The sequence below is a fragment of the Diplodia corticola genome, assembly GCF_001883845.1.
Source record: "Diplodia corticola strain CBS 112549 chromosome Unknown scaffold82, whole genome shotgun sequence".
Lineage (NCBI taxonomy): Eukaryota > Fungi > Ascomycota > Dothideomycetes > Botryosphaeriales > Botryosphaeriaceae > Diplodia > Diplodia corticola.
The window spans coordinates 67,029-128,292 of NW_017971561.1; the positions used below are offsets into that span (position 1 = coordinate 67,029).

Here is a 61,264-nt window from a genome sequence, read left to right on the forward strand (position 1 = left end):
TATAAGAAAAGCTCGCCTAACTTAAATAACTACGATAGCTACCGTACTCTCTTCTATAGACCGGAAATCTAGATTAAAGATAGGGTTTGCATCGAGGCTAGAGTAATTATCTATACCGGGGTGCGAATCGGTCGGGGCTTAACTATTATTACTAGCTCTATTATTATAAAGGTAGGTAACTTTCTAAGATTAGCTTTAAAGTATAGGGGCTAATATAATATAGTTAGTACGTAAAAGGTTACTTATTAGCGGCAATCTAGCTATAGTTTTTTAGTATATTTAAGCAGGGCTTAAAGAAGACGAGGGTATAATAGAATATATATATAGTAAAGCTACGGAGAGGCGTTTAGTTAAATACGTACTAGTAAATAACTAAGAATGTAAATCTGTCTTATATTATAATAGTTCTATTAAATATCCTATATTTTTAAAGCTAGAATAACCTAGATAGCTCCCTAATATACTTAATACTCGTATTAATATCGTCGACGTTAAACTAGTATTAGTATATATCTCCCCTCCTATCGGTTACATTTATAAGTACGTAAGATAAAGTCGCTACCCCTATATACTCCCTAGTAGCTTTCTTAGTTTTTATTATCTATATATAGATTATATATTATACTATTAAATTATAATAATGCTATTTAGGATACTCTCCGGTAGATTAATTCTAACTAACTAACTCCCGGCGCAGTCCCTAGGCGTTATAAGTACGGAAAAGGGTAGAAAGCTACTATTTTAGAAACTAATAGTTGCCTCGTAGCTAACGTTCCGATCGTTTAATAGTCTAAGATATATTAGTAAAAGTAATACTTAATAGTGTTAGGTATACTTACTAAAACGTTAGGTTTACTCTAGCCTTAACCCTCGGTACTAGTAATATTATATATAGTAGTAGTCTATCGAAAGGGATTATCTAAGTAGCCGTAAGATCGGTAGTAAGTATAATAAGAATACTAAAGAGCATTTTTAATTACTTTTAGTAACTAGTCTAGGGATTTAATACGTTAAGGATTAGATAGGCCTAATTTATATATCTAAATTTGCGTATTATACCGCTTATTAGCGATCTACTTCCCGCCTACCGCTAAAAGTTTACCGATGCCTATTATCGGCCGCCTAGAACGTAACGGGCTAGATATAAATAAACGGCCCGTGTAGAAAAGCCTTAGTATATATATATTTATATAGACGCGGTCCCATAGGCTGCGAATAATAAAGATAAGAATAATATTTCCCTATATTATTAAATTAAGGAAGCGAGATGCTCTAGTATTTACGATCCCATCTTAAAGTATTACGGCTAAAATTAAGGACGATACTAAATTCTCTACTAGTTTCCGGATTTAAGCTACCGCGTATACGCTTAAAAAAACGCTCCGAAGGCTCGACGACCTCCTAAAAAACTACTTTACTAAAATAACACTAGTTCCGGAAAATAATAAGCGACTAGTTTACTTATTCTATATATTGCCACCGAAGCTATAATCGGTTTCCTCGCTTTCTAATACGGTTATATATACTATTACTTCTCTATCGGCACGAAAAATTAATCGACTATATAAAACTAATCTTACTATAATACTAGAGAAGTAGGAGTATAATAAAGCATATTACGATATAAGTTATTATTAGAGTAGTACTATAGAGGATAAAGTATACTAAATTCTTTACCGTAGAGAAATGCTACGCTAAGATTTATATATAACGATTAATAGACTATATAGCCTTAAGAAACCAGTCCGGAATAGCTAGACTAGCTAATATAAGAGTTATTAGAGATTTAATATAAATATATATAAGCCTAGCTTAATATCTATCTATATAATACCGATTCCGTTTTGTTAAGCGCTATTCTAGATTATAAATACTATTACCTATATATAAGCCCGTTGGCCGGAAATATTAAGACATCCGCGAAAAGAATTAGTTTCTATATTCTATTTACTTTATTACCGTTTATCTTAAAGCCAGTCTATTCTAAGAGATAGTATAAAACTATACTTATAGAAACGCGTAGTTCTAAAAGCCCGATAACGTCGCTAAAGAATAGTAGAGGTAGCTAGCCGTCCGTGCTATAGTCCGCTAGGAACCGTTTAATACCCTCGTATATACTATCTATAACCCGACGAAATAGAACGTATCGTTCTTAGCTTCGCTACGATTATAAATTAGAATATCTAGATAGTCTAGGGTATATATTTCTATAAGCGACCTTAGCCTTTCTCGTTATCGTTGCTTATAGTATTGTAAAAGCCTCTAAACCGTCGTATCTATAGTATATAATAGCTTATACGTATTAAGTAACCTACACGCCGGCTATATACCCTATTATATATAACCGGAGACTCCGGCTGCTATACTTAAGGCTAGCCTATTACGGCTGCTTCGCTTATAAATAAGCGCCTTTACCGCGGAAGACCGGGGAATCCTTCCGCTAACTAGGGTTACTTAGTATAGGGCTAAAAAGTATAATATCTACGCCGTATAAGTAGGTCGCGCTATTACCTAAAAGATTTAGCTGCTAGTGCACGGTTGGCAATCTTTATTAATAGCTTATCGATCTACGTAATATTCCTATTAAACTCTTACTAAAGGGTATAACCCCCGCTCGTCTAAAGGTATAACCTTATTCCGTCGCCTCGACTATATACCGACCGTATCCTCTATTCGTTATTAACTATACCGTATAACTATCCACCTTATTTCCTATAGTTTCCTCCCCTATAGTACTAGAGAGTCTAGCCTTATTCCTACGCCTTAGTTATCTCTCTACTAGCCCCTAATCTCTATCGGCTAAGTCGTAAGTGCGGTATCGGCCTCGTACTAGTAGATATATCTAGGCTATAAATAGGTAGGCCGAGGCGACTATTAGCCGACTCCTTAAAAGGCGAGTAGATTACTAGTAGCCTTATTCTACTTCGAGACCTCCTCGAGCTAATTCCTTATACTATCTATTTTCTAACGTAGAAGCCGTAGCTCTTCGGTTACCCTTATTAGCTCGCTATCCCCGGTTAGCTTAGTTTCTCGAGCGGCTTCGCATTAACTTACTTACCTTTTAACTTTATTTAGAGTACTATAATTATTAGCGGGCTCTTTATCCGAAAAGGGGATAGTACTTAGAGTCGGGCGTATCGAGCTATCCTCGCTCTAGCCCTCTAGCTTAGTCTCGGAGCAACCGGTATCTAAGAATAGTGCGTTATAGAACCTTAGGAACTCGTTAGGGGTAAAGAAAGTAGTAGTATTAAATTCCTATCTAAAGAACTTATTAGAGGGCGACTAGGGAATAAAGCTACTCGAGTCGGTATCTAAGAGTAGCTCTATATCTAGAGCACTAGTATAGGCTCTAGAATTTATACTAAATAAGTATAGTATTTAATCTAATAAGAGTAAGTAGAGGCTGTTAAGATTACCTATACCTTAATCCGTCGAGGAAATACTTATATACTTCTAGCTCCCGTTCGGCCTTTCGGGAAGGCCGACCCGAAGCCTTACGGTCGTAATACGGTAATTTAATAAATAGCGGGGCGTATACGGGTTTCCGAATTCTAGTTATATAGCCGCCTAGCCGCCGGAATCTAGCTTAGTGGCTTAAGCGCTAGTTACTTATATAGGCGCTAGATATGCGTTATAAAGTATAAGTGCTTTCGGGGACCTTTAGAGCCGAGCGGCTATAATACTATCTCTATTAGTAGACTAAATATACGTTTATTACGCCTTCTACGTCTATAATACGAAGGATTCTAGGGCGGCTAGCTCTAAAAACGGTAGGAGTAGCCTAGGCGGTATATCTCCCCGGATATAAGGATGCTTATATAATTTAATTAGCGCTAATATCGGTAGTAACTAAGGACGGGTCTATCGGTTTCTCTAATTTAGTATTAGCGCTCTTACTCTCGCTAAAGAGATTATCTAAAAAATCTATTAGCTATTTAGCTCCGCTCTAGAGTTTAGATTCTATTAAGCCGAAGATCTTATAGATCGACCTCTATTAGCGGACGTATCTAACGTTAGTATACCGCTACGCGTTTAGTAAATCTATATACTATAGAAGTAGAAGTCTAATTTATTCTAAGTCCGTATTTAGCGGTTTACTATAGAATACGCTCGCGGTATTAAAGTTAGCTACGATAGATTAGCTTCTCGTCGATTTTCCCTCTTTTTCTTTTTCTTAGAGCGAGGCCCGCATCTAGCTTAATAGTTATACTCCGTCTATAGACCCTCGCTAAGTGTAGATTAATATTTCCGTATACGAGTCGATATATACTAAGATAAGTAACCGTAGTAAAAAGCTAGTCGTATTAGTATTATATTAACCTCTAGGGATTTTTATACGGTACCGAGTATACGATAATACGTATTTATAGCTCTCTAAATTTAATATATACGTTTATAACCTCTTTAAGCGTAAAGCGGTAGTAATTAAGCTCGAGGTATACCTCTTAGTTATCTATAAAAACGTTAAGTAGCTCGATAATATTCGAGTACGAGAGTCTTTTAAGCGTGGCTACTTCTTTTAAGCTAGTAGACCTATTCGACCTTTTTACTATCGCTATCTTTTAAGGCTTATCCTCGTCGACGTAGATAGTTATTTTAGAAGCCTCTTATACTAAAGTACCTAGCGGCCTTAACCGATGCTAGGGCGAGCCATCCTAAGTATAAATATATATATTATAAGGCTTAAGCATATTACTATAGCTAGAGGATAAAGCTATAGTTATATAGGATACTCTATCTAGTAATAACCTTTAAACGACGGCCTTGCTGGTCTCTAGATACGCCGGGGGTAGAGCTAAAGGCCTAGGAAGCGGTATAGACTTATCGAAAGTATTAGAGAATTTAGAGGAGCCTATAGGTAAAGGGCTTAGAAGAGGCCTCTTCTTACTTAGCCTTATATGCGCTTATAGTAGAGCTAGAGGTAGATTAACTAACGAGGACTTTCTTATAAGCTCGAAAGGCTTTAAGTAGACTTTCGAATACGGCTTCGTAATATACCTCTAGTCGGGATCGAGTTCTGCTGCGGTATTAATACTAGGTAGTACGCGGATAGCGCCGTCTCTACTTACTAAGCTTACGTCGGTCTAAGATTTCCGTAGTATAAGCGCACCGTATATTAGAACGAATAGCGCTTATAGCCTTAGGTGCCTATTAAATGCCTCCTCGAGGAGCATCTTTCGTTAATATTAGTTTAATAATTTTTCTCTCGGATTATTTAGTTTTTAGACTATATATTGGTAAGAACGGAGGATATAGTCCGTAAGTTATAAAGATAGTAGTCCGTAAGTTATAAAGATAGGAGGCGGATTTTTAGTCCCTACTTAGCGCGCGCGTCGAAGACCTAATAGTCTAACCCCCCGGTAAGGGCCTATAATAAGAAAGTATAATAAGTTACGGTAGATTCCTAGATTTATAATTACTCCTATCGCTCGCGCCCTTAAGTCACGCGTCTTATTTTTAGCTCGAAGGGTGTATAAAGGTAAGTATCCTTCGAGCTAAGAAAGGCGTCCGCACTACTCTAGAATTATATTTAAAAATAGCTTCCTACTAGAATACTATAGTTATTTCTACGCACCTATATCTCCTAGACCTGCCCCGGAACGGTTCGGTATATAATTAGTCTTCTTTATCGTCTACGACCGAGGCTAGCCTAATACCCTTACTTAGCTCTACTATAACCGCGGCTAGTATCTATAGAGCGGTAGTAGCGAACTTTACTTTATCGCCCGATTATCGTATTAGTAGTACTAATACTAGAGATCTCGATAGTTTAACTTAGCTATTTTACTTCGAAAGATAAAACCTCTAGCTAATAATAGAGGCCCTCGAGGAGCGAGATTATCGATTAATTACCCTAGAGAAAGAGCTTTAGCGGTAGATTACCGTCTCTAATAGATAGGCTTAGAGCTACTCGTAATACTCTAGTCTTCTTTAGCGGAAAGATTTTAAGATTAGTTATTGGAAGAATAAAGTCTAAACACTTAAAAATAAGATAAGAAGATTAGTTATAGGCTTCTAAAAGACTTTTTTCTAACTCTAGTATAGAAGCATTTCCGGTTAGACTATAGTATACCTAAGAATTATTAGATAAAGGTGCTTAGAAGGAAAGTTATACGCCTAAGTAGAAGCCTCTTAGCCTCTTTAAGTCCCTCTAGTGGAGAGGAATTCGGTATATATTATAAGAAGCGGGCTCGGAGAAGTAACCTAGGTACTATAGAGCTAGGCTCTCTAATATAAATCTTATAGATTACGGTGCTATAGACTAAGCGGCTTATTAATTTCCTTAGTAGTTATAATTCGGTTTCTTTTTTTTTTCCTAACCCGACATGCGGTAAAAGGGCTAGGGCGAGATCCTAAGAAGTAAAACGGGTAATATATTAAGCTACCCGAGAGAAAGTACTAAATATCCCCCTTAGTTATCGCGCCTTTTAATAGTAGTAGTAGAATAGACGGAATAAATTAACTACATTCTTATTACTATAAATAAAATAGAGATCTAATTACGGGTTAGCGGAGGACAGCTATAAGTAATATAAATTAAAAGTATAGATAAGCGCGGTATCGATATTTCTCTTTAAGATCTAGCTATTATGCTCCGCACTATACCTATCCCACTTAACTAAGTAACTAACTACCTTTCTCTTTCCCCCGTAATGCCGACGGGCCCGCCGTTAGAGTAAAGTTTTAACCGCGTAGCGGCCGTTACCTCTATCTATAGGTAGTAATAATAAGTTCTAAGCGGTAGTACCTATATAGAATAAACTACTCTCTTTAACTAGTAGCATTATACTCTCCGTTTTAAACGCTAGATATACGGGAGGTGCCGATATTTCTAATAAGCTCTTTTCTTCCTTTACTAGGGGTAACGGCGGTAGCGCCTCTACTAGAAATACGCTTATATTATAAGCACTCTCCTAGCTAGATAGGCGCGGTAAGCCCGACGTAGCTCCGCTAAAAGTACCCTTCTTATTACCACTATTATCGCTGCTAGATAAGATAAACGACTATCTATAGTAATATCGAGGTCCGCGTACGGTCTTTTATTTCGAATAGCCTATGCGCTAGCGCCGGCTTCGGGGACTTAAGTTAGGATAGAAGAATCGTGCGGATCTTTTCATCGTACTTTTAATAGAAGGTATAGATATAGGACTCCGTTATTCTACCGCTTAGCCGGCGTGTTGGGACGGGTCTACCGCCGCCGGTCCGGCACTTATACTCGTATCTACTAGATATAGTTAGTGATTAGTAGCTTACGATAAGTAAGTAATTATACCTCGGCTACCGTGCAGGACCTAATATATAATATTATCTAAGGTAGCTAAGCCGGTATTAGGGAGGGGCTCGTAATCTTTTAGCGTAGGGGGTAAGTCTACTACGTATTAGCCGAAGCGAGGCCTTTACTTTTTAGGTAATACTTACCTCTAAAAAGCCTTCTTTAGGGACAATTAACGCTTTAAGAAGCTTAAGAAATACTCTTCTCGACGAAGTATAATATAGTGTCTATCGTCGCGTAAGCTATATAAAGATTCTATCTACGACGCTTTCTACGGGATAGAATATCTTCTAGAGAAGAAAGGGAGCTACTCTCCACGCTATCGTTCTAAGGGTCGATAGTAGTAGAGCTAAGAATGCGTTGGGGAGAAAGGGTTATCTAGGGACGATAGGAGGCTATAATATACTAAGATCGTAGGAAGCTGGGTTAATAAGATAAGAGGGACGAGGACGGTTATCGAGTAGTAGATACGATAGACGGCGCTCTTATATATTAGTAGAGGAATATACGTTACGTATAGAGTTATACGCCTCGCGTACTAGCTTCCTAATACGTTACTCGGACTAGATCTATACTTTTTTTAGCCGGTACGCCCCGCGAGGGACGAGTCGATCGGGTAAATAGAGCTATTATCTAGAGTAAAGAACTAGTTTTATTAAAAACTATTAGATTAGATAAATTCGACGGTGGTCGTTACGCAAAGAGTAGGGGGAAACTATATTATAACGAGTATAAAGCCTAAAGAGTATAGTATTTTAAGCGACCGAATATAATATAAGTAAGGTTAAACTTAAAGCGGGAGCTATTAGTATAAAGGCTAATAATTACTCTTATCCGTAAAAGCGACGTTCTACGGAAAAGGTAGTTACGAAACCCCTTATTCGGATAGTAGACGTGCGCGTTCTTAATATAGAGATCTAAAGTTAATATAGAATATAGAAAATACGGCTATTATAAGATAAAAATGCTGGTATAATTCGGAGTAAACACCGAATTTTATTTTTATTTTAATTTTCCTATTCTACCTCGGAACTAACTATCTATAGCAACGTTAACGTGTTAAAGAGAATTCCCTAATACTTACCTACTCTTTTACTTTCTATCGACTTTATAAACGCTTCTATCTTATATAGCATATCTTATATATTCGCTAGTTGTTTCTTAATATCTCTATCCCGCCCTATAAAGGCCCGTTTTTAGGGAATTAGTGCTTTACGTAATCTAACCTTACTAGCCTCGGAATTAATTAACTTCGTTACTCGGCCTCCTTTAGATAGTCGCTCTTCTAAGAAGAGTAGACTAAAGCTATTTTTAAGTAGCCACGGTATGTCCTCCTTAGTAAAATCTATAAGAGGCGTATTAGTATCCGGATATACGCCTCTAGATCTTAACTACTCTAGGAGGGTCTAGCGTTTAGCCCGCTTTCGAAGACGTAGCGTTATTACTATTTTAGTAGTCTTCTTTCTATAGCGTGTTATAGCTTCCGACTTAGTCTAAATAGCTAGCTTATTATCTTCTAAACCGTAGAAATACGCTAGGAGCGCTCGGTTCGTAGTTAACTAGGGGCTAGGCTCTAACTAAATAATATCTAAAGCTTTAAAAGTCTCGGGTCTCTAGTTCTTAGGGTAAATACTCTTAGACTTATATTCCTCGAACTACTCTTCTACACAGCCCCGGGGAAAATCGGATCCGTTCCTTATAATAAAATAAGGCGTCCTTTCTATCCCTATATTAAGGAATACGCGATAGGATCCACGGCCAGCGAACCTAATAAATTAGACTTTTCCGTAAGGGGTAATTCCGGACTTTTAGCCGGGGTATATTATTTTTATACCGTATAGAATCTCTTAAAGCCTCTCGATCTCTTCTTCGGCTTTATCGGTAGATTTTTCGTCTAAATCGCTATCGTCGTCCGTCTTATTTCTAGTCTTAAGGCTTTCGCGTATATAATCGAGATTTTTATATTCTTCCTAAAGTTCCTCGAACTAGCGAATAGGAAATAACTAGGTGTTAGAACCTGGCTTACTAGTTTTATTTAGATAATTAAGCTTGCGGGCCTGTTTTTTAATCTCTTTAAGGAATTAGGAAACTTCGGAATATTTTCCATCCTTAATTATAACGAAAAAGGACTCTATAGAAGGCCTTATATCCCGCAAGACGTCCCGGTGAGGCGGAGGAAGACTAATAAATAGGCTTTTTATATCGTCTCCTTATTTTAAGCTGGTCTTGTATACTTTCCTAGCTTTATTAAGTACTTCCTAGAGTAGAGGAGTTAAAGTCTTCCGTAAGTCGATACCGTCCCGTCGGAGTTAGTTAGAAGATAAAGCGTACTAGTCTAGGAGGTTTTTTAATTTTACCTCTCTTTCTTACTCTAGTAAGCCCTAGATTTCTTCTAGTAACTTAATACTCCGTTCGATACTCGACACGATTATACTCTAGGGGAACTTATAGAGATTTTACCGGCGTCTTTCCTTCTAATTAGAGTCTTTAATAGCTTTATTAATCTTTTCGAACGCCCGTTTATCCTTATTCTTACGTTTACGTTTCTAAAGTTCTTAAACGATTCTATACGCCAGTTCCTAAAGGGTGATAATATCTAGAGGAATTACGGCTATCGTAGTCTAATCTTCTATAAAACCCGTAATATCGCCTCGGAATGCTAAAAGTTTGCGTTAAAATATATTAGCCTTCTCGTTCTCTTCCTCGTTACCGCTATTATCTATATCGTCCTCTTCCTCGCCACTACTATTATCACTAGTATTATTATTATCCTTTTTATAGTACTCGGCCTCGCCGCTATTATAGTCTTTTCTAGTAGGTTTAAAATATATCGGCTTAGTATCTTCTATATCGACATCCTAGTTTACCTTTATAATTTCGTTCTTAGGTCTACTAGTGCCGGATCCAGCCGCTTTATCTATAATCTATACTTAATTAGTTTTAGAAGACATAATTAGAGGAAGTTAAGTAAGAATAAAAGTTTTAACTAGGCTTTAGTCCCTAATTAGAGTTAATTAGAGTTGCTAGTACTATTTCTACGAGCCGGAGTAAGCGACTCCCGTTTTAATATATATTCTATTGGCTTTAGAAGGCTAGAAGCCGGGATTCTACCCGCGGCCGGCTAGATTTCGGCTTAATACTTACCGCGGGCCGGCTAGTATAAAGCTATCCCCCTAATCTTAGCCGCTTATACTAGCTATCGCACTACTAAGATATAACTAGGGTTCCGGCTTTACTACGAATTAATATAATTTTAACCTATTATATTACTACCGTATAGCTAGTATATCCCAGCTTATAGAGTAGTTTTTACGCTAGCGGTCGGCTATAAGTGCGTACTATACGTACGTTATAGTATAGATGGCCCCTATACGGGCGCGTAGATTAATAGGCCGGATTTCGGTTATCGCTTACTTTACTACTAGGCGGCAGCAAGCCGGTAGGCGGAAAACCGGTATTAGAACTTTTAGCCGCCCGTAACGCCGTATAAAAACCGGGCTACCGTCTCTCTAAATCTATAGTACTTTATAATACTTATCGCTATTCTAGCCATCTTTACTCTAGCTGTACCAGGCGAGTGCCTTATAAAAATTAATTAAATATATAGATGGAATAGTACGTCGCCTAAGCTATTTCTTAATATATCGAATACCCTCCTCTACTTTACGCCGCTTATATATATACCGAATACTCTACCTTACTTTACGCCAGCTATACATCCGATAAGCTATACTATCTTAAGTACGGAAAACGGTTTCTACTAGGCCTAGAGCGCAGAATTATAGGCTACCTTAATAAGCCCTACTACGCCTTCCTACCTCCGTACGCTAAAGCTAGCGAGTGAAGTAACCGCCTCTTCGAGTACTACCCCTATCTAAAATATACCGAGTATATCTCCTTCTATCGTGCTAGCTATACTAATCCTCTTAAACGAGGCTAACGCCTCGTAATCGATTACCCGTAATATTATACTCCTCTAGGCGTTAGTGCTTATCTTACACCTTCTTTTTCGGTAAACGGTTAGTAGAAATATACTAGAAAGGGGTTAATAGAGCTTATACGTAGCTTAGATAGTAGATAGTATTAAATAAAGATTACATAACCTTTTTAATATAGTAAATAAAAGATATCTTACTTTTAATACTTAATGTCCTTCGTAGTATCTTAGATATATACTCTTTATATAGTTAATAGATGTTTTATATAAGTAGTATTAATATATCTAGTAGTCTATATACGGTAAGTACTATTAAACCCCGGCTATATACTCCCGTTAGCCCTACGTCCGGACGAGAACCCGGCGAGTGGTTAGTATACGATAGAGTTACGCACCTAGCCCTATTAGGAAAGACACTTATAGCGCTAGGCTAAACCCTCCGGAGATAGAAGGTTACTATTAGCTTAAAAGCTATCTAATTATAGTAGTCTTCTCGATAGAACTCGGTGCGGCCTACGAAGCGTCTTCTATAGAATATTAAGTAGAATCTAGATCGTAAGATAAATATAGAGCTACCGATGTAATATAGTCCGTTTATAGATGCTATTAAAGATCTAGAATTACCACCACGCCGTAGACTGGATTAGTAAGATAAGCACTTCTAGTAGGCTTTAATCGGCCTAATTCTAATAAGATAAAGTATACCCCTTCTTCGAAATACTACTATAAACTATATAGGCTTAGGACTATTATAGATAGGATTATATACGTGGACTAAGCCAACTATAATCCTAGTTATCTTACGGCGCCTATACCGCTATATAACGCGGCGAGTATCTTAGAGCTAATAGCGTATAGCGTATTAACGCGTTCTAAAAGAGATACTAAACGTTATTAACGTAGTATAGGAGTACTTAGCCCCGTAATCGGCCTCGTAATTAAGGGTATAAGAAAAGTATAAGAGGGAAGACTTAACTAGCTCTTTCTCTTATAACGCTTCTCCTATATTCTTAATATACCGTCGTCTATTGCCAGCCTAAGCTCTTCTTTAATTATAGCCGTCTTTATTAACGGTATCTTTTTAGCCCGCGACCTACTATTTACTCCTAAGATTACTTCGCTTATATAGAGTGGCGCACTTACCTTAGCTCTCGAGGTAGAAGTATAATAGTATAGCCCGTCGGGTCCTAACGCGCTCGATACCTAATACCCTTTAGATAGCGGAAGTATCTTACGGGACGATATTTAGCATTCCCTTAATACTATATACGCTATTCTCGGGATATCTATAGTCGAGACACTTAGAGACGCAGCGCGGGAGGTTAATACCAATCTTTATCTATCTAAACCTTCCTATAGTGTCGAAGAACTAGGAAAGGAGGTAAGATAGTCTATATAGATAATATACCTCGAGCGGGTAGAGTATAATAACACTTAGTCCCTTCTAGAGACAACTTCGGGCTATTCTAAAGCCGATCTTACCTCTATAGCCGCAGACACGATAGATACTAAGAAAGCCTTACTTAAGTGCCTTACCGGAAGCGCTAGTGAGTTAAGTATAGAACCGTTTAAGATAGACAACCTATTCGACTTCTCCGAGTTCTAGGAGGTTTCTACCCTCGAGCCATCTACTCCGAATAGACCGTCCGCCCTCGAGTCACCCATCCTAAACGGAACGCCCGCCCTCGAGCCACCCACCCTAAATAGAGCGTCTACCCTCGAGTCACCCACCCCGAACGGAGCACCCGCCCTCGAGCTATACACCCCGAATAGAGCGTCTACCCCCGAGTTACCCACCCTAAACGGAGCACCTACCCCCGAGTCGCCTATCCCGAACGAAGCACCCGCCCTCGAGCTATATACCCCGAACGGACCGCCTAACCCCGAGTTATCTATCCCGAATAGAGCGTTTACCCCCGAGTTACCCACCCCCGAGTCGCCTACCCCGAACGGAGTACCTGCCCTCGAGCTATATACCCCGAATAGAGCGTCCGCTCTCGAGTTACCTACCCCGAACGGAGCGCCCGCTCTCGAGTCGCCACTCTTAGCTAAGTCTATTATAGACCTAGATAGTAGACCGACTATTTAAATAGCGGTACTAAGTCGTTATACGCCTATAACTAAGGCTAATATAGGCGAAGAGTATACTAAGCGAGGTAAGTAGCCCTTTTCCTATATAATACTAGCGAATAATTTAACTAATAAGTTAGTAACTATAGAGACTAAGAAAGATATTATTATTACTAACGCTCGGCTAGCTCCGTAGAGCGCCATTCTCGCTAAAATCGATTAAGATATTATAATAACTAATAGTATTAGCTTTCCTTAATAGGAGAGGCATATAAGAAGAGCTAAGAGAAGATAGCGTACGAACTCTATAAGAGTAGAATCGTATAATCGCTTCGCCTCTAGTGCTTCTAGGCCTTCGAGGAAGTAACGAAGAGACGCAAAAGTCTTTTTCGCTACTTAGTCCGAAGCGAGAAGGCTATTTAAATCAAACCTAGAATTAGTAAATAGTAATAAGAAAGGTTCTAGATAAATACTAGAAAAAATAAATAATATTCTATCGGAAAGGGACTTTTTTTTTCTTAATAAATGCCTATAAACTTAGCCTATATAACGATATAAACCGCTTACTAGTATATCTATAACCTAAAATATGCCTTTAAGTAATATAGTAGCTAGTCTACTACCCTATCTCGATAAAGTTTCTTTTAAGGCTAAAACCAGGCTTAACTATTAGTTTACTTCTAATACTAAGAATTATAGTCTTAATAAACTTAGAGTATCGGGAGCACCTTTTAAATTGCTTAGTATTAATAGAGATAGGAGGTACGCGAGGATCTAATTTATAAATAAGCGGGCACTTACTTACCTAATAAAGAAAACCGAGAGCATATAGAGTAAAGACCTAATATACTTATTTTAGCGCCGTATAGGAATAACTCGCCCGTAGGGAATCTAGTAGCATTGCTAAGCTCGTGCGCCTTTAGTCGGCTGCGGGATAAAGTCCCGTAGGGGAGTATAGCCCCTACTATTTATAAATTACGCTAATAACTCGACTATAGGGGAGTTCTATCCGTGCGGTAGCTAAGCCCGCATAGGACTTTATCCCGTAGAAGCGGTAGATTCCCGGATTTTCGAGCGGCTACGGGTTAAAGTCCCGTGCTCCTATTAATCCCGTAGGGGCGTTATATCCTTACGCGCTAATCTAGGCTAGCCACTATCGTTCCGTAGGGGCGTTATACCCTTAAGCGCCGATCTTAGTACTAGTTACTATTATCCCGTAGGGGCGTTGTGCCCTTAAACGCCGATCTTAGTACTAGTTACTATCGTCCCGTAGGGGGGTTATACCCTTAAGCGCCTATCTTAGTACTAGCTAATATTACTTACGGCCCGAGCGGCACTTAAGCCCTTATCGATAGCCCGTAGACTATAATAATCCGCTAGTTAGGTCCGGTCGCGCTTATAGTATTCCGTAAGAGCTCCTTCGAGCCTCTAAAGCCGTTTTCTATATAGTTATTAAGTAGCTGTTTATACGAGCAGCATCGTTTCGATATTAATATAAAAATTAGGTACTAGTACGAACTACTAGCTAATATCTTCTATCGCGGCGCTGCCGGTTAAGGACTTACTAGACCGTAAGAAATAACTCTTATAAGTAAGCTAACTAATTACTAGCCTCTATTCTAAGCCGCTATAGCTCCTCGCCCTCCGTTCTAGCTTCTTAAAATAGTTCTTTCGTTTTACGTATTCGCGCTTTATGCTCCTCGACTAGCTTAGAAATACGCTTATTAAGCTCTATTATTTTCCTCGTAATATAGTTATCTATCTCGGAAAGACCCGCCTACTTTACTATTATACGTACCCTAACGTACTCGAAAAAGATTAATTAAGTTTTATTTTACCTAATTATATCCTCGCGAAGCTATAGTAGCTCTTAATACTCTCTTCTTATAGTCGAAGATAGCCTTACTAACTTCGCTTTCTATTCGCGTATTTTTTCCTCTCGCTCTCTAATTAGCTTAGAATAAGTAATAGAATACGGATAGTCTCTAGGTTTAATTTCCTCCGGGGAGATACTAATCCTTTAATTATAAAGCTAATAAATATTATCGCGATCTATTAAATACTAATAACTAGGCTCTTCGGCTTTCTAGATATTAGACGCAAATTCTAGCGGATTAGAGAGAATCGACGACGGTACGGCGATAGATAGCGGGCTTTAAGGACCCTAAGAGGACCGTAAGATCTAAGAACGAGTTGTCTAGAAGTATTAGTACTTTTTACGAGTCGTTTTACAGGCATCGGTCTTACTACTATAATATAGTATATAATAAGATGCTACGACTATATAATTTATAAAGTAAGAGGCCTCGATCGTAAAGTTAGTATACCGTATTACCGGGTATATATATATTTATATCTAAGCTAAACTTCTTTCGCTATTCCGTTATCGTAGCGAGCCTAGCCCTAGAAATCCTAGCGGTAAATAAGCGCTCGGAAATTAGCCCGACTTCCGCGTTACCGGCCTACCCGTGTACTATCTAACACCTATAAGGGTTCCGGGTTACTATAATCTAGAATTCGGTTTTTAGAGGAAACCCCGGTTTCCGAAATCCTGCTTTCGGCGCGTAAAGGCTCTTACCTATACTCTATTATTAATATACCGCCACGACTACCCGTTTGCCCCGCCATCCGGACTTCTATCGTAATAAAGATAACTTCGAAAAAACGTATTCGTTCTCCTTACGAGAGCGGTTAATCCTTAAGTACGTCGTCTCTTATATAACTACTAAGTATATATACTAATCTTACTAGAGGATACGCTATCCCTTATTAACGAGCTCTAGGTAATCGAAAAAGAGCGCTATAAAGCTTTCCTCGCTCGACTAACGTTACTAAAAGAACTCGCTCTAGAAGGTTAGCTACTACTTAAGAAACCGCGGCTCGATGCTAGAGAGGAAAGTCTTATCCTATAATTTAGAGAGTATGCTCCGATCCTAGATTAACTTATAGATAAAATTAGAATAAGCTAGGGGCTTTCTTATATTAAGGCGATAGCTAGTCGCCTTGCCTTTCGGCTCCTTACGCGTGTTATTAATAATATAAAAGATAGAGGGTAAGGTACTAGACTTATATACTCCTTTAAATTAGTTACTAACGGTATAGATTATAGCGGATAGTAAAGGTATATAGTAATAAGAATCGGACTTAATCGCATTATTATAACCTAGTCTATCTATAGGAGATCGAGATATAGAGGGAATAGTAGTTAATTACTCTATCTCTTCTAGTTAATTCGTAATTCTAAAAAACGACTAAACTCTCTCCGTTTTATATAAACTCGTATGCTATTACTTATACGCTTAAATAACTACTCATCCTAGTTTATTAGGTGTGGGTATAATATTATATACTCGTTTAGCACTAATTAGGGGTAGTAATACGCTATATCGTTAAGTTCGGCCTTAATAAGGAGCTAGAAGTGAAGAATAGTTTTTAGAAAGCGGGGGTAAGGGGCTCCGACGGGTATAGGATAAATTAAAGAGATTAGTAGCTTTAACGATTAGACGTAGAGATAAAAATTAGGATACTTTTAAGTTTCTATTCTTCGTAGGTGGAGAGCTATATAGTTACTACGCGGGAAATGCTAGACTTAAATAGTTAGCCGTAGGTAAAAAGCGTATTACTATATAGTAGCTTCTAGGACGCCGGTATACCACTTAGCGGCTATATCTAGTACTAAGGTTAGAGGAACCTAAAAGCCTCTTTATAGTAGCGTATTCGGCGGATTGCAAGAATGCTTTAGTAAAGTAGAAGTGAGATTAATTAAGTCGTACCTTTTATATTATATTATAGCTGGTTCTAAGATTTTACCCTATGCTAAGATAGTACGGCTAACGTCGTGCTATTTAGACCGTTAGGCTCTTAAAGGGCTATATAGCTAAGAATAAGTATATTTTAGATAATAAATAGGAATCTACGAACCTTTTCTAAAGTGTCTAGGCTAATAGATATTAAAGGCGCCGTGTACGTACACTGTCTTAAAACCATAACTATAGTATTAGTAGGTAAAAATACTATCTTCTTTTTTAAACTACGGCACCGCCCTTAAATAGAATACGTCTTAGCTTTTAGGATGCGCGATAAAAGGCGTAATAGCTTAAAAATGCGAGCGCTAATAGGCCTTAAAGTTTCCTATATACTTATATATTAGGCGATAGTTCGGGAATAAGTAGATAACGCGCGTTCTATCTATACGAAATCGCGGGTCATTCGTCTTAAGATAATAGTAGTTATTTAAGAGGCTATTCGCTGCTCCGAAACTTATATTATAAGCTCCTTTAGGATTAATAGTAGACTCCTATAAATCTTATAGTTTCTAGTACTTACCGCTAGTCGGGATACTATATATTAGTTCGAAGGCTCTATCGAAGGCTCTATAGCGATTCGTTTCGAGTTCCTATAAGCTCTATAAGTGCTTCGGTAGTTATATACTTAAAGTATTTAGATATTTATCGTTGCCTAGAATAACGTTAGCTGTATTATAGTACTAAAGCGTAAATTATAATCTATACCGAGCTCCTATAAAGATAGAAACTAATCCGGCGAGTAAGAGCCTAAGACATTCGGATAGTTTCCGTAACCTAGGGTAGGAGGTAGCTTAAAAGGTAGCGCTCTTTAGCCGGCCTCCTCGTATTCTTATTTCGGCCAATATAATTGTGCGATAGAAATACGCTCTTTAGAACTAGGGGTCTAATATATAGTCTTCGTCTCTCTTAGAGGGTAGTCGGTCGAGGAGTCGGGGGCTTAATTACGCTAGAGACGTTTTAGTATAGTACTATATATCCCCTTTCTACCTCTTAAGTAATCGCACTTGCGCCGGTGCTTACCGACTATAAATAGGCTATAGCTGCATAGCCGCCGGACGGGAAGTAATCCTTAGAGATATTAGTGCGTAAAGGAGGAAAAGGCGCCTCTACTTACCCTCTTTAGAAAAGATATTACCGAGTGACCACCTCGCGGGAACCCCTTATTAGAGAGCAAGTTCTAGATAGAGGGTACGGTAGAAGCTATATTCGGGATTTAACTTAGGTATAGTAAAACTTAATATTAGAGTAGATATGCCGTATAGCTCTATAACTAGAAGGAGAGGGAAAGAGCGCTTAATAGCTTATTAATATCGTAGCTCTCTTAATCTTATATTTAGGATGCCTACCTATTAGCTATTATACCGCTGAAACGTCACTCTAGAGATAGTAATATTAATAAGGTATACTATCTACCGCTTATCTCGGCGTTTCCTAGGCTAATAATCTACTATTACGGACCGCTAACTACGAAGGGTGACTATAGATAGCTTAGCTCTTAACTCGGACGATATAAATACTTCTATACCTAGAACCTATACCGTAGTAAAGATCGTTAAGGAGCTCCGTATATAATTAACGAATACGGAGCGTCCGAGATTCTACCGCGGCGGGCTTCTCTACTAGATTATATATAAGTACGAGCTAAGACTGCTCGCTAGCGAAGAATATCTTTTAGTAACGTAGTCTTTATATAATACACCGTGCTAGACGTCCTATTATTATATTCTAGATAAATAATACCTCGTAGAATAAAGCTATTAATAGAGGTAAAGATAGCTCGTTTCCCGTCTAGTTTATACTAAGCTAACTACTCTTAAGACCGCCGATTAGCCTTAGAATTCTTCGTATAGCCCCGACGTGTGGTCCCTAGAAGGGTATTATCTAGTCACCTACTATATAATAGCGATAGCGCTTACTAATGCGTAGATAATAACGTACGGAAAAGATCTCTAGTAGCCCCCGCTACTAGAGATAGGTAAAGTCCCGCCGGGTAGTAACCCGTCCCTACTCTTATAGAAATAGGGGTAGAGACCTACTAGGCGGTAGCCCGTCTAGCTACGCTTTCTAGCCCCCGATTCTTATAATACTACTACCTAGTTACGGATACTGCCAGCGAAAACTCCGGGGCCGCCTAGTACGACCTATACTAATTAAAATTCGCACCCTCTACGTTTTTGCTTGTATATCGAGAGAGGCATAAAACTAAATTAGAGGGACCGCTTTTTCGGCTCGCTTTCCGTAATATACTTTTCTACGTCCGCGTTTTTTCTCTTCCCCTGTCTTTAACTAAGAATAGAAACTAATAATAATACCGACTTTTATTACCGTATTATACAGCCACCGCGCTATATCTAAAACGAACGACTTATAAGGGTAGACTACCGTGTAGCGTAATAATAGAAACGTAGTTCCGCTCGTGCGAGATAGCGGAGCGCTCTAACGGGTTAGAGTAATTATTATTATCCTACTCTTCTCTACTTCCTCGCCTCGAAATATGCCGATATAGCTTTATCGATAGATAGATTCTTATTCACCCCGGAGACGTAGTAGCATAGAAAGATACGTTACTTATTTTTCTTTACCGGAAGCCTTTCCTTTTATAGCGTTATCTCGCCCGGCGCGGTAGATAAAAGCGAGGCTATTAACCTATAGAGCCACGGGGGCCACTCTCTCGTAAGATTTAACTATATTAGGCGCCGGATAGCCCCGTTTTATTAGCACCGGCGCCTAGCGTTACTCCGTATAGGGCGATATACGTAATTTAGTTATATACTCGACTTAGTAAGAGCCCTTATCGGCTTTTAGTGCTAAGGAGAATATAGTAGAGATCCGGCTATATAGCTATCTAACTAGAGGTCTTTCCGGTGCGTTATTATCTACGTATTAGTAAGTACTATCGCCGTTATATAGCGGGTAACTAGGTAATACTTACCGGCGCCTAGCGTTACTCCGTATAGGGCGATATACGCGATTTAGTTATACGCTCGACTTAGTAGGGGCCCTTATCGGCTTTTAGTACTAAGGAGGATATAATAGAGGTTCGGCTATATAGCCATCTACTAGCTAGCTCCGGTTAATAAGCTTTCTAGTCTTAGTAGGCGCGTACCTCTTAGCCGGACGTTTAGAAGAAGAGAAGGTGCGACTATTACGGTTATAGCTAATTTAGTTATAATTTTTCTAGGAGTAAATAATACTTTACTTACCTTAATCGTATCGTAGTTCTTTATAAGTATGCTAAATCTTATTCGGCCTTATATTATATACGATACTAATACTTAACCTAGCTATGCTTACGCGGTCTTAAACGAGGTTTTCTACTATATAATAAGCTACTAATAGTAAGAATCGTTATAAAAAGATACCCCGCCCTATTATCTAGTAGCCCGATATTATAAGGGATATTCTTTTAAGCGGCGTAACTTCGTTTTATTTATAGTACTAGCAACCCCCGGGAGAACTAATAGAGCTATAGGCTTATTTTTCTCTTAAGTTATCTATCTACTTAGTATAAGAGGAGTCTATAGCTTATATCTAGTCTATTATACGTCGTGTGCTTATTACTACCGCGTAAGCTTATTATTCGCCCTCTAATCCCACCCCTTAGAACGAACAACTTACTAAGATATAGACGATAACGATTATTTCTAGAAGTCCTTATAAGAGGATATCCGATATTTTCTCGACTTTAACCCTCTAGTAGCTTTATCGATTATAAGGGGTATACTCTAGGCCTTAACGACGGCTAGCCCGATAACCCGATTAGAGGGAGATAAGCTATCCGGTAAGTCGCCTATTATAGTAACATTACGCCGTTTTTTTTAACTATATTCCGGCTATAGATGCATCTTTAGATGGTACTAAGGGTCCTCTAGTTTACTATATAGAGGAAGAAAAGGTGGAGATTAATTACGAAACTCTACGTAAGTACTTTACACGAAAATTAAGTTTCCTTCTATAACTAACTATTTTCGTAGTCTCCCTAAGTATGGAGCCACTAAGCCTAAAATCGGACTACTTTAATAGAGAAGATTGCCTTACTTTAATAAGGGTAGAACGTAAGATCTTCCCGCTATCTAGAAGAAACCTAAAATATAAGCACTCGGCGAGATTTCCCGGAGACGTCGTCTATAGATTAAAGCTTTAGATTATCGATGGCGTTATCTATTACTAGAAGAAACTTAAGTTTGCCACTATACTAATACCTTAGAAGTAGTAGGAAAGGGAGTACCGCCTTTATAGTAAAGGCTTTTAGGAATAACTACTCGCGGAGATAGACGTAAATAAATAGGACGCCTTTAGTTTTTAGATACCCCTAAGAAGTGCTAGATAGAACTCGGATAATTTAGACCTTCTCTAGTTCCTAGATTACCGTAACGCAGGCTTTCTATAGCGGATACTAATAGGTATAGAGCTAGCCCTAATAGAAGAGTAGTTTTTTCTTTACTTTTAGATAGAGTTCGACGATAAGATTTAAGGAAAGATAGAGAAGCGTAATCGATAGAATAACTTAGCTATAAAACGGGGCATCTTCGCTTTATAGAGTGTTAATCTTTTAATAATCGAATAAGTGTTAATTAATAGTATAAGGATTAGGAGGGTCTACCTCTCGGGGTAATCTTATATACCCTAAAAATAGTATTAGGCGTATAGGTAAAACGGTAGTAGGCGTAGTAGGTAGGTAAAAAAATAATAAGCGGTTTAGCTCTACCCCGAAAGGTAAGGCTCTAGCTAGATACTTCTTACCTAACTACCTACTAAAAGCACCTAACTAGGGTATTATAGACTATATATAGAATATACCGGATAACCCTCTTACCGCCGAAGCGGCCCCTTAATTTAATAACACCTTTACCGGAGTATAGAGGATAGTAAAGGGGCTAGCGGAATTATAATAGCTATAGAGCTTAAAAGAAGGAGCCGTATAACTATATAGTTTTATATAAGGCGATAGTATAAAGGCTTATACGCTTAGACGCTACTAGCGTCTAGCTCTTATACCGTATACCGGGATATACGGTAAGGGAGTTACTAGTTATACCTAGCCTCGGGATACGACGTAATAGAGTAGTAGTTTAGCCGGGAATCTACCGAATCGCGCCCTATCTTATACCTCCGCTAGCTCCCGCCCGCTATCTACGTCTATATATAACTCGTCCTTATTATCTCTCTATTAATATAGTCTACGCGAAAGTTACTAGCCGTTCTTTAGTATCTCTCGCTTATAGTACGTTTACGTAAGTTATCCTATACTCCTACTAATCTTCTTGCAGGAGGGCGACCTTAAGGAATTAGAAAAGAAGTAAGACCTCTTCGAAGAAGCGCACGTCTTTAGCAACGCCGCACCTTTTAGTAAGTTAACGAGTTACTTACTATATAAGATCGTAGTATCTTAAACGTTTAGATAAGTCCCTTCTCGTATTACTATATACTAAGCTTATAAGGTATAGCTTTAATCTCTTTTAATTACGCGGCCTATAAGTTAGAAGCGTAAACGTTCTCGCGAGATATATATATCGGACTAGCCTATATAGAAGCGGTAGCGATAGGCTTCGACTACGGCGAAGGAGGCACGCGCGGAATCGGCGAGCGATAGTTCCTACGACTCTATCGATTACTAGCGGAGATATATATAGTAGCCGTAGATATTCTTCGAGTTAGAAGGCGATATAGCCTACCTTCTTATAAAAAATATTAAGCTTATCGCACCGCTCCGTCGTAAGATATCGAGCTCGATAATTACCTCGAATAGCGCTACGCAGTCCGATTATAATTCGAGGAAAGGGGAAAGTGCTTTATATAAAGATAGGAGATACGAATCGATTCTTAAGGCAAATAACAGCTTCTTACGCGAAGACGATATCGGCGATAAGAAAGAAATACGAGTACTTTACGTAGATCTTATAGAGACCGAATAGAGTATATCTTAAGACTCTTTATTTAATAATAATATCTTTAGCGCGACCTGTCGGGCTATCCGCGGAACGAACGAAACTCGACTTATCCGAAATATTACGGTTTTAATCGTCCCTTCGGCGGAAGTTCTAGCGATCCGTAGCCTACTTCCCTCTAAGAATCTAGTAGAGGCTATTAATTAAGGCTAGAGTAATATAATATCTATTATATCTCCCCGTCCGCAGCCGGATTACTCCGTTAGATTTAAACGCGGAGCGTTTTAGGTAGATAAGCTCGAGCGGCTAGAGCCCTTTATCGGAAGCGTCTAGAACCGGTCGTACTTTAAGGGCACGTACTTTATATACTTCCCTTTTTTAATATGCGAGGTTAAGTACGGTGCCGAAGCCCTCGACGTTGCGGATCGTTAGAATACGTATAGTATAACTTTAGTAGTGCGGGCTATTATAGAGCTATTTAGGCTCGTTAAGCGGGAGAAGGAGATTAACTATAAAATTCTAGCCTTCTTAGTCTCGTATAATAATAGTAGTGTCCGTATTTACGGCCACTATCCTATTCTCTAGGGGAGTAAGATAAAATACTACCGTTATAAAGTCGATAGGTTCGACTTTACTAGCCGCGGTAGTAAGGAAAAATAGATAGCCTATAAGTTTACTAAGAATATCTACGAGAAATAGGTACTAGCTTACCTCGAGTATATTCGCTCTACTATTAAAGATATCCCGCTTTACTTTAACCCCTCTTTAAAATCCGGGTCGTAATCTTCTAACTAGATAACCCTCTCGTAGTCGGAACTTCCGGTTACTCGCTAAGATAGCGCCTTTAGCAACGCTTACGTTAGATATATAACCCCTAAGACGTCTATCTCGTCGAGTACTAGGAAGTAAAAGAGGTAGCGTCTTATTCTAACCCCGTCCGGTAGTAGGTGCCCGGAGCGGAATCGATACGGATCGGAGTTTGCGAAGCTCCGAGCGGATACGCCCTAGTAGATCGCGTATTAGGTTATACTAAGGCTTACTACGGTGTATAAAGAGATATATAGAGCGAGAAATAGTATATAAGTAGCGTGGCTATATAGTAGATAGAGCCCTCGTGGTTAATTTCGATTTCGTTTATTTGCCTACACCCCTAATTATTATTCGAGAATATTAGCCTAGTGCGTAATAGCTTCTCTTTAGGCCTATAGGGCGTGCGCTAGAAGACTATACGCTACCGCTAGTACTTAGCCCGCTATCCCGTTTAGGCGTTTGGCTCTACTACTCTAACGCTATACGCGGGGATGGCGTACCCGTTAGCCACGGCGCGTATAGCCTATAGACCGTATAGAAGTGTTATCGTAGCCTACCTAGTAAGAAGGAAGATAATAAGCGGTGCTTCTACCTAGCTTTTACCGAGTAAGCCTATACGGCTATCCGGACTTATAGTATAGCCAGCCCTACGGCTTACGCGGCACCTATATAATAACTATTACTAGGCGCCGGGGTGGACTTAGGCGCACCTATTATAGCGCGTATCTAAGCGGGCTATGCGCCGGCATCGGCGAGGGCTATAAAGGCGTTAAATACGGCTCCGCGGTCGACTACGAGGGGTACGGCTAGATTAGTATTAGTTATTAACCTTTTAATAACGTTTTCTACCTCCGCTATAGCGACTAGCGGCACGATAAGGAGCGGAGGCGTATACTATCTTATCTTACGTAGCCTTAAGCTCGAGTCTAGCACGACCCCGTAAACGTTAAAAACGTGTTACTTTCGTAGCTAATCTAAGCTATGCCCTAGAGCGTTAACTAGCTATCTAGTACTATTCGACGATATTCCTCTTATAATTTCTAATATATATCCTAAGGGATAGACTTAGCTCCTTTCTCTTATCTATTATTTAAAGAAGCCACCGTCTATGCAAGATTATAAATCGATTTAAACCTATAGTACTAGTATTACTTAATAATAGCGTCGTCTTTGCTTCCATCCTCGAGCTTTAGAAACTCTATCTTTTATAATATATCTATAACGGTGCGCCTATAGTGTTTTCCGAAACGCTCGTTATCGTAAGGCTCGTAACCCCGAATTAAGTAGTAGTAGACGGATCCGATTATAAACTACTCGGTGCGAGGTCTAAGGGTATCGAATATACTATAGTTAGTATCTACTTTTAGTCCTAGTATCCTCGCGTACGGCGCCGTGCTAACGTCGACTTCTTTACCTACTCGCGTAGTATTATTAAAATCGCTTAACTTTAGGTAGTCCTTAGAGTCGAGAAGTAGATTCGAGGGCCGTATATCTCCGTAGGCGAGTCTAAGGGACTTTAGCCATACTACGGCATCCGATAGCTTAGCTATCTACCTAATAATAAGATAGGGAGGTTCTTTAGCCGTAACGTTCGCGACTCGTTAGGTGTCCGGGTCTCGGACCTACTTTAACTACAGCCGTGCTTTAAGGGTGCCTCCCGGAAGAAGTTAAACGAAATTTAAATCTAGGAGCCGGAGAAAACTACGGACGATATTAGGGCACGGTAAGTACTACTTAAGTAGGTCGAAAACTAAGTACTCGTTTTTTATACCTGCGTCTTAAGCGGTAATAGAGCGCTTAAGAGTAATCGTATCGGTAACTTTATAGACGTAGCCTACCCCGCCCTAGCCGAGGAGTTAGCATCTAGGTAGTAGGGTTAATATTTTTATCGTAGGGTATCGTTTATTATTCGCTGTTAACTAGAGGACGCGGCGCGACGCGGTACGACGCGGTATAGCTTTACGACTAGGGGCGAGGCTAGGATAATATAATACGAGTTACGTAAAAATAATCGACTAATAATAGGCCGCGTAGCGCGATATAGACCTCTTATATATTATTAATCGACTACTACTTAGGCTGTCTTAACCTATTTACCGTTCTCGTCTTTAGCCTACGTACTTATAGCAATATAATCGTCGTATAGCTTCCTCTTAGTAGTAGTCCCTATATTCTACTTAGGCTCGAATTTTCCGTAGTTATCTTCGTATAGAATTTAAATGCCTCGCGATTCGACCTTATTACTATATCTTATCCTCGTCCTCGCCATTAGCTGCCGATATATATTAAGATATTATAATATAGTTTAGCGCGCGGGTATTATTCTTAGAAGGGGTCGTTATCCGCTTGCGTAACGCTTAAGTAATAAAGTACGCGTTCTAATAGAGAACGGTTAGCTGCGTTAAATAAAAGTCTAACGTAGTAATACTTACCTTTAAGAAAATACCTTATTAAGGCGACTAAGTCCTTTTAATATCTACTATACTAGTTTAGGGTCGACCTTTAGTAGAACGATAGTTTAGAGGAGTAGAAGAAGATAGCGGCTATAGTAATATATAGCTAATATACCTACTTCCTAAGCTAGGCCTTAGCTTAGTATCTCGAGCGGGGTAGTACTAGTATCGTTTATCTACTATATTAGCTATATATCGGTAGCGGTAGAGGTACGAATTAGGTAGACGGCTCTAATTACGCGTTTACTCTTACGGCTTTCTACGTCTCCCTTCGTTTTCTAGTAGTAGATATATAAGTATATTAGGTAGCACTACGATGCTCCGCTTATACTACTATAGTACGATAACGTACTCTATTAGGACTAGTAATATATTCTTCCTATATATATATACTCGGGTATACCTAATCGGTGACTCGCTTTTCTTATAGATTATAATATAGCTGCCCGTACCTTTAATAGTTACATCTTATATTAACGGAAGAGAAGTATCGACTCTATAACCTTTCCCTAATAAGGACGTATCTAAAATGCATAAGCTTCCTTTCTAGCGAAATTTTATAGATTGCTTACCGTATAATAGTATAGTGCGTTTCGTTTACGCGCTATATAATTACGTTATATCTTAACTAGCGTATTATCGTTAGTATCGTCGTTAGTGCTATAGTATAAGAAAGTATCTAAGTCTAGTTTAGAAACTAAAAGCTTTACGAGACGCCCATTATTTAATATATATAGGGGGGATTAGTTAGAGTGACTATAGTCGATTAGATAGTAGATTACCCGTATCTCGGGCGTATAGACGTAGCTAGCGTAAGGCGGGGGTTAACGTTTCTCTTACCGACGCTATCTAACTAATCGCTCTCGGTATTTCTAAAAGAACGACGGGCTGCGATATTAATACTATAGAATAGAGCCATCGGCGGGAGACTTATTAACGAAGATAAATAAGTATATAACTATAATATTTTATTAGTAGTAAGTACTTAAAAGCCTTTATTTATAGTATTATCTAGTCTTCCCCGAAGGTCTGCTATCCCGCCAGCGTAGTTTTATAGTTAAGGCAAGAGGCGGCTTCTAGCTATATAGTAACCTACCTCCTTTTAGAGATAGAAGGCGGATTTCTACCGGGCGGTAAGCCGCCTTTACCCGTATAAGTTAAGAGGCAGGTTCTTATATACTAGCGACCTATTAATGTACGCTACCTAGGCTCCCTCGCCTCCGTAGCGCCCCGCTAAGCTCCGGTTAGACACCCTCTCGCTAAAAGAAAGGTTGTAAAAAGCGGCGGGCGGTATACTATATTCCCGGTAGCCGGCCGGTCTATTAAGCACGGAAGCTAGTAGCTAGAAATAGTAATTCTAGCGATACGACTAGAGGCCGCGCACGCACTTCGTACTAGGTAGAGGACGGAATACTAGCTTCCAGCCTATTAACGAGGTAGTTGGCTAGGCCGAAAGCTGGCCTCTAGCGCTTCCGTATAACCCAACCTCCCTACCGATCTCGAAAATTAAAAGTAGGGTTAATAAAGTTCCGGATGCCTCTCTTCTACTCTTTAGCGATCTAGTGGCCGATCGGCTGTTTATATCGAAAAGATCGGCCACTTTTTACCTGCTCTATCTATCTCACAGCTATATACTCTTATAAAGCGGGCTCTATATTGACCTATAGCTATATAACGTATTATCTCTACTAACGTGTAATCGTACGATTCTACTTATCTTAGTAATTTCGCGAGGGGCCCTCTTCGGTAAATAACACGGCTACTAAAGAAAAGTAGGAAGCCTAGACGAATAGAATGGGCTCCCGTAGCGCTAATAACTCACCGCTACTCCTCTCGCTTCACCCCTACGCTATTAGCAGCGGGGGCCTCGACGCTACTACCTGGGCGCTAATATAGAGATAGAGCCCCCAACTATTAAAAACAGGAATACCGCCTTCCGTCCTAAGCGCTGCGTATAGGTGGCAGTGTCCTGGCATCCGCCCGGCAGGAAGCTGGCATTTGTCTGGCAGAAATCTGGAATTTGCCGCCTAAATGACTGGATCCGGATTTAGTGCATCCAGCCCCCTTAATTCACCTGATGCGTCCTTCTACCAGCCGGGATGCCGGTTAAAAGGTTAAGGCAAAAGTGTGGTGAACGATCGTGATAACCAACTACACCACCATCGCAATGCCAAGACTTGAGTATCTCATCTTTTGATGATAGATTAGTTGGGCTTTGTGTATATGTAGCTCTAAAAAGTTAGATTTATGAGCTGGGCTGCGCTTTTGCGATAAAAGTGATGGTAGTGGCGATGGTAGACGTCGGTTGGGTAGGAAGTATTGAGATTCAAACTCGTGGTTCTTTTCGCCGCCGTTTACGCTGTTACATAGTCAACATCCGCGGGAGGGCTAAGTGAAGCACCGCGGTTGGACTATCCGACTAGGTACTGCTGACAAAGGGAAGGACGTCGGGTAAACACCCAGGATGATCGGTCGAAGGAACCACACGTCGTGGCAGGCGAGACGAGAGACAAGAGACAGACAACAGGGAGGTCAAAGAGACGACGAAGGAAATTGATAGTTGGTTGTTGTCGTTGCTATGCCGCCTAAAGAAAACGCCTTTATATCATGCCTCGCTCAGACCGGTGGTTGGGGCCTCAGAACTCAGGCAGGACCACCATTTCCGCTTCCTGAGTGTAGGGACCTCACCATGCATGATATCACCCGATCCTCCACTACCACACTACGTGAGTGAGGACGAGTGTAGCCGAGGTTAAAGCGACGAAGGCGGAAGTGATACAGCGCAAGCTGGGGCGGCGAATGGGAACGGATGCGGCGGCCACGGAATTGCTGCGGCTATAACACGAGGAGTCGTTGTAGTCGGAAGTTAGCATGTAGTTGTGTTGACCACCAGTCCGCGCCATCGCGAGAACGCGAACCCACGTGATGCAAGACAGCCAATCATCCTTAGTTTGAAGACTACAGATGCTCAGGCCCCAGCACCGGTCTCGAAGATATGCAAGGTACGAGCTCAAGCTAGGATCAGGTGTCCATCCACACTGACCCCAGATTTGGAGAGAACTCATGTACTAGACTACTCCATCTCACGTCCGTCCTACTTACTGTACCCATGTGCGTATTGGACCCCCAGAATGTTCCAAATAACAGCGTTGCAGCAGAGAACACTGCCCGCGTCACTGGTACACGAAAGTTGAGACACTGAAACACATAATGAGAAACCAATCGTCATGGATCACATTCCTCCCTAAAGGAGGGCGCTATCATATACCAGCCACCCATTGCCGTTTTGCTCTTCTTCTCATCCCATCCTTCCCCTGCCATCTCGAAAAGAGAGAGACTGTCTCATACAATCCAAGACAGCGTTCTCATTGCCTTCGAATCCATACCTGAATGTTCCGTTTGAATTGTTGCAGCAGTAGCAGTAGCGGTAGCGGGAGCAGCATCAGCCGCACCCCTTACAACTCGCTCTTGCCCTCATCCTTCTTACCGAACAGCTTCAGAATGTTTGTCCTGCTGGTCAGGTCGTCCACCTTCTCCGGCGCCAAGCCGCCCTTCTTCAGCATACCCTCGAGACGACCAATCTCCTTCTCCGCATACTCCTCATTGGCCGCAATCTTCTCGAAGACCTTCGTGTAGTAATCCTTGTACTTGCCCTGTGCCGACGCGGCAACCTCCTTCGCCTTCTCAGCACCATCGGCCCACTTGCCGTAGAACTGCTCGACGACCTCATTGAGCGCCTCGACGGTGCCGCCGAGCGCGTCAAGACCGCCGCCGATGGCGCGGTGCGTGCCAGCCTTCTCGTTGAGGAAGGTGATGAAGGCGGCCTCGGAGCGGCCGCCGCCGTACTCGATGGGCGCCGAGTTGCCCTTGGGGAAGAACTTGATGGTAGGGTACGACTTGACGCCCTGCTCTTGGGCCGTGGCCTTCGCGTTGGGCGCCTCGGCATCGACCTTTGCGATGACGACGTCCGGCTCGAGCTTGAAATCCTGCGCGAGCGTCTCGTAGATGGGCGCGAGGCTCTTGCAGTCTGTGAGCATCAACAGGAGTTAGCAATTGACTCTCTTCTCGTCGAGAAAAACGGACAGGAAAATAAAAAAAGGGGGGAAAGGCTGCGAGAGAAATGGAGAACTGTAAACGGGGTAGGGTACTTACGACCACACCACGGCGCCGTAAACGCCACCAACACATCCTTCTCACTCCCCACCACCTCCCCAAACGACTTGTCATCCAACATCACGACCTCACTCGGCGCCTTCGCCTTGCTCTTCGCCTTGACGCCGCTCTTCTCCGCCACGAACGCCTGCAAGCTCTCCAAGTCCCTCCCGCCCTTGTAATCCTCGGGCTTGTCGCTCTTCCCGTCGAACCACTTCAGCGTCGGGAACCCGCTGACGCCGAACCTCTGTCCCAGGGACCGGTGCGCGTCGGCGTCGACCTTGGCGATGGTGACCTTCTTGTCGGCGGCCCACGCGTAAGAGGCGCCGAGCTCTTCGTACACCGGCGCCAGGTTCTTGCAGTGTCCGCACCACGGAGCGAAGAATTCGACGAGGGCCGGCTTGCCCGACTGCAGGACGATGTCGTCGAAGTTATCCGGCGTGAGGTCGGCGACGGTGGCCGCCGCGGCGCCCAGCAGCGCGAGGCCGCTGAGGAGCGTGGAGACGAGGCGGACCATGGTGGGTGGTTGGTTTCGGTCGTGTCGTCTCAATCAGGTGAGGGGATGGCTTGCGGGTTGATCAATGAACGGGATGGATTGTTTGAAGAGTCGGCTTGAAATAGAAATCAAGGGTTTGGTAGGCGGCGTCAAACCTGAGGGAGACGTCGGTGACAGGTATGTAGCTTCGTCCAGGCACGGCGCGGCTCCGGTCGGACTTTGGTTGGTCCGGCCACGTTTCGTTCCCAAAGAGGAAATCAGCTCTCCAGCGGGCGCTTATCAATCATCCGTGGAATGTCGCTGCCACGACTCTCACTAAGCAAGCGATGCAGGCATTCAAGTTCCGTGTGTTCAATTAAATCGCGTCAGCTTCGATTTCAAAGCTGGCTCCATAGTCTAGGTCTCGTCCAATCCAACAATCAACCAAAAGCTTGCTCAAGCTAACCCTTCATCAACCAAAATAAATGGCATGCGTGTGCGAATCAAATCCCAAATCCAGGTATACGAATGAATCGAATCAAGGTGCCGCCTTCCCACAGTTCGTGCAGACCGAGATACGGGTCTTGCCCGAGTCCTTTGTGTTGAACTTCCTGCACCCACACTTCTTGCATTCCGTCCCCTCTCCTGCCCCTTCCACACTGCTTTCCTCGCTGCTCAACCTACTCACGTAGCTGACCGATTTGGCCAACGTTGGTGATGGCTGTAATCTAGAGTGCTCCAGCTGGCTGCGCCAAGCGTCCTTGTTGTAGTACGCGAATGACTTATCGCCGTGGAGCCACATCGGGTTGTCACTGCTCGACGGTAATTGCGGCTGCGACTGAGATGCCAGAGCCCCTCCTGATGTCTTCGGTCTTGGCGGGGAGTCCGATACGTTGATTGACGGGGTGCTGTCTCTCGTCCGATGCGGTAATGGAGGCATGTCGGGAAGCTGCGCCTTTGATGATTTAGCTGATGAGACCATGGAAAATTTGCTCGGAGATCCACTACGGTCACCCTTTCCTGCTTTCCCGCTTTTGATGCTACTCGAGCCTGAGATATCCTGTCGCCACGACAAGATGCGGTCCGTGCCCGTCGTTGCTGTTGTAGCCGTCGAATCGCGCCGCTTGCTGCTTGCCCGTGTTTTGGTGGAATTGCTTCGCCGCACTCCAGATCCCGCTGTTCTCCGTGAAAATACCGACGATGTATCCCAGTTGTCCGGCACGTTCTTACGCTTGCTGTGTGCACAGTCTTGGCGGAACACTTTGATGTTACCCTGGTAGTCGGCTGTTACGATGATTTGTCCGTCGGGATGCGCTGAGCGTGCCATGTAAGCGGGCGTGCCCTCGGCCTTCTTTACGCTCATGGGAGTCCCCTGCAGACTACCAGCCTCGGACGCTTGTTTTGATGATCGGGATTCGGTCCTGCTCACGAGCGTGACCGGCGGCGGGTTGCAAAGGTCGTACACAGGATCCTCGGAATTGCTGAGCAATTGACGCGTCTTTGTCGGGGCGAGGATCGCGCATGTCGTTATGGCGTTGTGCGCGTCGAACATCTCAACCGGTCGTTGGCTCCTGTTTTCGCCGTCGCCTGGTCCAGTTGACCAGATGTAAGCTCTGCGATCTTCGCTTCCACAGATGACATATGTAGCATCGTCACTGAAACTCGCTCGTATCTGGCTGTAGTTGTTCTCCTGGCCTCGAAACTTGATCTCAAGACCCTTGTCACGGAAGCTGTACAGCCGAATTCGCGAATCGTTACTCGAGATCAGCAGCTTAATGTCGCCAAGAGTCGCCCCAGCGCCGACGTGCATGGCCTGAATCCCTGTGATTTTGCTGCCTTTGGCATTTTTGCCGCGTGATGACTTTACATGGATTTGGGTCTGATACTTGAGGCCTTCCGTATCGTAGAACATACAGAGCCCGCTGAGCGTCCCCGCGATCGCAGTTTTACCATCTGGCGTAAAGGCAACGGCGGTAATCATCTCCGGCAACTGATTCCAGAACGCGACAGTCTTGTCGGGGATGCTCCAGAGACGCAGCTTGCTGTCGAGGGACCCCGCCAAAAAGAAGCGGTCATCCTTCGGGTGGAACTGGATGGATGGGACGAAGTCGGCGTGCTTGAAGGTGCAGAGACACTCGGAACGGCTGATGTGCCACAGGCGTACGGTCTTATCCATGGACGAGGACAGAAGGAAGTTGTTCTACCGATGTCAGATTCCGCCCCGTGATGCCTGCTGACGCCCACCTACCTTGCTCCAGCTCAGGTCCAGAATGGTGGACTCGTGGCCGATATATTCCCGATAGGGTTTGTTCTGGAACACGGGTGCATTCACATGCAGTGCTTCCCCGTCCTTCTGCGTTCCCGCCTCGGAGATCTCGTGTGCGGTCCGCTCGTCTGGGTTCGAGATGACAGCCCACACGCGGAGGACTCCATCTTGGCCTCCGGCGGCCAGGTACTTGCCGTCTTTGCTGAACTCCAGAGCCCAAACGGGCCGCTCGTTGACGTTGCTCGTCCTCGGGGGTGCGGTCGTGTTGTTCCTCACACTGGCGCCGGAGCTTGACGGCGGTCGCTCAGCATCTTGAGCGGGCGGTTGATTGGTGCGCAGTTGTTGAGCCAAGAAGGTGCGGTCGAACTCGCGCTCCTTCTTGAACTTGGAGCGGATCTTGATGTAGCCCGGTGGCTGGGGGTGGCGCGGCTGGTAGCCGATGCTACTGTCGATGGGTTGGGAGAAGAGTTCGGCGTCCATGCCTTCGGGTCTGGTGTCGCTCGCGGCATCATCGGGGAAGGAATCGTCCTCGTGCTTCTTTTTATTTCCAATGATGCGGCTCAGAAACGAGACTCCCTTCCTGTTTAAAATAGGGTGTCAGCATGGCCTCAGCCCTGCGCTTACGTCTGACACAACTAGCGGGGGACGCCGCAGTACAAGCCACGCCAAGACGTCTCTACAGGCGCGGAGAATATACGTATTGAGGAATTGAGCGAGGACGACTAGTGCGCGGGGTGGACGGTGCTGGAGGGCTCGGCTCACTTCTTCGACGGGGCCAGCGAGACGGCATCGCTGCGGTTCGCGTCCCTGACCGGCTTGGGGCCTTGCGAGCCGTCGCCGGCGAAGGGGCGCGCGGTGGACGAGGCATCATCGGCCGTGGGGCGGAGCTTCTGGAGCACGTCTTGCGAGGTCTGGGTGCGCTTGAAGATTTGCTGGTCGTGTGGCAGAGTGTCAGCTGCGCTGTCGCGTGCAGATCTCAATTGCCCGGGGACAGAAGCTTGCGCGCACCTGCGATAGGGGGTCGATTGGCGCTCGGTCAACTTCGCCGTTATTATTATTATTGCCGCTGGCTTCGGAGGTGGGTTGGCCATTGCTGGCGCTGGCATTGGAGGCACCCGACGGCGCGGATGTTGCGGCTACGCGCTGCGGCTTCGTCGGGGACGTCTTGCCGCTCGACTTGGATCGCACTGCGCTCGATTCCCCGCGGTCAGCCTTCAATGCTCACTCCCCACCTCGGCGGGAACGGGGTCTGCCTCGTACCTGACACGGGCGTCACGCAGCGCTCCTCGTCGCTCACGTCGTGCGGCGAAGGCGATGGCTCGTTCGAGGCGGGCGACGCGCTCAGCGGCACCGAGTCGCGGCTATGCGGGTCTGTAACGCGAATCTTGGGCAGTGCGTCGTGCATGGTGGTGTTGGCCTGTGTCCTGGGTCTACCGAAGGGTGGATGCGACGCTCGAGCTCAGGCCTGCGACCTCCAGGCTCATAATGGGTGTTTCAGGGTGGCGAGAGCCGTTGCTGCCTGCGCTGCGTGGCCGTGGGCATATCCTGCAGTGCGGGACTGGTGATTGCGAGTGGTTGGTGTCTAATACGATGCAAATGAGCGCAATTCCACGTTACATTGCAGCCGGTGTTTGGCTGGCTGGAACCGGCACAAACAGGTGTGACATCAGCGGCGGCCACGCCCACGAGAGCCTGCGCTGGTCTGCTCTAGCCGCTCCACCATTCGCTCGTCTCGCAGAAACACCTCGGTCCACCTCGCACCGCCCCAACACCAACACCCTCCTCGCACAGCCCCCCCCACTCCTCGCATGCGATGGCTGCCTGGCTGCGCCCTTGCGACTCGCTTCGGCCCCGTCTCCCAAGACCGTCTGAACTGTCTCTGAATCCCTTCGCTTGCTCATTAATCGGGTGTCACAAGTGCACGATTGTTTCCGATCACTTGCGTCAATTGTGTGGTATCTACGTTATTTCGGCGATCGACCGCTCGAACCATTATCCTAAATGAAGCAAACTCCAATCATTCCCGTCCTGCTGCTTTCCATAAACGCCATAGTGTGTCCTCCCGAATGTCGTGAATAAAGTGAGATGAATGCATGCGCTGCCATGCGCATGCCCGGCTCTAGTGCCCCCAATGCTACCCGCGTCCTGCCGGCCAAGAAGTAAATGCGAACAGCAAAAGCGGAGAAGAAGAACCCGTATAAAGATACAAGGATATAGAGCAACAACAAAAGAAGCGTCAAGCGACACGTTTAGAAGTCCTCGTCGAAGGCGAAGTCACCGGACACGGTGGCCGGCGCGCCGGTCGTGGTCTCGGGCTTCTTGTTGGACTTCTCCATGACGCCCGCCTTCTGGTAGTCACCAACACGCTTCTCGAAGAAGTTGGTCTTGCCGTTAAGCGAGATGTTCTCCATGAAATCGAAGGGGTTGGTGGCGTTGTAGTACTTCTTGTTGCCGAGCGCCACCAGAAGGCGGTCCGCGACGAACTCGATGTACTGGCACATGAGCGTAGCGTTCATCCCAAGGAGAGCGACGGGCAGCGCATCCGTGAGGAACTCCTTCTCGATGTCGACAGCCTCAATGATGATCCTCTCGACCGCCTCGGGCGCAGGCTTCGACTTGATGTGCGAGAACAGTAGGCAAGCGAAGTCGGTGTGCATGCCCTCATCACGGGAGATGAGCTCGTTGGAGAAGGTGAGACCGGGCATGAGACCGCGCTTCTTGAGCCAGAAGATGGAGGCGAAAGAGCCGCTGAAGAAGATACCCTCAACAGCTGCGAAGGCAATCAAACGCGACGCGAAGGTCGAGTTCTTGTCGCAGATCCAGCGCAGAGCCCAATCGGCCTTCCTCTTGATGCAGGGAACTATGACGCGTTAGTGACCCATGCTCCATATTCTTGTGTGGGGTATATCATACTGTTGTCGATGGCATTGAACAGGTAAGAACGCTGCCTGGGCTCGCTGATGTACGTGTCGATGAGGAGCGAGTAGGTCTCAGAGTGGATGTTCTCCATCATGATCTGGAAGCCGTAGAAGCAGCGAGCCTCGGGAATCTGGACCTCGGAGCTGAAGCGCTCGACGAGGTTCTCGTTCACGATGCCATCCGACGCGGCGAAGAAGGCGAGGACGTGCGAGATGAAGAAGCGTTCGTCGTCGTTGAGGCGCTTGTTCCAATCGTGAAGGTCCTTGGAGAGGTCAATCTCCTCAGCGGTCCAGAAAGAAGCCTCGGCCTTCTTGTACATCTGCCAGATCTGCGGAGTTGTCAATGACTAGAAAACACCACTTTACGCGTGACGCATCTTGACGCGTCGGGTATGTACGGACCTCGTGGTACTTGATGGGGAAGAGCACGAAGCGGTGGGGGTTTTCCTGGAGCAGAGGCTCGTGGGCCTCCTCCTTCCTGATTGTGGGCGCGGTCGAGGGATGCTTGACTTCTTCTTCTAGATCGTCCTCGAGGTCGGGGATGCCCTTGACGGGGCGGGCGACATTGTCATCGTCCCACTCGCCGGAGAAGTCCAGCTTCTTGGCGGGCGAGTCATTCATGCTGAAATCGGCAATGGCAGAGGCAGCCTGTGGCGCGTTGTTAGCTCGAAGCACTTGGGATCAGACTCTGACGCGCTTGATGGCGGCAGTGGCGATGGGACTGACCATCTTGGAGGGGGTAGCCTGGGCGGACATGGCGAATGCTCTGCAGAGGAACGATCGGGAAGAGAGGCAGCAGAGATTTGGCACGTGGAGGCAAAAGATGCAGTAGTGAGGATGTGCTGGTGTGGGTTGCAGACAAAGCGCGCGCCGCGGCTTTTGAATGCTTTCGCGCCAAGGGACGCGCTAGCCGTCATCGACGCGACGCGATGCCCACAACACACGCGCTCACCATCCACACACGCTCAACGTGACCACAACCTGCCCCAAGCCCGGTCCTGCGCTGGGACCACCGCGTTTTCCCTCCACAGAGCGCAAGCGTTCCGCGCGATATCGGGTCTCGGCCGCCGCAACCCTTGCAATGGCTTGGGAAAAGCCTGCGCGGTGGAGCTCTTCGCCGACAATCCCTTCCAGCTCCTACCCTGATCCGGCCATTCCTGTCTCCATCGTCCCGAGCTTCACCTGTCCGACGGCGGAGCTCTCTGTCAGCTCTGACAACAACCTTACGTGACCATCCCACCTTCCCACTCGGATGCTGCGCTGCCGCGCTTCGAGAACGCTTTAGTCCCGCCTACGTCCTCGGAGACTGCACCTTGTCCGATCCGGTCACCACAGCCAAGCCGTATTCGTTGGGTCCGAGTGCATCAGACGCGTCTCGACGCGTCTTCCAGCGGCTATCGACTGCCCACACTGCTGATCTTTGGTCCACCATGGTACCACACTTTTCATTAGCCCATTCACATGCAACACCACGCTGTATAAGTCGTCTGTCCTCACCAGACGCGTCAATAATGTCACCATCGAATAATATCACATCACAGTAAACCCTCAAGAATGCATGTCTGCCATTGGTCCGCAATGCTCCCAGCTTCCCATTCCAGAAAGCTTAACTGATATGCAGCAAAAAAAAAAAAAAAAGGCTTGGATTTGACATCGTCATGTTCTCACGTTAGCCGTCACATTTCATTGCTTCATTGACCAGAAGAACAAAGGGAGAAGGGGGAGGAAAAATCCAAGCTGGCTGTCATGCTAGTACAGTAACCCATCGTCAGACATTGGCAAGAAAAATTTGACGTCTGCAAACTCCATCGTCCGCTACTCTCATGATGATCACGACAGGCCAACAGAGTCGACACTTGCCATCACGAATGTGGAGACAAGCGCCACATCGCCATGGCAGCAAGCATGAGCTTCTGCTCGACTACTCGCCCTCTGCCCCACGATTACGAGACGAACGCGCCGCCAGCCAGCAATCCATTGACCGCCTATGGCGCCACCAAGTCCCCACAGATGCTCGTCAAAGAAGCCACTTCTTGACATGTTGTCTATTCGCATACCGCCGACACTCTCACTATACTTATAAGGAGGATTTCGGCCCCGCTTGCATCGAGAATGGAGGAATGTTGTGGGCGTTGCATTCCGTTGGCCAAGTCCCGAATGATGATGGTTGACAAATTGCGCATACTTGCAGAGGCGATGGTATAACTGAGACGGTCTGCTTTGTCGGCAATGTTGCCGCTAAACAGGCATTGAAGCACGCTGCGATCTGTACCAGCGTACTTCATGTGGAGTTTGAGGCAGCCAAAACCGACCTCGGCACGTCTAGGATGATTATTTGGCTGTCATGCAGCATGCATTGGACTGCTGGACGGGAACATCTTCGGGCATTGTCACAAAGTTTTCCCTGCGAGGACAATGTCAATTACACTGATGCGATATCATTGATCACAACATATCTACAGGCACTCATACCTTAAGACGCCGCCACCTCTCCCCCAGGATATCTCGCAGCGCGTCAACTGCAACAAACCACGTACAAGCATAGAAGAGAAACGTCTCTCGCACAAAACCCCTCACCACGTAATCACCGCCTTGACAGTGTGACCTGAGTGCATCTCCTCCACGGCCCTCTCCCACTCATCCGCCTTATAAAACTTCACCAACTTCTCCACGGGAAACTTGCCCGCTCTATACCACTCGATCATCTGCGGCACGTACTTCGCCGGCACGACGTCGCCTTCAACCGCACCAATATACTGCTTACCGGAGACCATGAACGGGAAAATCTGGATATCCAGCTTCGCGTCGAAGGGGGTGGAGCCGACCTGGATGAGCTTCCCCTTGAGGCGGGTGAAGTCCATGGCACGTTCGATCAGGGGCAGGAAGCCGGTGGTGTCGACGGTGACAGACGTGCCGTAGCCGTCGGTGACGTCCTGCACGGCGGATACGATGTCGAACAGGTCGGCGAGCTTGGACGTGTCGATGAAATGGGTGGCACCGAGCTGGCGCGCGATGGATTCGCGGTCGCTCATCTTGTCGATGCCGATGATTGTTTTGCAGCCGCGGAGCTTGGCAGCCTGTTCGTTGCTCACACACATCTTCAGTGACTCGCTTCCACTGGCTTGGAAAGTGTTGGGGGACGAGGAGAGGGGAGTGGAAGTTGTCTGCTTTTTCTTACCATGATGGCGCTCAGCCCGACGCCGCCAAGTCCTAGCACTGCAACCGTGTCTTGCGGTCCGGCCTGCGCGACGTTGACGATGGTTCCGCTGCCGGTCTGTATGCCGCAGCCCAGCGGCGAGAAGAGTCTCAGTTCCTCGTCGTCCCTCACGAGCCCTCTGACGTTGACGACCGACGTCGCTTTGACAATCGTCCGGCTGGCGAAGCTGGATTGGCCGAAGAAGCTGCCCTGGAGATCTGGAGTTGACGGAGAAGAGGAGGGAGAGGCGGAAGACGTCGACGAGTCGGATGAGTGCGACGACGATGATGAATGGAAGCAAGGGCAGCCGCCGAAATTGAGTTCGCCGAAACGCACGCAGTGAGCCGGGTGGCCGGCCTGGCAGATCTGGCAGCTGTCGCAGAAGGTGAAGGAGAGGAGAACGGGGTCGCCGGCCGCGGCGACGGAGACGTTCTTGCCGATTTTCTCGATGTACCCAGCTCCTATTTAATTTTCTTCGGCGTCAGCTCTGCAACTCAGTTTTTCTCCCGCACAACCCAGTATACATATGTCAAGCCCGCACCCGGCAGTCATCTCCACGAGAGATAGGGGGGGAGAAAAGAGGAGTGAAACATACCTTCGTGTCCTTTCACCGAGGGGTACATGACGCCCGGTCCCTCTTTCAATCCTCCGAACAAGATGTCTGTGTGGCAGATGCCCGACGCGACAATGCGCACCAGCAGCTCGTCGTCGCCCACGTCCCGCACTTTCACGTCTTCAATCTTCCAGCCGCCGTCATTCAAGGGCGCCCGCGAGACGATGGCTCGTGCTGTAGTCATGTTTGACGAGTTTCGTGTTCTCGAAAAAAAATAGAAGGATTTCCTTGTGCTTAAGGGTCAATGAAATGGTCGAAGCAGAGTTGAGAAATGGAAAAAAAGAAGCTGAAATCTGCGTCAATTACAGAAAGAATCCCGAGCTGTAACGCGGAATGGCATGTCTTTATAGCAGATACCCCGGATCCGAGAAATGGTACCAGAATACCACCAGCGCGGGGCCCCATTTGGAAGGACCGAGTGGCGGGGGATCTGCAGCGGGGCTTAATCGGTCCCATCCGAGCTCCTGGGACTGAGTGACACAACCGTGCAGCCAGTCAGGAAGAAGCCCATGGCAGTTATTAACCGTTAGCGTATCGCCCGTTCAGGCAGGCAGGAGAGCAGAGGGCGACACCTTCTCGCTATCCCTGCATCTTCGCGCTTGATGCCAGAAGAAACAACTGGTGAAGGCAATTGATGACAACATTTCCTTGCTCCACAACGACCCCCCTGAACGAGTTTCTTTGCTGATCTTCGGCAATTGCGTGCGTTGTTATTGGCTTGGCACAGGCCCAGACTTTGCCTTGCGCAACTACCGCACATCAGCCGGGAAGGACCGAGGGTAATGGCAGTCGGCTGGCGAACGCGGGTCGGGAACAGGCTTGCAGCCCGCATACTACCCGTGGTCCAGTGCCGGGTAGGTGGGAATGAGAAAGGAGCAGAGATGAAGTAGTAGTTTGACTGCTTCCGTTGTCTGATAAAGTATGGTTTTGACTACTATGGTTAATGCTTAATTGGGACACTGGGCACTTTGCCGCCAGTCCCACGTCACCTCGATTTTCTCTTTTTTTTTGCCGGTTTGTATAGAAGTGTGTCGGCGCGCATCTCTGCGGGTGGGATGGGATTGAGTGTCACATGCGCTCCCTGACGGATAGGGAATTTGGTATTCTAAATTTTTTGGTCATCTTTGTCTGACGCAAAAATACAGTGAGTTGCAAAAGCAGGTAGCACTTCTCCAGCATGTCCAGTCAGGAACGTTTCAAACTGCTCGCATAGTCGTAAACTGACTACGTCTGACTGCTTCGATGTAATTCTGCATCGATTCTGGCTTCAACTACCTATCTACGTCGGGAGCGAATTACCCTCCGCGGGACATGGAGGCGGTTCAAGTTGTTCTAAAATTCACTATGGCGATTGGCACAAGTTGATTCAGGCAAAGGTACGGGTACCCGCACAGACTTGTGGTGCATTGCACTGGGTACTCTACTAACCCCAGCAATTTCCAGACCTTTCTGTTCAATCCCCCGCCCATGAATAATCCGATTCCAAGAAGCAAACCTTTTGCTTTCAATCCACCAATCCCTTCCATGTAGCTGTGTGTCCGTTGACTCTTCTTCCACCTTCTCGTCCGACCTCTCCGCATAAGCCCCTTCACTTCCCCCCAATCTGCTGCTGCTGCCCATCTCCCTGCAACGTAGCACCCTTCTTCTGCTGGTCCTTCTCGCCACCACCACCACCCCCTCCTCCACCCACCTCCACCTCCACCTCACCCATCGCCCCACCCCCACCCTCACCATCCCTCAAAAACACATCCCTAAACCCCCTCGCCCTCTCCCACACCTCCCCCCTCACCTCCCCCGCATCCTCCCCCTCCGGCCCCACCTCCACCTCCAACAGCTCAATCCTTGCCCACCACCTCCCCAACTCGATCGCGCACCGCTCCCTCTCCGCCTCCCTCTTCCTGCCCCCCGCCTCCCTCACGACCGCCTCCTCTTGCCCCACCGCCATCTCCGCTCGCGCCGCCACCGCGCCGTGCCCCGCGGCGCGCTCGTCCAGCACTTGCGCCTGCAGGAAGAGGTGCGATATCTGCGTGTGCAGGGCGCGTTCGGCGGAGCGGGCGCGCGCGGCGGAGGTGCGGGCGGAGAGGAGGAGGGGGCCGTGCGTGGTGAGGGTGTGGTGGGCGGCGTGGAGGGTGGTGTGGGCGGTGTGGGAGAGGGCGTTGAGGGTTGAGGCGGTTGGTGGGGCGGTTGGTGGGGCGGTTGGGGGTGTCGTGGGTTCGGGCGCGGGTGCGGGCTCGTTGTTGGGGTGGTGGTGGTCGTGGTGGTCGTCGTCTGTGGTGACGCCGCCGGGCGGGGTGGGTCGGGTCTTGTTGATCTTGGCTGGCCGGGGGGTTTCTTTGTCGGGCGTTGCTGCTGTCGAGGTGAGAGTGGGAGTGGGAGGGGCCTTGCGCTTGAGTGAGGCGGTGCTGGTAGAGGCAGTGGTGGGGGACTTGTTCATGGGAGACTTGGTGTTGTTGCTGTTGATGCTGTTGATGCTGTTGATGCTGGCTGATGGGCTGGATGGAAGAGGCGCGGGACTGGTGTGGGGGCTGTTGTCCTCGAGTTTGATCTTGATCTTGGCCTCTTGTTGTTGCTGACGCCGGGCAGGATGGAAGATTGGATTGCGATTGGAAGACTGTCGCGGCTGGTGCTGCTGCTGAGTACGGTGGCTACTGCTGGGAGCAGCCGGCGGACAAGTGGGCTGAAATGGAGTCAGCCTTGGATTTCAAGCTCACAGGTGGATACGATAGATGGGGCAAGGTGCTGGGTTACTTACTCGCTTGGGAGATTCAAGAGTGGCGAAGCCACGTGAGCGAGAAGGTGCGCGTATCGGCTGTCGGTTGGCTCCTCCAGTTTCGTGACCGGGTGAAGTGGTGCTCACTGTGCGCTACGAGAGTGAGCAATGAGAACGAGAACAGGTCGGTGGGGAAGCAGCTCACGCGCCTGGGGTCGCTCATGATGGGCGGAATGTCGAAGGCCAAGGAATCTTGCAGGTCGGGTGACGACGAGGCTGAAGTTTTGGGGTGGAGCAGACGCGACGAAGCGGGCGACGTCGGACGTGGGTTGGAGGAGGCTGAAGAGGTGGCAATGGTCGAGGGTGTGGGGGGAGGAGTTAAGTAGCCAGCCGTTCCCATCACGGTCACGGGTCGTTGACGCCGGCACTGCGCCTTTCACATGCATGCTTGTCCGCGTCTGACCATGACTGACAGCCAGGGCTCAAGATTGACTACCAAGCAGAGCTACGGAAATCATAGATTCTCACCAGTTGCCCCAGAATCTGCCGAGAGATGATCACAAAGGGTGCGGATCATCGTCCTGGGCAAGGCGTTGAAGGAGAGCCAGGGTAGGAGCAGTACCAGCTTGCAGCGCCTCATCGATACCTTCCTCGGGGTGATAGAGGGCGAACCTCACGTACACAATCCAGGCCCGCTTAAGCTTCTCGATCTCCTCTTGCAGGTGTTCAAGCTCCTCTGCCGTCGTGACGAATTCCCTCTCTTGGTCCTGGAGCTTCTTCTCGTGTTCGCCGAGCTCCTTCTCCACGTCGGTGAGCTTTTGCAGAGCTTCTTGCACCAAGTTGCGCGCCTCGTCAGCCATGCGCGAGGAATCGTGCACGAGGAAAGCGCCAGCATGCGCGCCCCGAAGCTCGTCATTCACCCGTGCCAGGTTCTCTCTCATGCATACCGCCTCGTCGTACTCCGCTTTCGTCTTCTTGATGGCATCCAAGCGCTGCTTCTTCTCCTCCGCCATCCTCGGCTTCATCTCGTGGAAGTTCTTGCATGCCTCCAGGTGCGTCTTGCGCATCTTCTCGAACTTGTCCCTCTTCGAGGTCCAGAACCAGGGATAGATGGTATCCGGCACCTGGGTCATCTTGACTGCGGTTGAGTTCACCTTGATGATGGCCGTCCTGATCTGCGGGTCTACGAAGTCGAACGCCTTTGTGTTATCAATCGCCTTTCCGTCATGTAGAACGAGAGCCGACTCACGAATGCTTCGGTCAAGAGCTCCTGCCTGGTCATGTCCATCTTTGCCAAGTATCTTTTGATGTCATCGCCCGGCGTTTCAAGGCTTCGTTTGTGCTGTGCGTACGTATTCTCATCGACCTGTACGAGCAAGAGTGTGCATCAGTCATGGCGTACTTTGGTTGAAGGTGAGGTTCGGGGGTTGGCCTACGCGAAGGTTGTTGAAGCGGCGCTTGATGTCCTTCAGGCACTTCTTCATGGCTTCAGTAGAAGGGTCGTTGAGTCTCGATATGGATGGGTCCGGCTCGCTGCGACGTGGTGTTTCTTGGTCAAGCGTTGTTTTCGGGGTGGCGAGGCATACCGGACGTGGACGGTGCCCCGACTGGTCTTGGTGAGGAGGGCGGAGGTGAAATGGAGTAAGAGGGTTGACCCGGTAGATATTTGTGTCTTGAAAAGTGGGCGCGTGCGCTCATGTGCAAGACGGGTGTTACTTTCAAGATATTCCGTGTCGGCGACTAGCGTGATGTCCACCAAGTGACGCCAACGTCTGTCACCTCACCAGAGAGGCATCATCATCACTCACCAATGTGCAATGATGCTTTGAGGACCTTCTATCGAATTCAATCTGGCTACTATACGCAACCGTCAGTGGCCCAAACCATGTTCTGGATACCACCGCAACCCTGCACGCATGTTCTACCAAGGGCAACACAATGCCAGTCCTTTATCGCCGATTTTCGACTACCCAATCTAGATAATTCAAATGTGATCCGACCAATCTGCCTCAGTTCTCCGTCAGCTTATGCAGATGTGGTATTCGCATCAAGAACGCCGGAGAACCATATCGGCCAGCCGGTCGATGTCACTCCCTCTTCCTATTCTACCTGACGGTTCTTGCTTGAACCTTCCACCTGACCGCTTTCTTCCCTCTTCACATCCACCGCCACCTTATCTTTCACTGCCGAAGATGCCTCCAGAGGACTGCACTTCTCTTGAGCCTTGTTGTTCGAGCTGGCGCGGCCTTCCTCCATCTTCCGATCGGCCAATTCCATGCCCTGCTGTTCCTGGTCCGACGGAACCACCACAACACCATCACTGTCACGAGTTTTAGACTCCACGCCCTCACTGCCAATGTCGTCCGTACCCGGAAGCTCCCCAGCTTCCTGCTCAACGACGACCTCGCGTATCGGCACTAACCTTCCCCCAAATTTCTCCACCACCCCCACCAACAGCTCTCTCGGATTTTCCCACTCCATGAAAATCCCAGCCACCTTGTTGATAGCCGCGTCCTTCCTCGCCTGTCCGACTTCTTTCTCAATAGCCGCCTTCTTCGTTCTCATCGGTCCAAGTTCCTCGTCAAGCTCAAGTTTCCGCTTTCGCAGTTGGCAGATCGCCAACAGCGCCTCATCATGTTCCTTCTGCATGTCTTCGATGCGGCGGGTGGTGTCGCGGAGACGGATGTCGAGGAGCTGGATGGTGCGCTGGTCGGCTTTCTTGGAGTCGGCGATGGAGGTTTTGAGGGTGGCGAGGGAGGAGGAGGTGACGGCGGTGGCGGTTGTGTCGGGCTGTGGGAGAGGTTTGGGGCCGCTTTCGCTGGTGCTTTTGTTGCTACTATCGCTGCTGTTGCTGTTGGCTGCCGTGCTCCCCCTGGCTGTTTGTTTAGTTTTTGCCATGCTGTGGTGAGTTTGAGCGGGTGCTCGATCCAGGGCTTTCGTTGGTGGGAAGTGAGGCCTATCGGAAGCCGCTGGTCTGATGCCCGTTTGCGCTGGGTCTTTGCTGTAGGTACAGGGTAGGAGTGAGAGATGGGAACCTAGCGGAGGGAGTCTCCAGGTCGGATGTGTCACAGATATCTGCTGTGTTGCAACCTCACCGTCCAGCCCACGGTAGGCGATAGCTTTGTGAGATCGAACTGACAGCCTGAGGGTGTATGTCAAGGTCGTCGAGCTCAGATGCGGGTTGTGATAGATATGACAAGCAAAGAAGTGTAGATACGTTGGGCCACGGCTGCCATATTCACGCTGTCGGACGGACGTTTGTGGCAATGCAGGTCCCTAAAGAGTAGGCGCGTCCTGCTAGGATCTCTACAGCACAAAATGATGATGGGGAGCATCAATGGACAGCATTATATCAAGACAACCCCACAGCCAGCGCCTCCCGGTACATCAAACGGAGAAGAGAGGCCAAATGAGTGAGAAACGGATACCTGAAGACTGGCTCATCAGAGGGAATGACTGCTGTCGGCACATTGAAATTCCCTCACCGCCGAAGTAGCCCGGCATTCGCGTCTAGCAAACGGAGGACATGGGCTTTACATGCGCATCAAAGAACAGCCATATGACCAGGCTGTTTACCACTGAGGACAGCTCTTTAGCAGCGCGAAAGAATACAAGTGCCCAGTCTGCCTTTGAAGTACGCGTACAATCTCTTGGCCACCTTGTTCGCCTGACACTACGTGCAAGGTACGCGACGCAGAGGGCTGTGCCTCTAGTGCCCGCAGGTCCACTGATGCTCGAGGCATCGTCGTGCAGACCGACCCAGGTAGGCGGGAAAGCGAAGTGTTCGGATTGTCTAACTAGCGAGAGTGAAGATGCAACGTGACGTGCTCGGTGCCTCACAATCCAGATACTGCATGATGCCGATCGCGACACAGGCCAGGTGTTTGATTCAGCATCAACAAGAATGGGGCGCAGGTAGACAAGGCGAAACAGAAGGGGACGGTGGGGGCTGCGCCTCCGGAAGGCGAGTCTCATTGGAGCCAAGCGGATCGGACAAGAACAGAGAGTTACACGCAGTGGGCTGTGTAGCTGCGAGGTGGTGCTGGACGGCCAAGTGCCGAAACGGCCCCGGTGGTTTCGACTGCGCCGCCGGGCAGAAGCCTATCACAGGCCGATCAGCCCTGACCGGTGTGCCCCAGGCTCGACCCGCCTGCACCTCGCCCGGCTGCAGCGAGCACCTCGTCGACGAGGCTGAGGACGCACTTCAGCTTAAGATGGCCCGCCTCGCCACTGCGGACGCGCAATATCCTCGCATCCACAGCGATTCCGCGGCGCTCCCGCCGCTTGGTCCGGCGTCTATTAATATCTCCCGGCGCAATGGCAGAGCGCCCTCTGCCAAGCCTCGCCGATTCTGTGGTGACGGGCAATCGCCTGCGCCTGCAACGCTCCACGCGTCGCCAGCCAAGTCACTGCGACAAGCCCATGGCCAAGCCCAAGTATCAGAGGGATGCCGACCGCAGGCACCGCCAGTAAGTGCGACCAATAATCACCCTCGCTCCGCCAGACGCTCGGCCGCCAGACGCTCGGCCGCCTGACACCCACCCGCAGTCCCAGCCATGAGGTCAAAGTAGAGTTAAGGCCCAACACCCAGCATGAGGTCATGGCCATCTTGGCCCAGCTCCTCGGCACCATCGCCCGCCTGCAGCGCCGCCGCCTGAGACGCGACACCGCGCGCGAGACGCCGGCCGCACCGCTGCTGCTTCAACCACCGCCTGCAGACCGCGTGCTGGACCGGTGGCAGCGGCGCCAGCGGCGCCTGGAGGCTGACGCTGCAACCTGGTTCTCCGTCTTCCCCGGGAGCGTGCGGCCGGTGAGCACGACCTGGCCGTGGACGATCAAGCCGGCGCTGGCGGTGCTCTGGGGCGTGTGCTGGCAGTTCTACGAGCCGCCGCCACCGTCGCCGCTTTCTGGCAGCTTCGATGCGGCTGACGGCGACGGGCGCGCCCGGGTGCGGGCTGCGAGCGTGCTGAAGGGGCTGGAGTGGTGGCAAGCTCCAGACGCCCGGGCAGGAGCGTGTGAGTTGGCCGTTCCATTCGTCGTTTTGGGTGCCTGAGGCTTCCGGGGCTGCCGGCCGGCGCTTTGGCACTGGCTGCGCCAACGCTGCCAGGCCAGCGCGCGCTGTGCTGGCAGCCCGGACACTCGCGCGGGGGCGGTGCTTGCTGAGCTTGCTGACGATGAAACTTGGCAGATCTGCAGTTCGGCCGGGACGCGGTTGCGACGGCTTTGGGGGGCGCGAGGGGGCAGCAGCTGCAGGCTGGAGACGGCGCTGCGGGCGGAGCGGAAGCGCCGGCCTTGGAATTCAGGAATCCAAATCTGCGCGCCCCCGCTGCCGCTCAGCCACAGCTCCGACGCAATCCTCGCAATCGACGCGCCCAAGGCTCCAACGCTGGTGAGTCATCCACGGGCCTGAGTGGCCCGCTGCGCTGAGCTTGTTTCTGACTCCGACCGTGCAGATCCGCGGCCGCCGACCGCCGCCGGCCATTTATATGCCAACGCGTTGTCGCCCAACGCGTCGCCCTGCGAAGCTCAAGCCTGCGAGTGGCCTTACGAATCAGCCTCAGGCATTGCCACCTTCGTGCCCACTTCCCACCACCTCTCGCTGCACGCCCGCACCACAACCACTTCGCTCCACGATCCCTTCGACTGGTTTTCCCACCATCAGGATCCCTCCCAGCTGACCCCGAGCCTGCCCGTTCCCGAGCTGCGCATCGAGGATTCATCTCTGCCGACCGCGCTGCAGCCTGCGCCTGTGCATGCGCCTGCATCGCCCGCCAACGACTATATATCGAGCCGGACCCTCTCGCCACGCCGCGCCGCCCTCTCATCCCCGTCTCTTTACGTTTCCCCCATGGACGCTGCCGTTGCCCACGTCCCGCAGGTGATGCCCGATTTTTGCAAGGCTTCTGGCCCCGTCAGTCCTGTCTCCATGAACGAGGAAGCCGCCGCTCAAATGTCGCCCGCCGCAATCTCGACCGTCGCCAACCCCCGGAAGCGGAAGCTGTCCGACGTCTCCCTCGCTGCCCATCCTGTGCAGCCCGCCGCCAACCCTCAGCTTCCCATCCGTGAGTCCTCCGAGGAGCAGGACCGCTACGACGGCTACACGCCGCGTGGCAAGTATTCGCACAAACGCACCGAGGACCCGCCCCGAAATGCCGAGGGCAAGATGGTCTGCAACTTTTCCTCCGACTGTCACGGTGTCACCTTCGATCGAAAGTGCGAGTGGAGGTGAGTCTTGCCCTTCTTCTTCCCCACCCCGTCCCCCCCACCAGTATCAACCTGCCTCACGTGTGTTTTGAATGCAAAACCCCACGCTGACACTCCCTGCAGCAAGCACATGGACAAGCACGACCGTCCGTATGTCTGCCGCCACAAGGGCTGCGAGAAGCTCCAGGGCTTCACCTACTCTGGCGGCCTGCTGCGCCACGAGCGCGAGGTGCACAAGATGCACGGCGGCACCAAGAAGGCCCTGTTCTGCCCGCACCAGGACTGCAAGCGCAGCATGGGCCAGGGCTTCACTCGCAAAGAGAACCTGGCCGAGCACATCCGTCGCGTCCATCGCCGTGCCAGCGGTTCCGACGCCGCCCCCTCCCCCACCGCTCAGCCGGGCGGCCAGTCGAAGCCCGAGGACGAAGGCGCTAGCGAAGCTGGCCTCAGCCCCGATGCCGAGGCCGATGAAGTTTACGGTGGTGCCGTCGGCGAGAGGCGTGTCGGCCCATCGCCGAGTAAGAAGAGGAGGATGTCTGGCACGGATGGTGGGGGCAGTGTCGGTGGGGGCGGTGGTGAGACTGACGAGGATGACCTGAGAGAGGAGATCAGGCGACTTCGTCGCGAGAATGAGGAGAAGGACGACCGGCTCAAGAAGCTGGAAGCAGCAGTGGAAGCCCTCAGTAGAGGGCAGGCCGCTCCCATGGTTTGATTGTTGTTCTTTTCCACCTTTCCCCGTTTCTTGTTTCACTTTTCGGTGTTCTGCGTTCGACATCATCTGGGATTGGGTATTGTTTCACTGGGCGAGGAAATCACGGCACCTAAGATTGCATAGCACGGCGTTGTTCGGATGAGCCAATGGACTGGTCAATCTTCCGATGGAATTTTTCAGCACGCAGGAAGGAGGAATTTGCGTTTCCACTATACTTTCTCCGTATTACACAAGTTCACTTGAACTTTTCTTTCTCTCTCCCCTCTTGTACGATGGTCATGGCTTTTCCCTCTTTTCCTTCACCCCTTCTCACGACCATCATGATATGAAAACTGGAATTGGCCTATCTGATGCTAGATCGCTCCTCTGTCACCTAGACTGCTGTATCAAATTTAAATTCATCTCAAACCATTGTTCCGCATCTGCCTGTCGATCATCCGAGCATACGCAGGCCTTGGTCTCAAACAAAAGAAATAAACACCCCATCAAGCCATCATCCCCATTCCACGTACATCCCATCAGACCAGTTGTCATCCCACCTCTCATGCCAAAGCCTCGTACGGCCTCAGGCCACAGAACGTGTGTCGCCGAGAAGAGAAACGAAGCCCCCCGCCCTAAAACGGGGCGCCATCTCCTGATAATCGGTATAAGCCGGGGCAAGGTGGGCGGTGCGGGGCGAGGGCATGATGACCCCACCACCAATCACTGGCCAAAAATAAAGAGTAGAGGACACACAGCTCCAGACCTTTTTCTTTTTTTGTTTTTGCGTGGTCGCCATATGTCACGATCCCCTCGCTGCCAGGCGCAGCTGATGCTACCCGAGAACGAAGCCGAGGCTGATCTCATGGGATGTCCTCGCTCTAGGTCTATGGTACATATTGTTGTTGCCTACAGCAATAATGTGCACGGGGTACATATGTGTGTGCTGGAGAAGGGGGGAGGCTGGGCTAGGCGCGCGCGGTGCTGGTGCCGGTGCAGTGGAGTCCAGTAGTGCCACACCATCGACCACGCATCAACCACCACCACCACCGCCGCCGCCGCCCGGCTTTGCTGTTCCTTCCAAGCCAAGCGTGGCGACGAAAGAGTACATAAATGACTCATGCGTACCGTGGCTAATAGCGAACGAACTGCCTACGTGCAGGCTGCGCATCGCCACACCACGTACCGTCCGTACCAGAGACCGACCCGAGCAGAGACCACACACACACACATGAAGTAAATGGACTAGGCCGGGAACAATGATGAAATGGATGCCTGCGTGGCCCCCGCGCGCAGCGGCGGCTCTAAGCCCGAAGCGGCAGGCGGATTGCACTCGGGCCCCAGCTATCGCAACCCGCGCATGTGATCGCGCGTTGCTAGCGCGTTTTGAATATCCCTGCTTTTTGGCCCCCGGAGGCCCTGCCAGCTGGCCAATGACGGCTGCGAGGTGATGGCTGGGTATTTGATTTGCCGCTTTGTGTTGTGCAACCCGCTTTGTCTCTCTTCTTGTTGTCTGATGTGTATGTGACACGCATGCGCTAGGGCGTCTGCGGAACCAGACGACGCAAGAAATAGTGGCTGAGGCGAGTGATGAGAGGTGCGGTGCAGCTGATTATGAATCCATCTTGCCGCACCGGACCGGGGCGGCTCTCTCCCTCCGTCTCCGCAACGGCCGGCTGGCCTCGCGGCCTCGCGGCCTCGCGGCATCATCTTGCTCGTTGTTCCCTCGCCGCAGCAGCCAGCGGCAGGGAGGGCGGGCGGAGCAAAGGATGATGACGATGATGACGATGATGCGATTTCTTTTCCCCCTCCCGTCGTCGGAAGACCAGCCGAGACGCTGCTTGATGACGAATTGTTTGCGACAATAGATGTGATTTGGATTTATTCTCACCATCCGCTTGGCCGGGACGGCCAATCGGAATCGAAATGCGCAGGGGAAGAGTAATTAAGGACGTCTGTATGGGGGCAATGGTCGCTGGGGGGCGAACAAAGGCTCGACAAGGCAACAAGGACTTCTATTTTAGCCACCCATCAATTGTTTTTCCAGCCTTGCGTGCATGCGTACGGCGATCGTTCCCAGGGTCGTGGAGTGGGGGTGGAAGGGTGGAGATTTGTTGGCTGACGCAAATCCCACCTGCGTTTGGGGGCCGATGTCGCGGCGGAGTTTCGCAACATCCACTCCGCTCCGCTCTCTAGGTAGCCGTCCCCTTTGGCTGGGAGGATTCACCGTCATCGTGTCTTTGTTGCCTTCGGAGTCGCTGCCTTGCGAAGTATTTGAGAATAACCAGGTGAAGCCTAGAAGCAACTTGCCTACTGGTTGCGATGCTGGAGCGTGCCCGCTCTGCCTACATGCTTGCCTACGACGAAAACAATCTGTGCCTTGTCCCGCGATCTAGTACAGGGAAGAGATGCCGCTATCCGCTAAATGCCAACCCTAAGTTGAGGCTCTAGGCAACAGGAGGCTGGAGTAAGCACTAAGGATTGCGGCTCTTGGTCCTGACACAAAGGCGCGGGGATATCGGCGGAACCCACGCGTGAATGCCTGATCGCAGCCTTGTGCTTGAGAGTCATCGTGAAATGTGGCTTGCGGCAATGGCCATCTCTCACCTCGTACTGATGAGGTGTGGCCGATGCTTGCCGAACGTGCCGGTGACTGCAAAAAGTCACCGGCCCAAATAAACATGGACCATCACGCAAGACAACGACGCCGCTGAGTAGTATCAACTAAGATGAATATAGATCCGCATAGATTACTCTGAGGCAGAGCTTTTGTATCGACGCCCGAACGAAATGTACACAATTGAAAACTTCCCGTACCTGCCGCTGTTGTCGCGAAATTCAGATCGCGACCCGCTGAGTATATTGACGCATGAAAGGAACAATGCGAATGCTGCAATGCTTTAGGAGCTCTCACTCTTCTCATCGTCACCCTTTGCGTTTGGTGGAATTGTCAGCACATCGTTCCCGGTCAAATGCGGATAGCTAGGGGGAATAGAATCCAAAAATCTCATACAGCAGGCCTGTTGGGGGAGACGGTGCCCTTCGTCTTCGCGGTGTCGACACCGCCCTCGGACTTCTTGCTCTTGGAAGGATCGCTGTCAACATCGGTGCTGTGCCTGGTGTCGGTGTTGGAGAGACCCTGCTGCTTGCCAGCAGTCTTGTTCTGGCTCGGAGGTCAGTGTACATGTTCACTTCGTAGCAATATGCGGACGTCATGATACCTGGTCCTTATCGGCGCCATCTTTCGAATCGCTACCAAGCTCCTTGCGGTAGTCGCTATCAATGCGCTTCTTGGAGGCTCCCTCCTTAGCGTCGTCCTGCGAAGAGCGGGTGTCCGGAGCCTTCTTGTCTTCACCGGCACTGCTTGGGCCCTTGAAGCGAGGTCCCTCGGAGCCCTCCTTGGGCTTCTCTTCCTTGGGCTGTTCCTTAGACTCGTCCTTGGATTCGTCCTTGGACTCGTCCTTGGACTCAGCCTTGGACTCCTCCTTGGACTCCTCCTTGGGTTCCTCCTTCGATTCTTCCTTAGGCTCTTCCTTGGGCTCCTCCTGCTTGGGCTCCTCCTTGGGGGCCTCCTCCTGCTTGGGCTCCTCATGCTTCTCCTCGTGCTTCTCCGCGTGCTCTTCGTGATGGCCGCCGTGGTGGGCCTCACCAGGCTGGAGCAGCCACCAGGTGCCGGGGACACCAAAGGCAACGGCGCCAATCAACCTACGGAACAATTAGTTTGATGCGAGCTCAATTGAAGCCGAAAGGTCCGAAGCGTTGAAGTGCAATGGCCAGCTACGCGCAAGCCGAATTGCTTATTCAACGCAAAATTCTTCAGAGCGATCGGCTTCCTAATTCCGCAGTACATACCAAGGAAGGTCGCTCTTAGCCTCACCGTGGCCGTGGCCACCGTGAGAGCTGCTGTAGGCGCGGCGCGACACAGATTGGGAGATGCGCTGCCATGGCTGCTGGCGGCCGGCGCTGCGGAGGCCGGTGCGGGCAACCGGACGGGCGAGCTGCTGAGCAGCGGCGCGGAGGACGGTAGAGCGGGGGAGAACCATTGTGAAGCTGCGCGACGAGCAATTGAACGGGGTGAGAGCAGATGGAAGTGGGAGAGAAGCTCAATGGACGGATGGAAGCTGGAAGAACAAACGGATGGCTGGGTTGGCGAGGCGAGGGCGACCACCGACATCATGTCATTCTTGCGCTTTGCCGGCGCAGCGCTAGCGGCCGAGCTACGGGCACCCGCGCCAAGCACGCCTCCAGGCTGCCCGCCAGGCCCCTCCACCCAAGTCGTCTGCAATAATCCTTCGCAACGTCGAGCACGCCTGCGCTGGCCGATCCACCAGTGCTGCGCCGTCGACTGCTGCCTCGCCTTCCACGGTCCTTTTCTCTCCGCAACTGCAGATCCTTTCCACTGCTGCCCCCACCTCCTGCTGCACCCTCTTTGCTGCACCGCTGCGCCAGCAACAGGATACGCCGTCATGTAAACATCTCCCACTCGAAGGCCTCGCTCGCTTGAATACCGACGTGCTGATGGCTTATTTGCTTCAGATCCTGCGCGTCACCCATCCCCGCATCAACTCCGAGCGGCGCAGCTCCATCTCGACCTCAAGCACCACACGCCCACCCCATTGTCAAAACCGCACCTCTCAGCATGAGCTCGGCGTACGACGGCCGGATCCCGTCCGCTCAGGATGTGGGCCGCCTGCTTACCAAGCTCTACGACAACGATCCGGACCTGCGGTACATGGCACTGAACGATCTGCAGGCCATGATGCAGTCCGGTCACCCGGGCTTCTTGCAGCACGATTACACCACCGCCGCCAAGCTCATCGACGGCTTCCTCCACACTTTGAATGACACCAGCGCCGAGGTGCAGAACCAGACCGTCAAGTGTCTTGGGCCGTTCGTGGCGAAGGTGCCCGAGACCATCATCTCGCCACTGATCGATCGCGTTTCGCAGGTCTCCACCTCCAACGCCGTGGACAACTCCATCCCCGCACTCGCTCTACGTAACATTGTCGTTTCGCTTCCCAAGCCCGTCGCCGGAATCCCGCGCAACCAATCCGTTGTTGGCGCCTACACCTCTGTCAGCAAGGTGCTCATCCCGCGCCTGGTGGGTTTCAATGTGGTATCCACCGGCAAGCAGAGCCTGCCGTCTGTACCCAAGAGCTTGTTGGAGGAGGATATTGCGAAGGGCACAGACAGCACCGCCATCGATGTGCTCATTGAGGTGGCCCGCTGCTTTGGCCCCATGCTGCAGGAACCCGAGCTTGTCGCGCTGCAACACACGGTCATGAAGATTATCCAGAGCGACCGCGCTGGTCCCGTCCTGAAGAAGAAGGCTGTCACCGCCATCTCGACCCTGGCCATCTACTTTTCCGAACAGACCCTCAGCAATCTCGTGTCCGGTCTCATTGAGAGCATGAGGGACGCTCACATCACCAGGGCGAAGAGGAAGGTCTACATAAACGTCCTTGGCGCAATGGCCCGCTCCATCCCGAAGAAGTTTGGCCCCTACCTGAAGACACTCGCGCCGTTTGTGTTGAGTGCAGTCAGCCAAATCGAGTTGGATGAGGAGCTGGAGGCTTGGGATGGCGAGGAGGAGCGCGACCCCGAAGCCGACGAGGTGCGCGAGGCTGCTTTGGTAGCACTGGAGAGCTTTCTGGGCTCGTGCTCACAGGAAATGCGCGTGTTCACCGATGAGGGCATTGACGCTGGCACTCGCTTCCTGAAGTACGACCCCAATCTGGCGACGGACGATGACGAGGACATGGATGACGAGGAAGAGGAGGATGCAGAGGGCCTTGATGATGAAGATTTTGAAGAGGAAGCCCAGTTTGATGATGAGGATGACGCAAGCTGGAAGGTCCGCCGTTGTGCCGCGAAGGTGCTTCACACCGTCATCGTGACCCGTAGTCAGGGCGATCTGCTGGAGGACGGCACTCTCTACGAACGTGTGGCACCGGCCCTTATTCCCCGATTCAAGGAGCGCGAGGAGAGTGTTCGCCTAGAAATTCTCGCCACGCTCTCGAGCCTTGTGCAGCAATCCAAGCCTGAAGTCCTCTCTACCGCTCGTGCCAACAGGGAAGCTTCAAACCTGGGCCTTATGGGCCCCCCGCCGTCGCGTAAGAGGAGGCGGGTTGGCAGCGATGCCAGCATGTTCGACCTGCATACTAACGCTTCTCTGTACGCCGGTATCGCGTCTACGAACGCTGACAGTCAGCCGCTTTCTGGTCCCCAAGAGAGCCTTGCCGCGCTGGTTCCTGACATCGTCAAGGGAGCGCTCCCTCTGCTCAAGACTGGAACTTTGCCCACGAAGCAGGCTACTATCAGTCTGCTGAAAGAAATCGTCATTACGGAGGGCGGCGGGCTCTCGGATTACCTCGATCAGATCGTTGATCCTGTCGTCGAAGCTTCCAAGGCCACCAGCTCCTCAACAGGCGGCTCATCCACGTCTTCGGCCACGGCAAATACACTGCGCATCGAGGCTCTGGTGCTGCTTCACGCCATCGCCGAAACCCACGCATCTACGTTGCTGCAGCCTTATCTTCTAAAGATTGTCCCGGCCCTGGACGCGGCGGCTAAGGAACGTTACAGCAAGGTTTCTGCGGAGGCTTTGGCGAGCGTTGAAGGTTTCATCAAAGCGTTCACTCCTCCGCGCGCCTCGACTGTCTCTGCCGAGAACAAGCCTTATCTGGAGCAGCTATTCGACATCCTAGTCAATCGCATCTCCGCAAATGATGCCGATGTTGAAGCCCGTCGCCGTGCCATTCATGTCTTGGGTCTTTTCATTGGCCGCAGCTCCGGTACGGAAGACTTCCTCTCGCAAGACAAGAAGAGGGCTGGTGTCGAGCTCCTTGGCCAGCGTCTTAAACAGGAGACGACCCGTCTTGCTTCGGTGCGCGCCATCGAGATCGCGACTGGTCTCGCGCAGAACAGCGCAGAATTTTCGCCCGAGTGGATCCAAGAGGTTGCTCTCGAGCTCGGTGCACAGCTGCGCAAGGCTAGCCGCTCTCTGCGCGGCTCTAGCTTGATCGCTCTCAGAACCATCGTCATTAACCCCGTCACTCGTGCTCACCTAGATGCTAAGACTACGAAGGAGATTGAAGAGATGCTTCTGCCTCCGATCAAGAACAGCGATCTGCACTTGATGGGCCCGGCGCTAATTATTCTTGCGACGTTCGTGTCTAACGACCCCAGCAACGTTGTCAACGAGCAGCTCGTCGATGCGCTCAAGGAGGTCGTCACCTCGACGATGAGCGGTAGTGCCCTCGACGCTCTTCTGGCTTTGGTACGGGCTGTTGCTGAGAAGAGCGCTGGCGGTGCTCTGATGAAGTCGCTGCTCCGCGATGTCGGTATTGCGGGCAATCCCGATCTCATTGGCAAGGTGATAGGCACCCTGCTTGTTTATAGCAAGTCGGGTATCGACGTGAAGTTGGAAGACTTTGTGCAGGAGCTGCAGACTGCCTCGGATGAGAAGCGCAAGTGCTTAGCTTTGGCGGTGCTCGGCGAAGGCGGGTTGCGTCTGGGACAGGAGTCGCCCCTCGACCCGAAGTTGTTCGTTGCTCGCTTCAGCGATGCCGGTCAGGTGCCGTTGGCGGCGGCAGTCGCACTTGGAAGGGCAGGTTCTTCGAACGTGAAGACGTACATCCCCTTCATCATCTCGACTCTCAACCAGCCGGACGCCAAAACGTATCTCTTGCTGCACTCGATCAGGGAGATCCTTCAGTATCGCAGCGCGGATGCTGATCTGCTCCCCTTCGCGCAGGATCTATGGCAGCATATCATCAAGGCATCGCAACAGGAGGACAACAGGGCGGTTGGCGCCGAGTGCATTGGAAGGCTCACCATCATCGACCCCAAGACATTCCTTCCTCAGCTCCAGGTAATGACCCGCCACAGACAGATGCCTAAACATGCTAACCACACGGAAAAGAAATTCTTGGGAGAAGCGGATGCCAGCGCTAGGGCAATGGTCATATCAGCACTGCGCTACACTTTCGCTGATACGGATGAGGCGTACGACGACTTCCTGCGACCGATTGTCATCCCGATGCTGGCGGCGATGCTCCAGGAGACGGACCTGGATAACCAGAGGCTGGCGCTGACGACCATGAGCTCGGCGGTGCACAACAAACCGGAGCTGGTGCTGCCGCACTTGACGGAGCTCCTGCCCCTGGTGATGAGCCAGACGCAGGTCAAGCCAGAGCTAATTCGCGAGGTGCAGATGGGACCTTTCAAGCACAAGGTCGACGATGGTCTCGAGGTGCGCAAGAGCGCGTACGAGACGCTGTACACGCTGCTGGAGACGGCTGTTGCGCGTCTCAACCTCGCCGACTTCTTCGAGCGCATCATCGCGGGCATCACGGACGAGCACGACGTGCGCACGCTCTGCAACCTCATGCTAACCAAGTTGGTGCACCTGGCACCGGATGAGACGAAGCAACGGCTGACGACGATTTCGGATCATTTCCGAGCAGTCATCTCGACTAAGGCCAAGGAGAACGCGGTCAAGCAGGAGATTGAGAAGATCGAGAAGAGCGCCAAGGGCGTGATCAAGGTTTCGATCGACATCAACAAGAGCCTCAACGTGGGCAGCGTCGAGGGCGGCAGCGTGGAGGATCCCAACCACAAGGCTTGGCAGAGCTACTGGGAGTGGGTCAGGAAGGAGCACGCGGCGCCGCTCAAGACAGTGGAGGAGGAGAGCCGGGCGGAGAGGGACCGGTAAGAGATGGATGATGTTGATACGAATCTGGACGTTATTGGGGGCGGAATTGCGATGGTTCTTCAAGCATCAGCGACATAGGCATCTCCCACCAAAAGAGAGTGGATAGGAGAATTGATAGTGGATCTTAATTTCTCGAGGCGTGGAGTGGAGACGGGTGTGCCTGTTCCTGGCGAGGCGCTGCAGGGTGAGCGGCTGCAGGCGGCCTGACTCGGCAGGCTGGGGACGTCGCGGACTCGAGGGTCGAGGCCTTTGTGGTGGAGCGGGCACGGGCAGGGCGCGGAAGGCGGGAGGCGGGCTGCGGCGGGCTGCGGCGGGCTGCGGCGGGCTGGCGTGGAGGCTCGCGGTTTGAGGGCGGGTTCGATGGCTTGGCCAGGCGTCAGGCTGCGGTGGCCCCATAGTGCTGAGGTTCCTTACATGGTGGAGGCGAGGCGTTAAGCGCCCGGGCGGCGATCATTCCCCGGCTGGGCCATGCTGCGCCGCGTCGCCTTCTCGCCGGCCAACAGCCACTCGCCATCGCCCTGCTACCCGCCTCTGCAACGCGACCCAAAGCTCGGCCAGCCCCACGCCGCCCATGTCGTGCAGGCCAATCGCGGCTCCAGGCGGGCTCGCGCACCACGGCTCGCACGGCAAGGAGCAGCCTGGTGTCTGCCCGCCGCTGAGGAGCTTGCCCAAGCTATTCTTGCGCGCTTGCGACACCTGCTATATTTCACGAATCTTCCGCCGATCTAGTGCTGATGCTGACTACTGCCGCATTGGTAGCTGCAGGCCAGCTCCAGGACTCGTGTGCGCTCACGTCATTGCCCTAGCCTGGCGACTGCCTGTTCGTCTCGACCTTAACCTCGTCGCATGCTCCGAGTGTCGCCAGACTGCAGTCGGCATACCTCACGCGCCGCCATGGATCCTCGCCGCCAGTACCCGCAGCCACATGCGCCCTCGCAGCAGCCCTCGCAGCAGCCCTCGCAGCAGTTCGACGAGCACTACTACTACCCGCCCCAGCAGCCCCAGCAGCCCCAGCAACAACAGTACCCGCAACATCACCAGCTGCACCCGCAGCCACACCTCCAGCAGCTGCACCACCAGCACCACCAACATCTTGCCCAGCCTTCCAATCCGCGCTTCTCCTGGCAGATCCCCTTGACCGACGCCGAAAGACTACCAATCCACCAGCTCGATCCCGCCCCTCCATCTCCGCCCCCGCAGCAATCACAACCGCAAGCGCGCCCGCGTGCCCAATCGCCACCCCAGTCGAGTCGCTTCTCCTTCGCACAAACCCCGATTGAGGTCCAGCAGCCCCATTTCCAGCAATATGCCCACGCACGCCACCCGACCGAGCCCACCATCCCACACTCGCCCGACTCGATACACGCTTCGAACCTGAACTCGCCCGCCACCGAGTTTGGCGATCTGTCGGCCATCAGCACCGCTGCTCCACAACTACCGGCGCCCCGCATGTCGCGGCCGCTGTCCAAGGAGATTGGGGAAGATTTGGGACCCGAGGGAAGGGTGCCCGAGGAATACGCCCGGCCGATGCCGCAGGAGCCGCATCCCGCCTTCTTCGCGCCGGTCGTGGATACTTCGCCGAGAGGGAGTATAGCTGCGCCGAGGCAGCGACAGCAAAGCCTCGCCCAGAGCGTCGCGCAGTCGGACCATTCGCAACAGCAGCTCCACCATGGCTATGACGCGCAGCCGCAGCCGCCAGCATCACCCGGCCCCATCCCCATCAAAACCGAGAGGGATGACAGCAGGGCTACCGACAACGTCCCAATATCACCCATCTCTCCCACCTCTCCCACCGAGCCGTACAGCCCGCACTCGAACGTTCCGTCGTCGCGGCCGCCCATATTTGCGCCAGACAATCCCAGCGGGCCCAACGGTATGCTGACCGCGGAGCATAAACCTGGACAGATCCCTCACCCGAACATGGACCTTGAGGCAACTGGCTCGAAGCGCCGGTGGAAGCACTCAATCTGCGAGTGTAGCGGTGACGTTACGATCTGCATGACCGGAGTCTTCTGTCCGTGCGTGGTCTACGGCAAGACGAGCTACCGGCTGGGTTTGAAGAGCGAGAAGAAGGACCCGACCGAAATGCTGGGCTGGAGCTGGGCCAACACCCAGTGCAGTCTCATGGCCATGGCTACGTTTTGTGGCTTGTGCGGTATGTAATCACCCTTCTCTGTCTCGGAATCCTCGCGGCCTGTTTTGAATTGGTCCAGCCTTTGACCCGGACAGCTGCATTAGCCAAGACGAAGGCAAAATTTGCTAACACGGGTACCCAACAGGTCTCTTCCCCCTCCTTCACAGAACCCGTCTTCGCCACCAGTACCAGCTGGAAGGCTCGCTGATGTCCGACATTGTAAAGTCTTGTTGCTGTTGCTGCTGTTCCACCATCCAGAACGAACGCGAGATGCGGGATAGGGAGGAGCAGGCCAACAGATGGGCGGGACCGTCCGGCGGTGCGGCATACGAACGGCCAAGTCCGATGGTGTACGAGCCCCCTCCGAGAGGCTGAAAGAGGCGTTTGAATAGAAAAGGCGGGGGGTTTGCGTGGTACAGGAGTGGGGTGGGAAAGACATTCTTTTCCTGACTTCCGATGCTGCTGTGCATTCTCATCTTTTGCGGCATTCTTTTTTTTTTCTTGTCTATCTCTTTCTCGCCGTGGGAAAACGGGCAGGGAATTGGCGTTTTCGAGACATATACCCTTTCGGCAAATCAGCGCGCCGTTTCTTTGCTGGTCTCTTTCTGTATCGTTTGTATACGACGTCTGGAGAAGACGAACGGGACTCTTTCTACCAATGAAATTTTCTCTTTGTTAGTTCCCTCTCAGTGGGGCGTACGTCAAACATTGGTTACTCTCTTCCACATGACTTGGAAGATCCTTTGTACCGCCCTGCTTCATCAATTTCATCTAGTCAAACTTTGATCCGCTCTCCACTGTTTACCTTACGCCGAGTGGTGTGTCTCGTCTTGATAATCTGTTTGGTCAGCTATCTTCTGAATCATGGGCATGGCGGGGGTTTTGCTTGCGGATATTGGCGGTATGGAAGAGTGGAAGGGAGGAAGCTGGATGAAGTATAAAAGAGAGGGGG

General features: G+C 49.4%; 10 protein-coding genes across 10 annotated transcripts; 3 read left to right on the top strand and 7 right to left on the bottom strand.

Moving 5' to 3' along the window:
• Nucleotides 1-29,692: 29,692 nt before the first annotated feature.
• Nucleotides 29,693-30,906, bottom strand: BKCO1_820008 (disulfide isomerase; the record flags this gene model as incomplete). The annotated part of the gene is made up of 2 exons (XM_020279500.1): nt 29,693-30,264; nt 30,390-30,906. The coding sequence occupies 2 exons, from the start codon at nt 30,904-30,906 to the stop codon at nt 29,693-29,695; spliced, it is 1,089 nt and encodes a 362-aa protein (XP_020125651.1).
• Nucleotides 30,907-31,402: 496 nt separating this feature from the next.
• Nucleotides 31,403-34,535, bottom strand: BKCO1_820009 (wd repeat domain-containing protein; the record flags this gene model as incomplete). The annotated part of the gene is made up of 5 exons (XM_020279501.1): nt 31,403-33,064; nt 33,113-33,710; nt 33,893-34,062; nt 34,139-34,317; nt 34,391-34,535. 5 exons carry the CDS (start codon nt 34,533-34,535, stop codon nt 31,403-31,405), a joined length of 2,754 nt encoding a protein of 917 aa, XP_020125652.1.
• An 844-nt stretch (nt 34,536-35,379) lies between these two features.
• On the bottom strand, nt 35,380-36,804 carry BKCO1_8200010 (ribonucleotide reductase small subunit; the record flags this gene model as incomplete). Its single annotated transcript, XM_020279486.1, has 4 exons — nt 35,380-35,990; nt 36,044-36,377; nt 36,451-36,696; nt 36,775-36,804. 4 exons carry the CDS (start codon nt 36,802-36,804, stop codon nt 35,380-35,382), a joined length of 1,221 nt encoding a protein of 406 aa, XP_020125638.1.
• A 1,817-nt stretch (nt 36,805-38,621) lies between these two features.
• On the bottom strand, nt 38,622-40,041 carry BKCO1_8200011 (alcohol dehydrogenase; the record flags this gene model as incomplete). The annotated part of the gene is made up of 3 exons (XM_020279487.1): nt 38,622-39,125; nt 39,227-39,705; nt 39,840-40,041. The coding sequence occupies 3 exons, from the start codon at nt 40,039-40,041 to the stop codon at nt 38,622-38,624; spliced, it is 1,185 nt and encodes a 394-aa protein (XP_020125643.1).
• Nucleotides 40,042-41,445: 1,404 nt separating this feature from the next.
• Nucleotides 41,446-42,790, bottom strand: BKCO1_8200012 (uncharacterized protein; the record flags this gene model as incomplete). The annotated part of the gene is made up of 3 exons (XM_020279488.1): nt 41,446-42,534; nt 42,610-42,720; nt 42,773-42,790. 3 exons carry the CDS (start codon nt 42,788-42,790, stop codon nt 41,446-41,448), a joined length of 1,218 nt encoding a protein of 405 aa, XP_020125641.1.
• Nucleotides 42,791-43,124: 334 nt separating this feature from the next.
• Nucleotides 43,125-45,465, bottom strand: BKCO1_8200013 (uncharacterized protein; the record flags this gene model as incomplete). Its single annotated transcript, XM_020279489.1, has 6 exons — nt 43,125-43,766; nt 43,817-43,933; nt 44,004-44,100; nt 44,154-44,307; nt 44,376-44,403; nt 44,677-45,465. 6 exons carry the CDS (start codon nt 45,463-45,465, stop codon nt 43,125-43,127), a joined length of 1,827 nt encoding a protein of 608 aa, XP_020125642.1.
• A 1,419-nt stretch (nt 45,466-46,884) lies between these two features.
• On the top strand, nt 46,885-49,483 carry BKCO1_8200014 (c2h2 transcription factor; the record flags this gene model as incomplete). The annotated part of the gene is made up of 5 exons (XM_020279490.1): nt 46,885-47,036; nt 47,116-47,582; nt 47,756-47,956; nt 48,021-48,792; nt 48,895-49,483. The coding sequence occupies 5 exons, from the start codon at nt 46,885-46,887 to the stop codon at nt 49,481-49,483; spliced, it is 2,181 nt and encodes a 726-aa protein (XP_020125639.1).
• A 2,986-nt stretch (nt 49,484-52,469) lies between these two features.
• Nucleotides 52,470-53,505, bottom strand: BKCO1_8200015 (phd zinc finger-containing protein; the record flags this gene model as incomplete). Its single annotated transcript, XM_020279491.1, has 3 exons — nt 52,470-52,625; nt 52,684-53,167; nt 53,315-53,505. The coding sequence occupies 3 exons, from the start codon at nt 53,503-53,505 to the stop codon at nt 52,470-52,472; spliced, it is 831 nt and encodes a 276-aa protein (XP_020125640.1).
• Nucleotides 53,506-54,101: 596 nt separating this feature from the next.
• On the top strand, nt 54,102-58,178 carry BKCO1_8200016 (cullin binding protein; the record flags this gene model as incomplete). Its single annotated transcript, XM_020279492.1, has 2 exons — nt 54,102-57,335; nt 57,387-58,178. 2 exons carry the CDS (start codon nt 54,102-54,104, stop codon nt 58,176-58,178), a joined length of 4,026 nt encoding a protein of 1,341 aa, XP_020125653.1.
• Nucleotides 58,179-59,072: 894 nt separating this feature from the next.
• Nucleotides 59,073-60,333, top strand: BKCO1_8200017 (protein plant cadmium resistance 10-like; the record flags this gene model as incomplete). The annotated part of the gene is made up of 1 exon (XM_020279493.1): nt 59,073-60,333. A coding segment is annotated over one exon (1,261 nt), but the record flags the coding sequence as incomplete, so codon positions are not given.
• Nucleotides 60,334-61,264: the final 931 nt, after the last annotated feature.